We start from the raw sequence: 68,183 nt of genomic DNA, 5'->3' as shown, positions 1-68,183 counted from the left end.
CAACTAGAAGAGCATCTCGTGAGAGATGAAAACATGACATTGGTCCAAGGATTTTTGGCATTTTGGAGAAAACGAAGAAAAAATCAGCTTGGTGCATTCCAAAGCTTACTGGGGAGAGTTTATATGAGGTCAAAAACCATATTAGATATGCCATGCTAGATGATTTATTCTCTTATATTAGATATGTCATGCTAGATGATTTATTCTCTCATAGTTTGGTTGGAGATTTCAAGAAATCTCTACACCACCCCTTCCCAAAATATTCCCTTCATGAATAGCTTTGTTAAGCCGGTGAGTCACAGCTCGGAGCTCATACGAGTCATATAACGTGCTACTGTTGTGCCTGGGGCTCAGCCTCCAAAGAGGAAATATATATGTTTTTATATTTAAAGAGTATAGCCGTCCCTTTTAAATATATTCAAATATTTAAATAGCATAGCTGCGTGCTCATACTGTTTAAATGTATTTTAATATTTAAAGTGTATAGCCGTTCAGCTATACTTTTTAAATATATTCGAAAATGCCCAAGAGAAAAAAATCAACTGGACCATGTATTTTCTGAAGAAATCTTACTAGCTACTGCCACTGTTGTTGATTAACTTTGAATGTTACTGTAATGTTAGATAAATTTGGGAACACTCCTTTGCTTGAAGATCAAGTAGCTTCTTTACTTGTTAAGGGGCGTCGCTTACTATTGATGATGCTGGTGATTTTCTCTGTATTACGGTATCAAGGAGGAATTTGGACCTCCTGAAAAGGCTTTTAGCTAATGACATTAACCCAAATACGAAAAATTATGATCAGCGATCACCACTTCTGGTTAGACTAATAGCAGAATTCCTTCTAGAAGCAGGAGCAAGTGTTCTATCAAAGGACAGGTACAATCTGAGTGTTCATCTTGCTTGTCAGATATCTATTCTTTAAATTTCTTTAAGCTCCTAAATCCAATAGGATCCAATGAAGTTATAGGGGCAATGGACTCGAGAAGATGAACAGTATTTTGATAATTCTGGTTAGACTAAAGCAAAGGATTGCCTATTTAAAATATAAATAATTCCAACATGCATGTTTAACCTTTCTAATTAGTGTACTTCTTGATTGCAGATGGGGAAAGCACTCCACTCGATGAAGCCCGTATTAGTGGAAATAAGAAACTAATCAAACTGCTTGAAGTTGCTATTGCTTCGTAGTTGTTACAGTTCTCTGATCAATATCATCAAGAAACTACCTAAGCATGTCTCTGATCAATGTGTATTATCGATAATATGTTTATTGATTAAATGATAAATGTTTATAGGAGATGGAACAAAAGTTCTGAGATGTTGATATATGTGTTGAGAATTTTGTTAGAATCTTTAATTCCCCTTTCGATTTTCTAATGTGCATACCTTGGAATGCATGGATTGAACTATTATTGTTTACCTGTCTTGACAAATCTATCGTGTCAATTATTCTCACTGGTCTTGTAATAATCACACGGACCCGAGAAATTCTTGGATCATGGATGTAATGCATGAATGCATCAAGTAATCTAGATTGGAATAGTAAAACGAAAGAAGCACAACTTTTATTCCCACAGATAGCCTTAACTAGGTTACATAAATTAATGCATGAGCAGCAGCTGCATGCAATATTATTGAAACCCAAATCACAACATAAGGAAAACTTAAGAAAATGCCACTTTCGCAGGGAACGCGATTGCATTTAGCGTATGCAATAAGCCTTTTAAACCTATAGGTGACCCAGATAGGACGAGTGAAGTCTCGTGAGGGTTTCCAGCGACGCTACCCACAAACATCAAATTAACTGAACAGGATGATCATCCTGGAAGTTTTTCGACAATGAAGGCAGGGGTATTGGTGGGTTTTGCATTTTCGGCAGCGAGGGCATCATCGAAGTCGGTTCCAGATTTTGGCTCTGCAAGGTTTCCCAATTGCACGTGGACGAACTGGTATACGCCGTCGACGTATGGTGCCGGTTTTTGCAAAACCACAGGCTTGAAGAGTGTACATGACCACAGGTTTTTATTTGGCTGTTTCTCGTCAGCGTCGGCTACAATCCACGTACTGTCTTGGCCTGCCGTTCTCAAGTATTTGTCATTGTACGTGCTTTTTATATGCACCAGACTGGGTTGGTTTACGTCCTTCTCCACTTTGAACCTTGCGTATTTGCTGTGACTTTCCTCTCCGGAGGCTTCGAGCCTATTTGGCAGCTCTGCGGTGGATTGGTCTTTGAAGACCACGTATTTCTGGTTCCTGACCGATTTAAGAGCAAAAAACTTTGGTAAGTCTGCCATTTCTGATGATCTCTCTTTCTCTCTCTCTCGTTGCTTATTGCTTTTCCTAGCTCCAATCTGCTGTGCTATTTATAATCACGCAAACCCAAACCATGCATGCAGCTTTCACTTATTTTTCTTGCTGTACTGGCCCGCCATAACAGAGAAAATTAAATCCACAAAAATCGTGCTGTTAAACGTACAATTAACTTAATACACCATACTACCAAATGATTTATTGAATTACTAATTTACTCTAATATAAAATGACAAAAAAAGATATATAGAATTGTGAAACAAAAGTAATTTTAATAAGTACACCCTACTCAATATAGTGAACCCTAATCAAATTAGAATTTTAGAGTTTGATTCCAAACAGATTTGAGACAAAAACTCGGGTGTAATTTTTTTTTTTTCCTCTCACTTCCATAATTCCTGACATCAATGAAGAAGAAGCTTTGAGAGGGGAAAAGATTGAAGCTGCCGAACAGAATCCCTTGCCAAAAAGCCATGGTTATTCATTAAACAGCTTGAAAGCAACTTAAATATTATTTCATTTTGAACAGAATCCCTTCTGCACCATCAGATCAGTTCTCCCCGAGTTTTGTTCGTCTGCCTGTTAATAAGATATTTACATGCATACTTCACCTGATACATATCTAATTCACTGGCATGTGACTGTTTATATTTCCCATTACATTTGCAGCACACAGAAGAACCCTCAAGACAGATCATCATCTTTAGACCTTCTGGTTAGTACTCATGAATTTGGTTCAATGAGTGGGTGAATCCCTGACGGTTTAGATTTGATGAAGGGAAAAGGAGTTGACAGGAACATATTTGATGAAGATGACCAATTCATGTAAAATAGGGTGTACTTAGTATTATGGTGTATCAGGGGTATTTTTGGTAGTTAAGTAGGGTGTACTTAGTTAATTTTACATTTTGATTTAAATATTAGGGTGTACTTATATCATAGAGTGTACTTTCAATTAATTTTAGGATTCGTTTAACAACACCCCACCAAAAAAAAACAAAAAAGCGAAAGCATGCTTCACATCTTCAGATAAAACAAAGATAAGCTTAGTATTTTCTTCTTTGTTGTAATGTGAACTTGATTATGTAATTTCTACTACTTGTACATGGGCCATAGCCATTTATCAATTATAATTATGTCATTATTTAGGATTGAGCAACAAAGTTGTTGAGATGTTTACATACTTTAGTTATAGACGTATGATAGGTTTAGGAGAGTGGTACGTAGTGTCAATTGTTCCTTTCACACAAACGCATCTTCATTATTTTACTGAGAAACCATTTCTCTTAAGCAAAAACTATCGGTTTTACGTAGTTTTGACAGTTGCTGACGATTGTTTTTAATTTCGACCCTCTACAAACAAATAAATCAAAGAAAAAAGAAGAAGAGAATATTAATTCATATATTTCAATTTCTTGTGTGAAGATTTTAAATTCATTTCAACATAATATCAATAAGATTAAGTTCGATTTCCTTGAGCATCATCACTGATCTGATTTTCAGATAAGTCTTTGAATTACCGAATGTGATGGATTGATTGGAACGTATCCTTAATACAAGAATAAAGCTTGAAAGATAGCTTCATCCACAGCTTGAAAGAATAAAGCTTGAAAGATAGCTTCATCCATAGCTTGAAAGAATAAAGTTCGTTTTCCTTGAAAGAATAAGGCTTGAAAGATAGCCTCATCCACAGCTTGAAAGAATATAGTTCGATTTCCTGGAGCATCATCACTGATCTGCTGTAGTGCATGATGAGATTCTTTCAAAAATTGCTTCATCCACAGATTGAAAGATAAAGAATAAAGCCTTCTTGTCCTTCTTCCAAGTCTCCTTCAGCTCAGTGAGTTGTTATGGAGTGATGAGGCGTTGTATTAATAATTGACACAAATTAATGTGCTAATCATCCAATTATAAATACTCACAAGTGTATGAATCTATTGCGGTATAGATTTGTAAGTATGGGGTCGATCCCAAGAAAAACTGTGGCGTACACAAAGTTCTATTTTGAACACGTAAAGAACACTTATTTAACACAACACAAAAGTAAGATTTAAATTGGAAACTATGAATGAGTAAAGAAAAGTAAAAAAAATGAAACATAACAAGAAACCCAAAATAAACACAATCATGAATGTCTATCACCCTTTTATTACCACCATATCACTACGGTATCACATGTTTATCACCTAATGGACAGTGGATCGTTTTGAAGCAGATTGAGAATTCCCTTGTTTTTAGCTTCAACCTTTGTTCAGTTTTTTACCTATAACTTTCCAACATTTATTCAAATTTATGTTCTTTATACGGTTGGATTCAGCACAGAAAAATGAAGAACCCAGAGTGTACAAATGTTAAAAATGGATACAAAAATGAACAGAATTCAGTGGAAACAAACACACAATGTTTCAAACAACTAACACCACTACTACAAAAATGGAAAAAGAGGACCACAAATAGGGATGGCAATTTTTCCCACGGGTAAGGGTCTTCGTGGGGATTCGACCCTAATGGGTTGGGTATGAAGGACAAAAAAGGGGTATGGGTACGGGGAATTTTTTGGGTATGGTGTTCGGGAGGCGGGGATGATATTTTAATCCCCAACCCTAACCCTCCCCGTTTAGAATATATATATATATATATATACAAATTTATAAATAAACTCAATTCTAGACATGTATTTATAAAAAAACCCAAGCACTATTTAAACATATAAACACACCCAAAATCAACCCCAAAGCCAACTTTTTGGGTGTGTTTATAAATGAGTTTTGAGTGTGTGTAATGATGAGTTTTTGGTGTGTTTATATGTTTAAATAGTGCTTGGGTTTTTTTATAATTTCAACCCTCATTTTGGGTGTTTTAGTGAAACTCCCATATATATATTATGGTATATATAAATATGCTATTAAAGTGATTGTACCGACTAAGTTTTATATTTTATATTATTATATTATATAGTTATATAATTTATACAAATCTTAAACCACACTACTTATTTATTTAGTTAACTTCCAATACATATATAAACCTTCTTATATTGTCTTTATAAGTATATATTATATATATATTCATTATCTTGAATTAGTACTTTTTTTTTTCAACAAAGTAGTTATATATTGGTTTTTTTCTTCCGTAATGGGGCGGATCGGGGAACCCATTCCCCAACGAAGGTGGGGATGAGGAATCCCCGATATGAATATGGCGGGTATGAAGGCGGGGATGGGGGAAAAATGCTTAACGGAGATGGGGATGGGAATGTCATACCCACCCCTGATTTGTTCCATTGCCATCCCTAACCACAAAACAATGACGGTTACATTTTAAAATTTTCTCATATCGGGTAATTTGTAATATCAACTTTTCAGATATTTTGGGAAAGTTTGTTAGCATCTTTTTAACTAAAGGATTTACTTTTTGAAGAAAAAAATATCAACTTTTCAGATATTTTGGGAAATTTTGTTAGCATCGTTTTAACTAAAAGACTTTGATATTTTGGGAAAGTTTGTTAGCATCTTTTTAACTAAAAGATTTTGATATTTTGGGAAAGTTTGCTAGCATCTTTTTAACTAAAAGATTTACTTTTTGAAGAAAAAAATATCAACTTTTCAGAAATTCTGGGAAAGTTTGTTAGCATCCTTTTAACTAAAAGATTTACTTTTTGAAGAAAAAAAAAAGGACAAATTAAATTGCAAGTGCATGTCAATGGATCCAACCAAATGAAAAAAAGGGTCTTGATTTGCAGACCGGTGGTCTCAAGTTTGAACCTCGGTGGCACCTTATTAGAGTGTGAAGAACCCCTCCCCTTATAGTTTTAGACTATCACTTGTATTTAAAAAAATATTGCATGCGCATAATAAGACCCAAAAATATTGGTGCCAATCCCAGCCAGGAACCTCACCTCCATAGGGCAGGCATAGCCACTGAGAAGAATTAGCGCAAGGCCATCTCAGGCATAACTCCAGCTGGTCGTGCCTTTGTCTTATAATTAGCGCAAGGCCATCTCAGGCCCTTTTTTTTTCTTTTTATTTTTTGCTTTTTTCCCAAAAAATGAGGGGGGATGGCTACCCGTGTGAAAGGCATTTTCGGCTTCATACCTGGTTGTGTACCATTCCACAACACTTTAACCTATATAGAGAAACAAAGGATGAGTCAAATTTTTGCAGTAGGACACAAAATTAAGGGGCTGGGAATAATTTTTTGAATTAATTACGAATTAATTACGAAAGCGTCTTTTGAATTAATTACGTACATGGCCATGCACATAGTACTTTTCACACATTTTTGCCTAATTACGTAGATGTCCATGCATGCGGTACTTTTCATACCGTTTCTCTTCATTGCGTATATGGCCATGCACATGGTACTTTTCATAATGTTTCAATTTTCTTTTTTACTAATGAAATATTTCTTCGAGTTCTTTAAATTTTTTTCAACGTTCTTTATTTAATTTAGTTTTAAAATTTAATATATGCAAACACAGTCTCATCACAATGAACATACATACAATCACGGATACAAAAGAATAAAACTTCATAAAATAAAATAAAAAGAGTAACATGTTTTCATTTGGTGTTTACGTACCAAATGAACATATTTACATAGAGTTTCTAAAGAAAGGAATACTCAATATTTGTTGCCATAAAATTTTAAAATCTATCGCTATAAAAAAAATTATTAAAAATTCAGATATATTCATTTTAATATAACACAATGATGTAAATATTTTTCTTTTCCTCCAGCTTAAAAAAAAAAATTAAAAAAAAAATGGTCAATTAAATAGCAAGATAACTTACCAAAACACAAGGGAAAGTAATAAGCGTCTAAGGAAAAAATGTACATAAAAAATTTAAAGAAATCCACACATGCACAAGTAGAAACAGGAGGAAGATAACTCCAAAAACCTAACCATTCACAAAGAAAAAATTCATAGGTCAGAGTAGACACATGGCAGCTGAGAAATTCGCAGAAAAGGATGAAAAGATGGTTAGGACCAAGCTGGAAACAGTGAGCTGGAAATCCTAATTCAAAAAAGGTTGACTAGTCATACGAAGGAAAGATGACTAGTCATAATCTTCATAAATTTAGTGAATGCAATGTAGTGCAATGCAGAGTTTACCTTTGTCAAAACACATTGTTGTCCATCAAAATACAGTTAGATAAGAACACTTAGAGAAGTAATTCTTAATCTAAACTTAGAACTTGGGAAATTACAATAGTTGTCCTATTACAAAATTTTCAAGAGAAGCCAAAAGAAAATCACAAAATGCATACACTTACAAAAGGGTACTTCAATTTTCAGTTCATCAAATTGATTTTGAATTGGTGAAGGGTAAAAATGTTCATAATGAATTGGTGAAGGGAAGAAATGTTCATAATTTCCCGCACTTCTGCAAATAGACTTAAATTATTACTTTAGCTTGAGGCGTAATAATCTGAATATCAGATTATGAATATTATCTGAGTGCCCGTTTGGCATTGATTATTTGGGCTAAAAAGTGATTCTTATAAAGTTTTTGAAGTTCTACTTGTTTGGTAAAAGGTGAGATAATCACTTTTGGGATAAAATAGCTGTCAGCGACCGTGATTTTAGAAAGCAGGTTAAGGCTGATTTTATTTCAGCTTTTGCGGAAAGCTAAACAAGGAACCGGGCTGTTTAATGAATTTTAATGAATTGCCTATAATATCCTTGTTAACTTTTCTATTTTACATCATCTGTCCCTCATCTTCTTCCACCCGAGAACGTTCCAACTATCCCTCATCTTCTTCCCACATAGACAATCTCATTCTTCTCACAACGTTTCAAAGGTGAAAACCTCTCAAACCTCCAGGTAACTCTCTCTATCTGCCACGAAGTTAGAGCACAAGGTTGAGAGTGGATTATTTTTGGATGTTGTAGTCGGCGATGGTGCGGCCATCCTGGAGCTGCTTGCGAGCAAAGGTAGACCTCTATTGGTTTGGCAGAATACTCTCCTTGTATTGGATCTTGACTTTGACATTGTTGACTATGTGGGAGCTTTTCAGGGTGTTGATTGTTAAGTTCAGGGTGGATCTGTGGGAGGGTGGGCTGGCAGGAAGAGGGGTGCAGAGAGGGCGAGTTAATTTTGTTTTAATTTTGGCAAAAAAAGAAAAGAAAAAGAAGTGCGACTATTTTTTTTAAAATATATATAATACCAAACACTTGAATAAAAAATTTATTTCAACATCATGTCCTTTTTAGTCATTTCTACAGCTCACAATAGTTTTACACAAATATTTACCAAACACTTTTAAATTGATTTTTGTATCAAAATCACTTTCAATATAAAGTTAACCAAACACCAAACAACTTTCATTCACAGCTGATTTCTCTTATAGCAAATCCAAAAGTAATTATTTTGCCCTGAATCCCGAATCCCAGTTGTCCATGACCTCAAGGAGATCAAGGAGGAACTTCCACATTTGACATTTGTGCAAGGAATGAATGGTATACGAGATCGGCCACATAAAGCCTTTTTATGTCATCAACTATCTGTCATGCTTCATTCTTCTTTTACTTTTTTGGGCTTCGTCACTTTCATGACAGTTTTTCATTTCGATTTCTGGCTCCCATGTAAAATCCTCAAGTCTTAGATAAGAAATATGTAAAATTGTGAAAGACAGAAAACACATATTTGGATAATTATATATGGCTTTGAAATCAACATGTTAGATAAGTTTATGTATTGGCTACTTTAGTGATAACTTCATGTATTTGGCTTCTCCCCTTCAAAAATAATTTTTTCTTACCTGCAGTTCATCACCCTATTTTTCTATAAATAAAACTTAATTTTAGGTTTAGGTGCTATAGTGCCCCTGAAACATTGGTCAATTCCCACTAAATCCCCTTAAAGTTAAAGTGACTCACTTTGCCCTCTTAACCAATGTTTTGTGTCTCACTTTGTCCCTCACTGTCAAGTCTGTTAAAAATTCCATTAAAAATGCTAACGTGGCACCAATGAGACCCACTATTTTGCAAACTGAATGCCATGTGTGAAGAAAAAATAAAAATAAATAAAAGATTGTTGAGAGGATCCAAATTCAAATTTGGGCTTAGCATTTAGCAATAGCTGCTTGTGGCTGAGAGAGAGAGAGAGAGAGAGAGAGAGAGAGAGAGAGAGAGAGAGAGAGAGTTTCTTTGTTGTTTTTTGGGTAAAAGCTAAAATGCACGGTTCAAGCTCTCAATTAGTCTGCGTAAAGTAATCAAATTGGAGAAAGATATTGATGGGGTATAGATTTGTAAGTACGGGGTTGATCCCATGATGAATTGCCAGCTTACACAAAGTTATAATTTGAGCACGTAAAGAACACTTATTTAACACAACACAAAAGTAAGATACTAATTGGAAACTATGAATGAGTAAAGAAAAGTAAAAGAAATGAAACAGAACTAGAAACCCAAAATAAACACAATTAGAAATGTCTATCACCCATTTATTAGCACTATATCACCATGGTATCACCTGTTTATCACCTAATGGATAGTGGGTCGTTTTGAAGCAGATTGAGAATTCCCTTGTTTTCAGCTTCAACCTCTGTTCAGTTTTTTACCTATAACTTTCCAACTATTTATCCAAATGTAACACCCCCGACCCAATTTAATCGTTTTATTCAATTTATCTATTTGTGAAATTACAATTTTGCCCTTAAGGGTAGGGACACTTTGGTCACTTTTTAATCCGACATGATTTTGGGGAATTGAGTGGCACTGTTGCATAGGGCTCGCTCTTATGAGTGCGTGGACAGGTGGCACGCTAAATTCTGAGTTATAACGAAATTGGAAATTGGAAATTTGTTACAGTAGCTACTGAGGTCGCACATCTGATGCCACCTTTCCTATTTCTCTTCTTCTCCTCGCGACATATCCAGATTTTCTGGTTTTTTTCATCCCTTCCTTACGCGCGGTGGCACTTGCCACTTCCGTCTTTTTCACGCCATCTTGTCCTGGTTGCCATTGCAACGTTCACGAAATTGCTTCCTCTCATCCTCCTCTACTAAACCCACCCAAGACCCTTTCCATTTCGATGACGATGAGCTCGAATTGAAGTTGAAAAAGGGTTAGGATTTTTCGGCGGTGTTGTTGCATTTTCCGGCTATTACGGCGATGGTTTTTGTCGAGTGAGGTATGAAACTTCATCTACTGTTCGTGCTCCATCCGTTTATGTAGGTATTGTAGATCATTTTTAAGGTTTTATAGTTTGTTCAATATACCCATTTTTGGCCGATGGTTTCGGCTCTGTCCTGACTAATTTCGGCAAGTTTTTGGCCATGGTCCAAGAACAAAAATCACTCCCCTTGTTAGTCTGAATGTATTGGTATAGGTATTCTAGAGTGTTTCAAGAATTTTCTGTCGCCAGAATTTTCTCATGACACCCATGCGCTGCCGATGGTAGGTAGCGGCACGTGGGCCACTGTGTGGAGACCCATTAGGTTCTAAACTATTATCCTTGCCGTCTTGAGCACGAAGGTATGCTTGGATTTGAAATTGGTTATCGTTTGACAGTCGAGCAGATATTGAACCAAATATGTGATATCTGTGTTCGATTAGTCTCAATTTCAAATATGTTGTTCTATGTAACTCTAGGATCGTGCAGGAACTTGTGGATCGAGAGTCGGAGTCCTGGATACTCCGAATCAATGATTCTAGGGTTAGGCGAAGCGATCTCCGTCCGATCTTGCAATTGGCTCCCATCTGACTGCTCGATCGAGACCAAGCTTACATGACTTGTTTAGTGGACATCGTTGAATACATAAGAATTTTTCTTGGATCGGAAATCGGAGGTCGTTGGCAACACGGGCCAGGTTGACCAATATGCGAGGTTTGACCGTACAGTTGATTTGGGGTTTTGAGTCCCGGGAACCAGAGTTTTGATCTTTAAAGTTCGGAGTTGGGTTTGATTAACAAGTTAATCTTAGTATTCTATCGGTATGTTTTCAAGCGCAACGAATCACTCCAGAGAAAACTGTGGAGAGTTAATTGTGCTTTGGACCGTGTGTGAATGGACATTTGTTTGGTCAAGTTGAAATGTAACTAAGTTACCTTCATAACTGGTGATGTGATATTTGCATAATTATTATCATAAAAAGTATTTTTATTTTCTTGACTGGTGATGTGTGTTGAAAATTAGTTTCATAAATGCCAGACCTATTCGCCTTCACTTGGCGCAAGAAGAGCAATTTTCCGCCTCCACTTTCATCGAGGTGTGTGAACTGTCCTTTTGAAATTGGTACTTAAGTGACGAGGGGTAAATTTTACGACACTTAAAAAAAACACAACAATCTTCACACTTTAGACCTTGACCAAAAACACTTATGACTAGTCAACTGCTAGTCATGAACAACCACAATCAAGAATACACACAGAGCATGCCATAATGTACTTGCAACCTTAGAAGATTACTAGAGACAACCTAGGCACTCAGAAGGACCCGTCAATCTAGGCATCCCCTGTGCTAGCAACAACTATGGTGAAAGTGTGTGAAATCATCATAATCAAGTAAACACCAAACAGCAGATAATGATGACTAGTCAACTACAAGGACACAAACCCAGAATTCATACGATGACTAGTCAACCACCAAGAACACAAACCCAGAAAAATTACAGAGATGCAATTAGAAATTGTTTACCAAGAAACCCACCATTGGGAAAAACTGGGGGTCATCAACCAACCAGGCAATCCACTAAGTAGAAAAAGATTCTTACAAAGGAACACAAGCAAGCTCAAGAAAAACCTAGATCTATTTAAGAAGATGAGTTATACCTCATTTGTGCAATCTTCTTCTCTAACTTAGCAAATCTTGAAGCTTAGTTCTTCATGGCAATGACAGCTCATTCTCCAGCTCATTCATCCCGTGACACCAACTTGCAAGCTTTAACTTAGATAGAAACCAAAATTTGGATTCAAAGGAGAATGACCAATTTCTTCAAGAAACTATACTCTTGAAGAAATCAATCTTGAATCTGACCTAGATATATATGAGAGAGTGTTTGATCTAGCAAGATGAGGTTTTCATATTTCAAATGCAGTTTTCAAAAAGAAACAATTTGGAAAACTCAAAGATGAAAAATATGAAGGTTACACTTGAGGAAGAAGAGAAAGTTTACAGAGAAACCTGTAAACTTTCCAAAACTTGCCTACAAAAGTCATGGCTGCTAAATGAGGAATTCTTTGGCTTTTACAAAAAATTCCTAGGTCCGAATCAACACATGGCAGTAGAGAGAGAAAGGAGAGTAGGAGAAAATAGTTGGTTGTTCAGCTGGAAATCCTACAGAGCAAGGATGACTAGTCATATGAGAAACAGATGACTAGTCATCATTTTATGAAATCAATTTAATGCAATGTGATGCAATGCACAATTTGTCAATTTGCTTGAACCTCCATAGGATAGTTGTTAGTTAAGAACACCTAGAGAAGCTATTCTTAATCTAAACTTGAGCTTGATAAAAAAAATATAAATCCTATTACAAAATTGTAAAGGGAAGCCAAAAGAAAAACTCAAAATGCATACAATAACACCTTTCAGTCACACTGGTTAGGAAATGACGTCAAAAATACATCTATACCCATTGTTTTCTTGGTCCACAAACATTCGTACCGTGTTAATTGAATAAAGTAAGGGTTTATCGATGACGGTTGGGAAACTGGCCAAGATATAGAACCCAACACTTTCTTGTTGGTCCAGAAAGGACACCGTGAATTATTCCTCCAGATACCATTTTCATTCCCTCTTCTCCAAGAACCTAGATGGACATCCCATAGTTGCCATGGTTTAAGGTGATGCTTTTGGTTGCAAGGCACTCCTTTGAAGATCTGTACAACATGGCTGGGACATGCAAGTTATTTTAAGAAATGCTCAATGATCGTGAGGTTTGGTGAACCGTGTCAAAAGAGAAGTGCCCGTGGCATGAGGAATGGTACGGGCATGAGGAATGGTACGGGTTTCATGAAGGCAAAATGCGTGAGTTCTTGCAAAATTGCAAAGAACATAACAATCCATAAATCACTTATAGACAAGCTTTTCATGACTTTTTCATATGCAACAATGATGAGGTGGTCAACAACATGCGAGTGGAGGGTATGGCAGGGCATATGGATTCCTGCTATGTTGTTGGCTTGCTAGGGCTGTTGAACCCTAGTAAGGGCAAGGAGGATGCGATGAAATTTTTGTGCCATCTAAGCAAAACCAAGAAAATTGACATGCAAGCATGCATGAATTCAATTATAGGTTGACTGTTGAGGTACACTTTGGGCGTGGTGACTGCTCCAACGCTTGCAAAGTTTACCGCTGACCAAAGTTATTTTGAAAAGTATTGCTTTCATTATGAGGGTAATCGGGAGTGGTATTTAGCATATGACCACGAGAGTGGTTTCAACCTAGAGTCCTGGGATTGCTATGAACCCTGCAAATGGAATAGGAGCTCTACGGCTTCCAGCGCTGCCTCTCTTTGAGGACCACATGGATTTAATTTCAATATTCATGGTATGATATGGGTATTAATATGAAAGTGTGTTTTGGGTTTCTGTGTTTTTATTTAAAAGGGAAACTGTCTTATGTTTATGGTTTTATTGTTTTTATTTAAAGGGGAATCTGTCTTCTATTTATGGTTTTATTAAAGATCAGTACACTTCTAAGATACTATAGATCCCGTTGTAGATGTCCTTCATTGTGTTACATAGACATGCAAATAGGTAGCATGCGCACATCTGTTTTGGATTTTATTATGTTTTTTTTTTGTTGCCGTCGAAAACGGGGTTTTGGGTACTATGGTTTGAGTATGTTCTCTCACATAGGGAATTGTTGGTTCCGATCCCCGAAGCAGTCATTCATTCAAGATGACAGACAACCATATGCCAGGGAGGTTGCGTGTTGTCAACGCATAAGGGATTATCCTTTCTCCGTCTTGAGTTTGTGGAAGTTTGAGCCATCCGTCATCTTCTAAGATACTTTGGTGATCCCATAAATACGTAGGAAATTTCCCCCTAATTTTCGGAATTTTCTTGTATTTGAAACTATTTTTGCAACAAAAAAAAAAAGTTGAATAAAGTAATCAGGAAATCCCTTTTCACTAACATAATGATTTAAATATCGAATTGAAGGGGGGAAATAAGTGTAGGGTTTTTCCCATATAGTTTATAACCCAATAGGAAATTTCCCCATTATTTTCAGATTTTTCCTGCATTTGTAACGATTTTTGTAACCAAAAAAAAAAGTAATCCGGAAATCCATTTTCACAAACATAATGATTTAAATATTGAATTTAACCAAAAACTTTTGTGAAGTATAACCAAAAACTCTTTATGAAGTATTCTTCCCCATAGCTACGTAGGAATTTTCCCCATATTTTTCAGATTTTTCTTGCATTTTTTTGTGAATTTTGCAAAAAAAAAGAAAAAGAAAGGAATAAAGTAATCAGGAAATGCCAAGTGGCGGTGCATTCCCATGCCATGACACGCCACTTTTCCAATATTTTATTCTTTTTTCACTTAAATATTCATTTAAAAATCGAATTTAAGAGGAAAAATTTGAGAAAAATTCCTCCAGGATCATGACGAGATTTCCTTTGATGAAATACCTGGAAAAAGGCCATGGCATACAAATTTGGATACAGGATGAATGTGATCGAACAAATAAAAGTGTAGGGTTTACAAAGTGTACTAGTGTTTTCATTTGCATCATCCACATCTAGGGTTCACCCCCTAATTTTATTTTTCAGCACTCCTAAACCCAGTATTGTACTTTCCTTATGAAGTATTCTTCCCCATAGATACGTTGGAATTTTCCCCATATTTTTCAGATTTTTCCTGCATTTTTTACGAATTTTGCAAAAAAGAAGAAGAAAGGAATAAAGTAATCAGGAAATGCCAAGTGGCGGTGCTAGAGTTGGGAGCTGCAAACCTCGGTGACACGCGGCACATTCCCATGCCGCCACATGCCACTTTTCCAATTTTTTTAATTCATTTTCACTTAAATTTTCATTTAAAAATTGACTTTAACGGTTTAGGGGTTGGGCTCCTAGGGTTTGCAGTGTAGGATTTACTATGGAGGGTTTAGAGTAAAAAAAAAATATAAAAAGTCCCCATAGTAATGTTCTTCTTTCCTGCTCATGGATTAGGGTTAAAAATTAAAAACATCCTAGAAAAATCAAATTTCCCGTTCACGGATTGTTAGCACCAAAAAAGGCCCTAAAATCACCATTCAAACTTCAAACTCCATGTATGTTTGGACCAAAAAAATAAAATACAATTCCTTTTCAAAATTGAAGGAAAATAATTTGGGGGGTTTTTAGCAAATATTTGGAAGGATTGAATTCTTCTGTTTTCTTCATTTTCACATCTTGGCAAAGCGATGTCGATTTCTTCAACAAACACTGAAGCAAAGAGGTGTCGACATTGTAATGTTGAGATGGTGATGCTATGAATGGCTATGAATGGGTGAGTGCAGCCAACATGCCAACTGAATCTCACATTCAAAACCAGCTAGATGTGAAGGAACTTAATGCATATGTTGAGGTAATCCGTATAATGAAGGGCATTAAAAATATCTTCCTACAGTTGTTAGTTCTATCATTTCTGAATTTGGCAGTTAAATTGATGAAAAAGTAAGAAATGTTTTGCCTCTATGGAAATCTTTTGGCTTTTCAAGTATATGTTTCATTATTTTGTAATCTGGACAGCTATGAAAATTTGAGAAGTGTTTGGAAATCTACAAATATGAATTTAGCAGTGAAAGTTTATTATTTGTAACCTAGTCAGCTATGTATGGTACTCTTAATTTTTCAACATTTCATATGCCTGCATCTTAACTTCACAATCGTGTTTTCCCTAAACAAGTACATTCGTATTTATTCCAAATTTGAAAAGAATCATGCACCATTTAGGGAGGGTTCAACATAGAATCAACAATATGTGTTGAGGGTTTCATACAACTTGTATTTGAACATAATACAAAATCCTTTTCATTTCAACAACTGTTACGTACATAATTACAAACCACCCACCCAGTTAAAAACTTTGCAAGTTATGTCATATTGTCTCTCCTAAACCCACATACCTACCAATATCCCAGCAACAACTATTCATCAAGCTTCAATCAAAAGAAGGCCATAGCGTCATGGTAAATATTGGCTAGGTCTACATTTGAGGTCAAAAACTCGCAGCATTTGAGGACGTACATCCCACAGTCACCCCTGAAACATAGCAAAGAAGCTGTGATTCATTGTATAACAAATCCATTTAATAAGAGAATGTGTTTAGGTGGAATGTTACTCACCCGCCAACTTTTGGGGTGAATCCATTATGCAATAAACTGGCCACTCACTTTTTCAAATAAGACCGTCTCCAATATATCCCGATTTCTCCAGCAACTGGGGCAGCATTTTGGCAACCCTGCACTTGCTGTTGGATGGCTTGAGTTCTACACAGATTTGTTTTCGAATCATATGCCCTTACCTCACACTCTTTTGAATTGACAATATGTAAGACCAGTGCTTCTACCTTTGTAGGTTGAAGGGCGTAAAACCGTGATTCACAGATAACTATGATTTAGCCGACTTAGGCCCTTCGCCCTTGACCATTCTCAGTAGACCGTTGTTGTGCTTCCTGTCCTCATTTCCCATATACGCCTTCATTTGCATGTAATCTAAGGCAGCACATTTCTGCATAGTGACACATGAGTTGTGTATCATAACGGATACCAAATTTACCAAATTTACCAAATAACAATGCATAATTATGAAATAATATAGACCTAAAAAGTGGTGTCTAATATTGTCCAGTCAGAACCCACCCACTTGCCAGAGCTGTTGTGCCGCTCCAATAGAAAAAGTAAGGTCATGTCAATGTTCTACATAAAAATTTTGTTTCCATTATTAAATCAACAAATCACTACATAGCATGGGCATTTCGACAAAATCCCAAATCAATCAATGCTTACCGAGTCATCCAACCAATAGTCCTTGGTCAACAATCGAACAAAGAAGTTATGCAATCATTATTATTATCAAATCCTTTTCACCAATGACTTAACAAGTAATCATAATAAACCATTTACATTTCATAAGGGTGGGCAAAGGGAACTTACTAATCTTCTTGTCCTTATTCTTAGTAGAATTTCGCCACCTCCAGAACAGAATCACGAGGAACATGTTGGGAATCTCCCGACCTTGCCATGGAGTTTCCCTTGCCACTGCCCTTCACCTCTTCATCATAGGCCCAAGAGTCTCACTCTTTCCCCGACCCTTCTTTTGTTGGACCCCAACTATAACATCTTCACCACAATCACCCTCCGCAGTGGACATTTCAATCTTTCAAGGAGGATTCGTAAGAAATTTAACAAGGGTGACACGCATCACATTTAGATCATCCCAATTTATATCTGGGGGGGGTGTATATTACACCTCTTCTTTCTTATTTTGTATAGACTCCTCTCTTGATTCGGCTACTCCCCCATCCTTAGTTTTATGACTCTCCTCTCCAGCATCCTCAATCTTCCTCACGTTTGCATGACTGATACACTTTTCCAAGCATAAAACTCTCTCATCTAGCTCACCCTTCTCATGGTGCAATACTGCAACCTCATTCCTCAACTGCTGCACAACAGAGTTTAACTCATCAAGGTCCTTACATACCCGCAAGGCTACACTAGGTGCATCACATTCCGGAACATTTGATCCCCAAATCTAATATGGTTGGCTCATCTTCGATGCACTTGGTCGTATGAGGCGCAGTATAACAGGCTGTCAAAAATATAGAGTTAACAGGTCATATACAATATTAAATAGCTTTACTCATGAAACCAACATACTATTGAAATAAATTATTAACTACACACTTGTTTGCTTTGAACTATATAAGCATTCAGCTTTCAAAACTTAGGCACTTTATCTGTGGATTCCCACTAGCAAATTCGAGGGACTAATTCAGGTTCCTCGATCCGTACAATATCTAAGGGGAGGAATTCCCAATTCAGCAATTAATTCATACGCCTAAATCTACACCAAATAGATTATCAAAGTAAGTACTTAATTACGAACTTAAATTTTACAAACACTAATTTTGAACTAAATCATACCTAGAAAGCATAGCTCAATCATTTTATATTCCATGCAGGTCTGTTAATTCTTTTACACTTCTCATCCTCCATGTTTTTCTTCCCTTTTTTCACTGAACTCTGCACCGCCTTTTTACCTTTTTTATGTCCTTTCCCCTTCCCATCATTGTTTTCATCACTCTCTCTCTTCTTGGGAGCAAAGAACAAAGAATCTTGCAAACACTTAAATGATATAGAGCCCCACAGATATTTGTTAAATTTATCCATTTTATGAACCAAATGTAAGTAGTCCTCGTTTATATTTACATTTTGGGGTTTACCAATTATCACAAACTCCACAAAATACAGCAATCCCAATTTGAACGAGTCCTTGCTTCCTCTTTCGGACTTTAGAAATGCATTTTCTAAGTCATGGTAAGTAATGTGACTCCTGTTGGTAAAATGCGCATTCATAAATCGATTATGAGCATCCCCCGCAGACATTATGTAAGGCTCTGTTCCACATTTCAGACCACTTATAAAAAAAAATCCTTTACATTGAATTGAGCCACACTAGACCTTATTACATAACTAAGGCCCAGCATGTCCTTCACACCAAGTCCTCCGACCTACTGGAGTGCCAGAGCATGCACAATTTGACCACTATATGCAATTTTATGAAGGCCCACTAGGTGCCCAAAACAGCTCTCTCTAAGTCTTTTCAAAAGTTAGTCACTGAAATGCGCCCCAAAATTATATAGGACTATACTCGCCCCACACATATTATTCAATGCAGAATAAACCTCGACTCTGGAAAACAAAGCTCAAATCCAGATTCCATTTTATACCTACAACAGACACCTTTTGCTTAAGAAAGAGAAGTGATACATGCTCACAATATTATCAACACATTTTCATCACATTAAGATACATAATTAATACCTACAAACACTATTTTCAACACGTTAAGATACATAATTAATTTGATACCTATTGACACTATTTTCAACACATTAAGATACAGAACTGATACACTATTTTCAACACATTAAGATACATAATTTTCACCTACAAATACTATTTTCAAACACATTAAGATACATAATTTTCACCTACAAATACTATTTTCAACACATTAAGATACATAACTGATACCTACCAATACTATTTTCAACACAATAAAATACAAAATTGATACCTACTACAAGATGCATTGATCCTTATGCATCCCAAATCATCTCATATTCACAGTTAAGATCTTCAATTTTCTCTTATGCGTTCTACTTGTAATGGTACTTAGTATTTCTTTTCCAAGCCCCATTAAATCACTAAAATGATGCCCTACACTCACACCACTAGATGGGCAAAGCAGGGTTACAATAAGGGTTAAAGCAAATAGATAAAGGTTCCTGGAATTTGAAGAAAAGACAACCAACAAACAGAATGCAAAATGTTTTTTTATTTAAAAAAAGTAGGAAAGCAATAGCTGTGAATCTACACTTCAACAAATTACCACAAAGAACTACCAAAAAAAAAAAAAAAAAACCAAATTTTGGAAAAAGGAAAGAATATTTAAACCGCAGCAAAACTTTAAAAAAGAGTTACTATGCTTCAACAAATTACTACTGCAGAGAAAGAGTACTTCTTACCTAGAAAATCAAAGCCCTAAAATCCTAAACAAAATTTAAACATGAAGTGAATGCAATATAACATGCAAACCTTAATATGAGAGAGAGAGAAAAAACCAAATTTTGGAAAAAGGAAAGAATATTTAAACCGCAGCAAAACTTTAAAAAAGAGTTACTATGCTTCAACAAATTACTACTGCAGAGAAAGAGTACTTCTTACCTAGAAAATCAAAGCCCTAAAATCCTAAAAAAAATTTAAACATGAAGTGAATGCAATATAACATGCAAACCTTAATATGAGAGAGAGAGAGAGAGAGAGAGAGAGAGAGAGAGAGAGAGAGAGAGAGAGAGAGAGAGAAACGTACCGATTCAGATGTTTAGATGACTTTGGATGGCTGGGAAATAAATAGACTAGATGAGGGAGGTTATGCGACAACAGAAGAGGAAGTGAAAGAGAAAGAGTAGACTAGGGAGTTTATGCGACAAGAGAAGAGGAATACACAAATTTATGTATGGTAGGTGAAATTTTAGGTGTTATGATTAGGGTTCATTCATAAATTAATTAAGAAGAAAGGCATGATTAGGGAAAATTGTAGCCTACCCGTTTGATTTAGGGCTAAATGATGCTTTTGAATTCGGAATACAATTATTATGCATGACAATTTTGGGGTATAGTTTTGGGCTTCGACTTTAGGGTTTCGGTTAAAGGGTTTGAAATTAGGGATTCCAATTGGGTTTCAGTTTTGGGGTTTAATTAACCAATTCAGTTTTCAATTGGGGGGTGTAATTAAGCTTTTCTAATGATGTTTAATTGATTTTTGGCAGGGATTGTTTGCTGAGCTTGGATTGGAGGCTTGGAGGTGTTATTGCTGGCTGGCTTTATAGAGGTACAAACAAAAATCAATCTGGAATTTGGGGTTTGTATAGGGTTTAATTTGAATTGAATTATTATGCAATTTGGGGGTATAATTATGGTTTAATTTGGGGTATAATTAATATGTTTGGTAGCTGAGAAAAGGTATGGAAAAAAAAAATATTTTTATATATTTTTAGTCTAAATTTTTCTGTCTAGTTGTTGAGAGTTGGGTGATGAAACAAAAATTGTAATTCTTCTTGTGTTTGGTAATTTTTTTGGACGTTTCCAAGTTGACAATCTCTCTCTCTCTCTCTCTCTCTCTCTCTCTCTCAAACCAGCCCGAACTCAAATTTTATAGATTGTAATTAAAATATCTTATTCGATATGCATATGGTGGATTATAAATGTGTCATGATTATATTTATTCTAATCGCCTACTTCCTGACTAAATACAAACTAATGGATTGCACACCGATAAGCAAGGGTGGGCACGGTCCAGTTCGATTTAATTTTCACCTCAAACCGGACTGGAATTGGTATTATTTAATTGGTCTGCAGTTCGGTCCAGTTTAAGCAAATTTTTTATAGAAAACTGACTAGTTCGGTTCGGTTCCGGTTTCGAACCAGATTATTAATTCATTATTTATTATTTATTATTTATTATTATTTTAAAAATAATGTTTTTAAAATAAAAATTATAATAAATAAGTTATTTTTTTGGCTTAAAAATTAACAATACAAATTTATAAATAAACCCAATCCTATACATGTATTTATAAAAAAACCCAAGCACTATTTAAACATAGAAACACACCCAAAATCAACAATTGTATATTTTTTGGGTGTGTTTATAAATGGGTTTTGAGTGTGTGTAATGATGGGTTTTGGGTGTGTTTATAAAGTGTTTTGGGTGTTGGGTTTTTTTTATAATTTCAGCCCCCATTTTGGGTGTTTTAGTGAAACTCTCAATTAACAAATGGCCTAATTCATATAATGAGAAATTTTTTGAAGTTGAATTTGGAAAAATATTAATTATAACATTTAAAATATAGCATTGGATTTTAAAATTTTGTAATAAATAAAAAATAAAAAAATACAACCGGTCCGGTTTAGTGCGGTGTAAAACATAAACTGAACCAGTTAGAACTGTTCGGTCCGGTTCGGTCGGTTCCGATTCGGTTTGTTGACTTTTTGGTCAACCATTTTTTTCCGATTTTTTCACGGTCCGGTTCGGTATTTCAATTTTCCGGTCCCGATGCCCACACCTACCGATAAGGTTAAGTCTTAGAAAACTAATGAAGATGATTCAGTCAATGACGTTAGTTTAGTTTAGTTAATCAATTAAACCAAAGATAATTAAGAAATTAAGTAATCAAACATATAATGTTAGGTTAGGCCTTAAAATACAATTAGGGATTTTAGGCCCATTGAGCTTGTGACTTTAGTGAGTGCTTTTATAGTGAGTGGAAAGTTATAAGGGGTTTTTTTGAGGGGTATGTAAGAGCCGTTGGATTTCATCCAACGGTGAGTTTTTAAAAGAGGGTGCATGTAGAGCAGGTTGAAATCGACCTGTTTGGAAACCCAACTTCACTGAAGATTTTTCCCTCTCTGTGAAAAACTCAAGAACACAATCCTCTCTTTTTAAATGTAATGCAAATCCACAATTAGAAAGATCCAAAGCTCCCAAACTCTATAATCACTTCATTGTCATCAGCTCCTTGGGAGGCCTGCGATCTATGGTATCCTCGTTATGACGATTAATGGCTTTACCTAGCTATTGCCCTGTTTTGATTCTATGATTCAAGTGAAAACCCCTTCTCTTTTCGTTCAGAGAAGAGATTCCAGATGAAAGCAAAGTAGCATATCTCTTTTTCGTGCTACGCAGTTGTTCCTCGATTTTGGTAGAGATGGAGTCTCCACTACGAAAGAATCCTCACTAATGTCCACCACATTCTCTCAAGCTGACCTGACTTCAAGCTCCCGATTGACTTTGAGAGGTAAGTTCACTCTTGCTGGATTGATTTTGTTGGGTTTGATTTGTTTTTTGTGAGGGTGAGAAATTTGTCATTTGTGGCATCAATAATGCGTCATTTGCTCTGCTATCAATAATGCGTCATTTCCTTATGAATATTCAATATACTTAGTTGATTATTTTTTTTGGAGGGGGGTTGGAAAATTATGAAATGTAGGTAAAATATCCTAAACTTAGGCTTAATGGCATTAGGAGTAAGCATTTGGAGAGGATATTGGGTGAAGTTCTGTAATTGCTGGTTTGAATTACATTTGAGTTCTTAGTTGAACATGTTGGTTCTAATGTTATTTTTTCCAGATTATTTCACAAGAGATGACGTAACTATTATTAACATTTGCTATGCAGTAATATAGAAGTAGATCAATAATATACATGGATAAAATGTTTGGGGGCTCAGAGAGTGATGACTCTGTAACACCTAATGGGAGGGTTTACATTCCTGAAGTAAGAAATGAGGAAACACCAGCAGTTGGGATAAAGTTCGACTCGCTTGACCTCGTTTATAATTTCTATAATAGATATGCATTCTTGGCTGGCTTTGGTATTCGACTTCATTCCAGCTTTTGGGGGAAAAATAAGAAAGAGATTCTGAGAAAAGAATTTGTATGTTGCAAACAAGATGCATACCGGAATGATGAAACTCGGGAGAGAAAAAGACAGCGGGGAATAAGTAGATGCAATTGCAAAGCTAAGATTGTGGTTGTGAAGACACATGGGAGCAAGAAGTATACCATCTCTCTTTTTGCAGAGGGACACAATCATAAGATGACACCCTCAGGAAGAATGCATTTACTGAGATCACACCATCGTATTTCAGATTCTACAAAAGTACTCACAAAACAGTTGGGTTCGGTTAATATTCCCATTAATCAGAAGGTAAGTATTTTCGAGGTGCAATCCGGAGGAATGGATAAAATCGGTTTTATCAAAAAGGATATCTACAATCTTGAATGTAGTGTGAATGAGAAGCTAAGGAACCACGATGTTGAACTAGTGACTGAGTATTTTATGGCTGAACAGAAAAAAAATGAGGCTTTTTATTTCAAGATTGAGGGAGATGGCGATAATAGGTTTAGTCGATGTTTTTGGGCAGATGCAACTTCTAGACGGGCGTACGGGTTTTATGGGGATGTTGTTGTATTCGATACCACATTCAACACGAATAGATACGACTTGACATTTGCACCAATGTTGGGAGTTAATAACCATGGTCAAACAATTGTCCTAGCATGCGCATTTTTGAGCAAGGAAATGACTGAGTCGTTTATTTGGATGTTTGAGGAGTTTAAGAAAGCCATGCAGGTGGCAAACCTAAAACGATCATTACAGATCAAGATGCGGCAATGAGCAGAGCGATTTCAATAGCCTTCCCGACTACATTTCATCGACTTTGCATATGGCACATCACATCAAAGTTCTCTGTTAAGTTACCACATTCTGCTTATAAGGAGTATTGGCGTGAATTCCAGAAAGCCATATGGGATACTGACAATAAGGATGAGTTTGATGCAAAATGGAATATTGTGGTTACAAAGGCTGGTTTGACTGACCATCCATGGCTAAGTTCAATGTTTGATTTAAGGGAATCTTGGGTTCCAGCCTACGCACGACACTTTTTTGCCGCTGGAATGTCAAGCAGCCAAAGAGCGGAATGTTCTCATTGTTTCTTCAAGCAATACATATTAAGGAGAAATTCGTTGATGGATTTCATAATAAGATTTGAGAGGGCACTTTCTCATCAACGTCAAAAAGAGTTAGTTGCTGATCATGTAGATGCATTTGAAGTGGCTCAATGTATTCTACCGATGCCAATGAACAAACAAATGGCTACCTTGTACACAAGGACAATGTTTCAAAAGTTTGAGCAAGAACTAATACAAAGTACAGCATGTTTCCTAGAGCTGAAAACAGAGGATGCTTCTAAAGTTGTCTTTAATGTGAGCGAAAGGAAAAATTAGAAACAAGAGTGGCAGAAGTCGTATATGTCAAAGATTCTGACCACGCATCGTGTAGCTGCAAAAGATTTGAATTTGTTGGAATTATTTGCAAGCACATCCTAGCATTGTTCGAAGGGACCAGATTGAATATATGCCGATAAATACATTTTGAAGAGGTGGAAGAAAATGAAATCTGGATTGGTGTCGATGCAAATGGCAACGAAATTAAAGACTCTGCAGATCCTGGTCTTTTAATAAAGTGGAGTACAATGTCCCGACTTGCTTCAGATGTGGTTGAGGATGCATTAATGTGAAGAAGGATGTGAGCTACTGTCAGAGACTCTAAAAAGTTTGCAGGTGAAGTTGAAGTTGTTGAAGGATGGACCAAGTAATAACGGTTGGAGGGTCCAGCTCTCAAACACAATATATGAAAGACCCTAAGAGAGTAAGGTGCAATGGAGGGTTGAAACGAGTAACGGGAGCAAAGAAAAGGCAATGAAGCGAGGATTAGACACTGTCGGGAGTGTGGACACATTGGTCACGATAGAAGACAATGCCCAAGAAATTTGAACACACCGTAAGATGTTAACACTATTTATAATAAGACCTAAAATTTGAATAGGTAAAGTTCTTATGTGCTTCGTTTGATGTTTATGCAGGACATCACCGTCGAACAATAACGAATCAACTCCAATAGATCTTAGTGACCCATTATTCGATTTAATTTTACAGATGCACGAACCAACTCAATGATTTAGGTTTCTATTATACGGTTATTATGAAGACTAATGATCGGTGAAGTTTTCTAGATGCAGTTTTATTATTATTATTTTTTTGTTCATGTCCACCGATGAGCTCTTACTATGTCCATTGATAATTGAAATGAAAATTTGCTTGGTTTCATTCTTGCATGAAATTTGGACACATGTTAATTTTACGTCTTTTCCCTATTTAGAAATTTTCATAGACATTAGATAAAGCATCAAATTTTGATTTATGTGAAGAAGCAATGACTTTTACCTTGTAAAATGGGTAGTTTATGGTGAATTATGTTTTAACAGAGATTCATTGATGATATAATGAGCTAATGCAGCATTTTCAGCAATTGTTGTTTCCATTACGATAATGATTTCCAAAGAAGACGCATCATTTGTAGCAGCACCCACTTTTTGCGAATGTTATATTCTAGTGTTTTACTGGTGATTAAGATCTGAGCTCATTGGTTATTAGGTGCACGATTTTGCAAACATTCGTAACTGAAGGATACTTGAAGCACTTTGTTGGAACAGAAGGATTAGAAAGCAACGTGTAAAAAAGTACATTGCAGCTAATCACATTTCGAATGGTTGGATAATATTAAAGGGTACACTAACATTTGAACTACTCATAATTCCACACACAAAAGAAAATTTGATTGCAAAACATTTTATGTGCTCCCTGTTAGCAATACCACGATCTCCCCAATCAATTGAACAACGGTAGCCATAATCACTAGGTCGTATTGGTCAGCTTCTTCTTAGCAGGTCTCACGTGCTTATGGTCACTCATATCCCCAGTGATATAGACAAAATAAATATTCAGCAATATTTGGAATTTTATTATATATATATAAACCATAAACCATTCACTACACAATGTATAGCACATGGTATTTTACTTATGACTCACGTGTCATGATAATGGGGCTTTACTGATTCCCAACGTCTGTGATATTGACTGCTTATTGAATAATATTTCCATATTTGCAAAATATAATGTTAGATAGAAGGAACACATGATGACTTGCAAGACATAGTCCCAATAATTATATATGAAGCAAATGAAACTGATATTTGTATTATTTTATATTAGATAATGACATTAAGGGAATATAGTTCTAATTTGTGCAATACCACGATCACCCCAACCCGAACAGCTGTAGCCGTAATCACTTAGTCGTATCGGTCGGCTTCTTCCGAGCAGCTTTGACGTGCTTATGCTCATTCATGTCACCACCATCGTCTAGTATCTCTCTCACAGCATCAGGGGACACATAGTCCCAATTATAACTTGTATGAGTAGTTGCCGCGAATGCTCGGAATTTTTCGAATCCTTCGTTGAATGCCAACTCCAGTTCACTGTGGTGCTCTTCGCATCGCATATGGTTCATCAAACAACCTTTAATTTCATCATTCATTACTGCATCCAACTCCTCAGCTTTCAGCTTCCTTTTATGACTCACTTCAAGTACTTGTTCTTTTGGGAGAATGCTTTGTTCACTCTAATGTTAAGATCAGCCAAAATGGCCTGTCTTCAACACATTTCTCGTGCCATGAATTGATCACCTGGAATTATAATCCAGCTTGGTACTGACTGCATCTATTGCCTCTAATGGATCATCGGAGTCCCCCTCACTCCCAAATGATGTTGAAAATGGAAGGGGTCGGCGAGTACAACGTGGAAACGGAACTTGCGACTCCAATTTTTCATCTTCGATTGTGTTGTTGGCGCCTGAAGAGGTTGACATGCTTGAATAATCCTATTTGTTTTAGAGGATGAGGATTGCATATGCAATGTCATTTGAGAAATGGAACATAGCTTTATAGACCAACATACCAAAGCTTGCGTGTAGTCAACATATCTACTTTATTTCAATTTTAAAAAAAGAGGTGTCAGGTTTTGCTTTTCAAGCATGTCAACCTCACACTCTGCTTACACCACTGTTAGTGGTTGAAAGAAACTCAATGGAAGTGACATCTAGTTAGTGAACCCAACCAAACTAAACAAACTAGTTAGGATTAAACTTAGATTGTATGAGACCTTTTTTCATTTATACATTGTCAACCAAATGTTTTTTTTGGCGGGAAACCTTTTTTATTGGTATTACTATCACCCCCTTCATAAAGATTCTCCCTCCACAAAAAACTCACCCTCCACCGAATCTGTCTCCATCTACTGAAACTCTCTCCGCCACAGAAACTCTCTCCCCCCATTGAATGGATTTACTAACCAAGTTTGATGTGAGCATAATAAACACCCCTCCAAACAAAGACCGTCTTCGAAACGCAAGTGAGTCACCGGACAAGCAATGTCACATTCCTGGACAGAATGACCATTTTGTTGGAAGTTTTGAGTCTGAAAGAGTTCTTGCTTTCTGGAAGGAGAGGCATCTTCAACTTGGTGATGAAATCCAAAGGGCAAGGGCACGTTTGGAATTTGTTGAAGGCCAGATTGAAGATGACAAAAGGTAGGCCAATCTGAATAGGGCGAAGTTGCAGCGCATGAAGCGTAGGCACAAACGACTTCAGAGTGTTGCTGTTCAAAAATACAAGAACTCATCTAATGCAATGGAGTCAAAGAAGCGTGTGATGCAAGCTGATTCGACTACTTCGGTCCTATGCAAAACTCATCGTGCCGGGTTTGATTGGTCATCTATTACCGTTTCCGACGTTAACAAATATACTCACAAGGGAAGTAACCATTTTGGTTATCGTGTTTGAGTAGAGGCAAATCAGAGGAACTGGAATTTTCGTTAAACTCTGCTTCAAACCTATTTTGATGCTTACTACTATAGAATATTTCAACCTTAATATTTTGATGTCTTTAATTACGATAACACGATGCAAAGTGCCCATCTACTTCAGTCATATGTTGCTGCCATGTTCATTTTTTTGTGATCACGTATCAGATTTGGACATGGTTGCATCATATGCAATGTTGCCTTTATGTATTATATGTTAGGGTAAGGTTTATGGAAAAGCATGCGTGAGTGGTTTTGTGACAAGGTTATGACATTATTTTGTACCAGTTATATATTATTTTTTGTACTGGTTCATCTCCTACTATTGCTTTATTTCTTTATATTATATGTTTATGCGATTGGACATGATAGAAAATATATTACTGATTCCCAATGCGGCGTCATAAGGACAACTTATTGAATACCGCAGACGGGTTGAAAACTCTAGGTGCAGGTGCATATGGACAACTTATTGAATATCTCTGACGTCTTCAAAGCTCTAGGCGCATGTGCAGTTCCAATGATGGCTTCGAAGTAGTGGCGCATTTATTATATATGTACATTATTATAACCAAAACATATAATTTTACATCCTTATATATGAAAGGAAACTAATTCTTGTATTAGTACAAATTATATAACGAATATTAAGGAAATATACTTGTTAAAGTGACAAACATATATACTTAGGGTTAAGAGGAAAGTGAGTTATGTAAACAATTTTTGAATTTTTAATTGCGAAATAGATGATTTATGGGTTCCATAGTTTTATAACGTCATAAGGAGGCCGGAGTATTTGTTGGGGCATTTTTAGGATTTTTCTACTATTTATTGCATTTTTTCAAAGATTTTTGCACTAAAAAAGCCAAAATAATTGCCAAATGGACACTGGCGCGATCTCAGCCCCTCACCTTTCACCTCTTGACAAGTGTGCGTCAGTCAACATGACCACATCCTTACATTTTACCCTAAATTATTATTTTATGACTTTTTCTTAGAAAATTTATAACTAAATACACAAAAATCAGAAAAATGATCCGAAAATTGCTACGAACTCATTGAGACTCCATCTCCCTTGCTGAATTCCCCGATTCGTGGTTACGCATTTTAAAAAACAATTTCGAACATTAACGGGAGATGCTTGTTGAAGTAGGTTATTGAAGTTAAAGTTAACAAACATATATACTTAGGGTTAAGAGGAAAGTGAGTTATGTAAACCAATTTGGATGTTTTCATTACGAAATGGATGATTTATGGGTTCCCCTAGTTTTATAACGTCACAAGGAGGCCGGAGTATTTTTCGGGGCATTTTTTGGATTTTTCTATTATTTATTACCTTTTTCAAAGATTTTTGCCCTAAAAAAGCTCAAATAATTGCCAAATGGACACTGACGCGATCTCAGCCCCTCACCTTTCACCCCTTGACAAGTGTGCGTCAATCAACATGGCCACATCCTTACCTTTTACCCTAAATTATTATTTTATGACTTTTTCTTAGAAAATTCATAACTAAATACACAAAAATCACAATAATGTTCCGAAAATTGCTACGAGCTCATTGAGACTTCATCTTCCTCCTGAATTCCCTGTTTCATGGTTACGCTACATTAGTATTTTATTATTATTTATCCAAAATTATTTTTATTATTATTGTTATATTACTTTTTAGCTTGTACATTTGTTAATTATATTTACTCCAAATTTTAATTTTAATTTTATTTTCCGTTGAATAGACCATTTCTGGTGCTAATCAGTTTCTCTCTTCTTCAATTTGTTAATGCTTTTTCTTTTTTAGGTTTAAGGGATGTTTTCAAACATAAAATGGAAATATACAAGTTATCCATTCTACAACATCAGGAAATAATTATTCAAAGTCTTTCACTGTTCAAGTTTTGCTTAAGAAACGTGTAACCCAATCATTTGGGATATGCTAAGTGGGAAAATGTCATTCCCAAGAACCGGTGAAAAGACACATACTCACTTCATGCATGCGTTTTCGTTTACCAAATATTAAGATTGCAGTTGTGCAAAATATCTGTGTCAGTAAAATGTCATTCGTAGCCGTCAATTATGTCAGTAATAATTCCACTATATAACATATATTATACATTTATATATAAAACGGTTTAGGACAGCACAAACACCAGACAAAATAGATTAAAACATGAAATAGAAAACAACATTTGTAGAACATAGACACGCATAAAAACCGTAGAAACATACTACAACTAATTATAAGGGTATGTATTCCCTGGCACAACATAGACATGCATCACCTTGAACCAAAAAACACTCTCACGGTGCCATTTGCATCGATTGCAACAAGTCCAGAAGGCAGGATTGATCTTTTCTTCACTAGGCCAGCCAGGAATAACAAAACACTAGTCGTTGTTGTTACAAGCGCTGCACTGATTGAACTTAATCTTCCCATAGTGAAACATATCTATGATATGTCTTCCAACAGAGAAAACTCGGCTTAATCTTCGTCTCAAAACATCCCTGGTTCCTTTCATATCAATGTTGTTACGTTGATTCAAAGAACACAAGTAGTCCAACTAGATATGCCGCTTCCATATGGCCTGCCTTGGCTGCAAAGCGCATCCCGGACAATGCTTCCACATTACCCGCCTGAAAAACACTTGAACGCTTCTCTAAATATCGCCTCGTGGTTCTCGCGAGCCCTGCATTGTTGCATGAAATGCCGAACCTGCGTTGTGGCATAGTACCAGTTAATATGGTCTTGGTACTTTTCCATTGAAATGGTGTTCCACACTTGTGTAGTGTTTGCCAACGTATTGAACAATGGGCACACAGATGCCATACGAAAGAAATCTTCCGATGATTGGGTTGCCACGTATAACATCACTTTAAACCAAGCTAATTCCGGGATGAAGGCTTGAGGCACATCCAGATGGAGATGCTTCCTTCTCTTTCCTCCGACTATAGTGTAATGTTTCGAATTCATTGAAATATTTTTGGAATGCAACGATTTGAGGACTGCAAGAGGGGAGAAATGAGAATATACGGGGTTTTGGTTTTGTTTTAGCCTCTGTTTGCAGTGTTTTGAAAAGGTGTTTCCTTGGGGTTTTTCCAAGTTGACCCTTTTAAAGAAACTAAGCCCAACACCGAAAACATAAGACAAAGTGAAGGAAAACGCTCATCGAAATGCAAAGGGAGTCGACCGTCCAAAAGTCAATTAATAACCTGTTTCCATAGCCATTGTTAGGCTTTTCCCGCCATTAAATTCATTGATACAAATGTGATGGATTACTGACTAGTGATGAAGGTCCCATCAGATACTTTTTCATTTTCCCACACCACACTACCCCTAGTAAATGACGGATTCTTATCCAACTAGTTGCCTTAATGAAATATAAAGAAAATAATATATATAAAGCAGTGTCCCCTCAATTTTAAGATTACTATTTGGTAGTGAAATAGTATATCACTTTTCGGAGTAAAGGTGTCACAATTCTGACGGTACAGTGTCAGATCGTGACCAACCCACCCACACACAGAAAAGAAAGATATAATTCGATTTGGGCAGAGATGAGAGAGAGCTGAGTGAGAAGTTTAGGGTTATGAGTGAAGGGGTATAACTGAGAAGGTATGAGTTCGAAGAGGTTTCAGTGAGAAGATCTGATGAGAAGAGGTACAAGTGATAAGATTCAACATGTCTTCGTCTTCATCTCCCGCTCAAACAAAGAGGTGTCAGTATTGTGGACCTGCAATGGTGCTTCGGGTTTTAAAATCAGATAAAAATCGAGGGAAGCCATTTTGGAAGTGTCTAACCTCCTATGTAAGTTTTCATTTCCAGAATATGTATGTGGGTGAAAAAAATCCTAGGTCTAACTCGACAGAATTATTTTGCATATATGATGCCTGCAATTAGGAGCCACCAGTTGCAATGGATTCGAATGGGTTGATGTAACCTCCAGCAGATCGCAAGTGACACTTATGATGCTACAGTGCTTAATATGCTGAAGTCCATTAAGGACTTGGTATTAGTTTTATTAGTTGTATCAATTGTGATATTATTTATTCTTTTAATGACCAATTAAGTGCACGGTTTCAAGGATTGTAAAAGTTCTCCCCAAAAACACATGTTGCACGCACCACCAATGACTTTTCAAACCCAATTTGTAATTTTTGTTCTTCAAATAGGTGGATTGGCATTGAGTTTAAATTATTGTTTGAAACAAAAGCATTTATTTGTCAGAAACCCAGTAAAAACTTTCCTAAACTTACTTTACAAAAATAAAGTCATACGAAGACGATAAAATGACAATACAGGGCCAATACGATGCGATAATAAGACAATACCTTTTTTTTGAAGATTGCATAATTATTCAGTATATATAGATTGTTTATTGATTGTTTATTGATTGTTTACATGTTTCGTGAAGGTTTAATGATTGTTAACTGCATGTATTTCGCATGTTATTGAACCGATATTGAAGGTTTATTGAAAGTTGATTGAGTGTTTACTGCATGTATATCGCATGTTATTGCTCCAATATTGCATGTTTATTGGGGGCAAAAGTAGGACTCAAGTTAGATTTAAGGGGGGAAACGGTCCTTATTCTTTGTTTTAGTAGGAAGAACAACTGTTAAGTAGAATTTCCTATTCAATACGACTTCCTTATGGTTGATGTAATTGGGGACTGATGTATATTTCATGTTTATTGCGTGTATATTTCATGTCTATTGCGTATACATTGCTTGTCTGTTGCTTGTGTATTGTTATTTATTTCCTTCGTGAGCAATACAAATCAATACAGACGCAATAAATGTAAGATATGCACGCAATAGACAAGCAATATAGACACAACAGACATGCAATATAGACGCACCAATATACATTACTTTTATGCTACTCAGCTGCCCAAAACCAATAAAATAAAGAAAATCAACCAATTTATTAACCGATTATAAAGGAGAGAGGGATTCAAACCCGAGGGGCAGTGCGGAACCAATATGGAGTTTTTAGAGCATTGCACTTGGGGACATTTTTTCATGTGTTTCTATAAGGAGGGCATGGTTGAATAAAATATTGGAGGCGAGGCCATAGCCGCCTATTCCCCTTACAGAATTACCTTATTAAGATGCAACCCATTGCGATTAAGTCAAGGTATGTTGAACGGCTTAAAGATTGGGATATGATATTTGGAATGGTGGCTTGGATAAATGATGACATATCACTTTGCAATGATGTAATACACTTAAAAAGCCATCAGTCCCTATGTGAATATGCATTCTTCAAATCCCAATTCACATATGCAGTCTTCAAATCCCAATTCAATGCAGTTTGGTTGAGGTTAGGTAAATGTCGTGAAGGAGTTAGGCCAATATTACACCGATGTTTGTTTCATTACATCAAAAAAAACTTTACACTCCATATGCACATTCTATGTATGGGAATGACATGTGTCTAACTTCAAAAACGCATCTGCCTATCCATTTAGATTGCCCATGTGCAATAGATTTACAGATCCATTTACTTTTCTCCTCACCAACCCTCAGCATCTCCATTTCAGATTCTTCATTTTTCTATGCTCTGCATCCAGCTCCATATACATTTCGCACAATATGAGAATAAACATAGCATAATATCACACTAATCGAAATGAAAGCATGCATCCGCTATAATATTTGCCACTATTTTGGTTCTAATTGTTATTGTCCAGTAACTTAAATCTAAATTTCTGTACACAAATACACTAAGATTGAGAAAGACTAAGTAGAATTCAGGAGCAGAGGTGGAATTCGAAAAGGACCCATGGGTTTCTATTGTGTATTTACATGACTTTGAAATTGGACATTCCCAAAACCTATTTAATCATCATGTGCCTAAACCAAGTTCAACCGATATCATGGCAAGTAAGCATCTCCCCGTGCAATTTCTGCAGCCAACTTCAACCGAAAAAATGGCATGTTCTGCGAGGTGCAAGTAGCTAAGGGAATCTCAGCACTCAACAGCTCAATGTACTTCAACAATCGCCTCTGAAGCAAAACAAGAACTCGATCAATTCAACTAATGACATTCTAACGTAATTGACAAATTAAAGTAATAAAATTAAATAAAAAGTTGTGCTCACTAATTAGCCTGTTGTGGAACATCCACACGATGTATTGGCCATGGACACCACCAATCTCGGTTGCACTCGTTCGCATAAACACCTTCTTCATAAAAGTCGAGGGTGTGCAGAAGATTTAGAATCGTAATTGACAGGGGGCCGAGTTCTTCCTTTAAGCTCTGATCTGGAATGAGTGAAACCATTGAATCGTAGACTTTGATTTCACACTGAATCAGATCAATCTCTAGAGCCACCCAATGATTATATTTTGGCAACATACAAGGTTCATACACCTTATACGTGTTCTGCCAATCCAATCCACATGCCGGAATCTTGCCATTTACAATGTTCACTAAACTGGTTCTAATTTTCCACCCAACTTGCTCTTTTTTCCTTTTATTATCCGCAAAGCAAGTATGGATGTGATTCTGTGAAATAGAAAACAATCAATGGTTAAACACCTCCACAAAGCAAGTATGGATAATTTGTAATTATTAACTGCACTTGGTCAAGGCCTATGCCATACTGATGTAGCACAGGTGTGTTAGTTTAAACACTTAGGGCAATAAGACGAACAGATAAGAAAAGTGAAGGGAAGAAAAGGTAGAAGGCAGGCAGAAATGAGAGAGTTTAAAGGAATGTTTAATCAATATTCAAATTTGAATTGTAAAGAACTACATAGGGGTATTTATAGCAAACTAAAACCTAGAGACAATAAAATTAAAATCCCCAGGTAAAACAGTAATCCTATTCCTAATAAAATAGGAAACTTGGAAATCCTAATAGGATTTGGAAAACTAACTTAGAAATCCTACTAGGATTTGGAAAACTAAAGAATATAGGAAACTAACAAATCAATTAGGAAACTAAACAATTTAGGTCCTATGCATCCTGCATCACATACCATAAAAAATACATCGGTCGTTGTCCAGTCCGATATTTCTACTTCCTCCAATTGTTGTTGTCGCTTCCGGATGAGATACAAGCCCAAATCAATGTGCGCACATGTTTTCCTTGTCAATCTCATAATCTATGCACATTCAAACAAATGCATAATCAATTAAACTTACATCTCCTTTCAGCCAACCGTCAGCTTTGACGAGGGAAGCGAAGAATTCAATCTCAGCTTCCACGTTGCCAAATTGCATCACCAAACTATGAATATAAAAAAGTTTTAGAACACAACAATTAAAAAATATATACACTCATGCCTTCTATCTCAAAAAACAAAGGACTTACTTTGGGTTATGGCGCCATTCCGAACAAAGTTTCAGCAATTTCACCATATCATCGTGCGGAATCGCCTTCATTGGGTCTAACGTCCGAAGTCCGGTTGTCTTTGGCAAATTTTTTTGAACCACTTCAATAGCTTCAACGATCTTCCATATAGGAATAATCCTCTTCCTCTTCTGTAATTGGACCCCTCGTTCCACACCTTGACCTTCATCATTCAACCAAACGTTCAACTGAGATAACACAGCTATAGGTTGATCCAAATCAATGTCCCCGAGAGTAACCTCAACCTTTGTCCCCTCCGTGCTCTCGCCAATGTCATCGCCAACCAACATAACTTCATCATCCTTTTCCTCACATTGGTTTCTTTGCACTTCCTTTTCCTCACTTCTCTTTCTTTTCACTTCCTTGCCCTTCCTTTTTTTTTTTTGGATCCTCTCCCTCACTGCTTTTTCTTTGCAGTTCTTCCTTTCCCTCAATTCTCTTTCTTTGCGCTTCCTCTCCTTTGCTGCTTTTTATTTTTACTTGCTCTCCCTCACTTCTTTTCCTTTGAGCTTCCTCTACCTCCCTTGGTTTTCTTTGCACTTCACCTCCTTCAATCCCCTCCTCTTCCTTTTCCTCTCCCTCATTTGTCTTACTTGGCACTTCCCCTTCAATCCTCCTCTTCCTTTTCCTCTCCCTCATTTGTCTTACTTGCCCCTTCACCTCTTTCAATCCCCTCCTCTTCCTTGTCCTCTCCCTCATTTATGTTATTTGGCCCTTCACCCCCTTCAGTGTCCTCCTCTTCATTTTCCTCTCCCTCGTTTCTATTACTTGGGCCTTCATCCCATTGCATGCCATCTACTTCCTCATATCCCTTAAATAGATGTGACACGACACAACGATTCGTCCTCTCTTTCAGTAAAGTTATGTCCTTTCTCACTTCCTGCTCAAAATGAGGACCTAAACAGTGGTCCAAAATTTTTTCCATCCGTATGACCTTTAACTCAAGGACGTCCTTTTCCCGCTTTACTTGAAACAACTCGGACCTCAACAAGCTTACCGCCTTGTTCAACTCATCAAGGTCAGCACATGAAGAAGGAATTGACTCTGCCGAGACAACAGCAGGGCGACCCTGTGGCCAACTCCAATATGGTTGTCTCATTTCCTCTTCACTTGGACATAGCGCCAAGAATCGAATTGTTTAAACATGACAAGAGTCATATGCAATCATTCTACTTCATAATTTCATTGAATCTTATAAATAGTTCCAAGGGCTGCATACCAAACCTCTTTGCTCTGGAAAAAATAATTGTTCAACTTTCTCATCTCGGGAACAGACGTAGTAGTTCTCCATCACAAAATACGCGGGAGAGATGTCGGATCAACAACCTTGCAGTAATTCAGGTCCGCCATTCTAGGAATTAATTCATATACCCAAATCTACACAATTCACAGGACACAAGTTATTATTTAAGTTTTAAAGTAAACAAAACATAAAGACATGAACATTATTACCATGTACCTGGAAAGCATACGTGAAACCTTTAAAACTCCAGCCACCCCTTTGCACTTCACCATGGTTATCCTTCTTGCCCTTCTCATTTCTCCGGCTTGATCCGGTTACCTTATTTTTCCCTTCCCTCTTCCCTCTTCATTTTCAAAGCTTTTCACATACTTTGTTGGTGCAGAAAACAGACTGTCTTGGGTTTTGTCAAAAGACACCGAACCCCGTGGAAACTTGTTGAACGCATCCAAGTCCTCTACAAGGGTCAGGTAATTTAGATTGATGTTCAAATGTTTGTCCCTTCCCAAAACCACTAACTCAGCAAAGTAAACAAGAGCTAGCTTGTAGACGTCATCTTCCTTTGTGCACCTCACAAATGCTTCTTCTAAAGCATTACATGTAATTCCTTCGTCTATAAAATATCTTTTCTGAAGTCTAATTTCATCACTTTCTCCACTGGAAACTTGGCACTTCCCAAAACGAAGCCCGAGATCAAACAGAAATCTGACGAGTGAACGAGCAACGTCGCACCCTATTAAGAAACTCAGTCCATCCAAGTCTTTCACACCCTGCCCCGCTACTCTACGCAACACAACCCCATGCACAATCTGCCCGCTAAACTGAATCTTATTTATATTCAGAAGATGGCCAAAGCATGATGTCTTGAATTGTTCTAATTGTTCGGCACTCAACTTCGCTCGAATTACAGCTATGGATGAATTTGCATGTGAGCAGTTGTTCACCCGTGAGGAATATGCCTCTGACTCTGGCCATACCAGCTCCATGTTGGATCCTATTTCCTGAAATACAAGATGAAATAACGTGAACACATATACTACCACGTATTTGCACAATCACATTGGTATTTACAAAACTAGTCAACCAAAGACATTACAAATTTTACAAAGTACATGCGCATAGGGATTACTGATCACAGGCTTTAACATCATCAAAGCAATATGGCATATTTTGTGCAAATACCTATTAATGCAATGATTCTGTGAATTACAAGCAATAGCATGTGTTTTATTTATGGATCCAAACTCCAATCAATGGTTGATGCATGAGTAAGTATGAGTGCAATCTAGGCAAGTTCTGCACTTCACACACATGACAATTATTGTCATCTCATACACAACACAAAATAAATAAATAAATAAGAAAGATGGTGGAAGGAAGCAAAGCAAAGCATCTGCTCTGCTATTTGCTCGCTAAGCCATTGCCACATCCTTCTTTCTTTCTAGCTTTTTCTTCAGTCAGCCATAATCGTCATAGATCAACCTTTTTTCAAATGCTTTGCACTTTTATTCATGAGTTTATTATTATCTGTTCTCATTTTTAACAGGCAAATTTAGTAACAACGGAAATAATATTTATTTCAAAAATTATATATATTCTAGCGCCAGAGAGATAATCTGCACTCTGCACTGCTTCAAATGTGGAAGGTTTTGAGGGCCTCCTCCAATTCAACACCATTACCTTATTCATATCATTATTGACATGTTATTGACATGTTATTGACTTTATTTTCATTCGTTTTTTAACATATACCCAAGCAAAAATTAACATGCAAGTGAAGCACAAAGAAGAGATGCCAAATCTAACAACATTCATGGTACAAATTGGGGAAAACGGTTACTCTAACCCTAAACTCAAATTCCATAAATTACTCACCAAATGCTGGTTATTGAACAATCGCAAGGTGTCTGTGTTGGGTCTTTGTGCGGCTTTGCTCCACAAATGGAACCTATCACTTCCAACGAATCACGGCTTTTCTCCTTCCCCTTCCACTGCTTCGTCTTTTCACTGTTTCGAATCCCGCCTTTGCTCTTTCCACTCAAAATAAATACTTTTTCACGGTTTAGATAGTGGAGTTATGCTCAACCGTCGTTAACCTTTGCCTTCAACCGTCGTTGCCCGTTGCCTTCAACCGTTTCTCAGAGCTTAGCGATTTCTCTGAGCTATGAGTTTGAGATCAATGGGTTTTTTCTGTTCAAACTTCGAACTTGCCTCTTTTTTTTTTTTTTTTGGGACCAACTTCATTGCTGGATATTAAATTCGGGTTTGGGTTCCTCACCTACCCGATTGCACAACTTTATCCCAATTCTCTCCAGCCCTTGGATTGATCCAATGACTATAAAGTGAACCCCTTATAACTTACCCCTCATTATAGTCTGAGCGCATTCAGTTTGCCCATGTTTTTACTTTTACGGACGTTCAGATAAACTAAGGCATGTAGAGCAAAATTGTATTGTTTTCTACAAAATGACGACGACGCAACACCAATCAACACAAAAAGTACAGATCAAACGAGAAAGAAATGGCTATATTAATTGGCATGCATATGTGTCGTTATACAATGGATGTGATTATATGAGATTAAATTCACGAGAAGAATGAAAAGCACACTATTTACTTATCATTTCTAGCTTTAAATTATCAACAGCCCATGATTTTCTTAGCTGCGGCAGCACGCTTAGGCTTTTCCTCCACAATGCCGTCGTTTCCGGCCAAAGCCCGGTACTTGTCCTTCCGAGTGAACGTCGTGCACTCGTACGACAAGCTCGCGGCGATGTTCCTCTGTATGTAATTTGCCACATCATGGCTCGACTTCCCAGCCCCACACGTCAAGTCGTACGGTAACTTATTCAAGAAGTTCACTTCATAAGCCGGGCTAGGGTTCATGAAGAAGTAAAACGGATCCATCCCTTTCCACCCTCTGGCCGTGGTGCCGTGGAACATGCTCATCCGGTTCGACATCGCCACAGGCACGAGCTCGTCGGTCAGCTCCGCGAACAGCGCCGAAAACCTTAGCAAAAACGGCTCACAACATGTAGTCCCTTCGGGGCATATGACTAAGTCTTCTTGTTCAAGTAGCTTCTTGATCATGTTGGCGTCGGTGACTCGGTCACGGCTGAGCCGGACGGTCTTGATGGGAGAGATTATCTCCGAGAGACGGGACAAAGAGTACGTGACAGCTGGGATCGGACGGCCTAAGGCGGTGGATAGAAAAATCGGGTCAAGGAGGGTTCGGTGTGAGCAAATGAAAAGAACTCCGGTTTGGCCTATCGATTTCTTAGCGGGAGGAGGTGGGGTGCCTTTGATGTACACCCGTACGCCCAGGGCCCAAAAAGCGTAGTATACGACGGGCATAGGGAGCAGTGCCCCTGCTGCGATGCGCAAGCAAGCTAACATGAAGCCGACGGGGAACCAAAGAATTGTGAGCAAAGCCATGAGCGGCGTTGGTTTCTGGACTAGCCGGCCATCATGGAACACTATCGGCTTCGGCAACTTGTCGTGGCTTACCGGCTCGACTTCCGGCTTAGCTGGAACCACGTAGCTCTCTTTGCAAAGCTTCATGAACGGGAAATCCGTTTTCCGGTCTCCGAGCCCAATATCAGGGGCTAAGGACGGGTCAGTACCGAAGGCTTTGTTGAGCGCGTCGGCTTTGTTTTTTCCGACGGTAATCCCTGGGCTAAGGACCCACCCGGTAGCTCGGCCTCTGTACGTGGAGATCTCTGTCCCGAGCACCATGTCCGCGCCCAAAAACTCCTTCAAAAACGCCTCCACCATGATCCTCGGGTTCGCCGTCAAAACGCAGCGTTTCCCGCAGGAAGAGAAGACTCTCCACGTCTCGGAGTGGAGGTCAATTGAGTAGAATTTCGGGAGAACCGCACGTGCAACAGATTCGATGTCGGAAACTCTCATGCCTGCGAAAGTTGCGAAAACGAGGACGCGGATGCCGGCGGACTCAGAGACACAGTAGTACAAAAGGCCGGCAAGTGGAGATGCGAGTAGTAGAAAGAGAAGCCTTAATATGCCTCCGATCTCAAAGGCCACGAGGGCGAAGTAAGGGATGGAGCTGCGGCCTCTGAGCAGAGTGCCGTCCATGTCCGCCACCACTGTGTGCTTTTCGCGACCGATTGACGGACATTGGTGGATTGTTGGGAAGGTAGGAAGAGAGCATTCCTTTGTCGTCGCGGCCATGCTGGGAAGGAAGGAAATTAGCCAATTTGCCCAATGTGGCTATGGAAAACTGGTACTAATAATAATGTTAGTGTCAATTTGTTATTAGCACCTGGCTAATTGGGTTGAGTTGTGGGTATTTATAAAGTTTTGTGATTAAATTTTAGTGAGACAAAATGTTTTGGCTTATGAGACCAATGACAGTGGCACCGAGATTTCCAAAACAAAGTGGGGGAATGCGACAAAATCTTCCGATTCGCCAATGTAGTTAAGCTAATTAATACATGTGTGTTAGGCTTAATAATGAACGAGAAATAAAGAAGGGTCATTATGCAATAGGCCCTTGCAACTCTAATAGTCTATACAAAAATTCATCTACATATTTTCTTCCAACCAAAACCCAATTTTGAAAACGGATGCCATGACGGATAAAAGTTGCCCATTTCTTTTTACTTATTTACAAAACCCTGCCATTTTTGTTATCCAACGATTTTTCCTAAACAATCCCTAATATCTAGCCTTTCCATTATTATGGTGTTGCTTGGACTCAACAAATCAAAACATTCTCATAATACTTATATAATATATGTTCGTTCATAAATAATATGTATATATATAGCTATACATATAAACCATAATTACATATAATAATTTACCTATACATATTTCGTAGTAGGTATATTATTCAAATGGTAGGTATATTGGATGACATATAACACCTAAATCCTAATCGTAAGTACATTAAAATTTATGTAGGTATGTTGGATGTCGTATAATGTAGGTATATTGGAATAGATAATTAGGTACACTTTTTATAAATTAAAAACAGGTACACTTTTCATACTAGGTAAATTATATTTTTCATAAAACAAATAATAGGAACATTATTTTTTCAACATAATTAGTATCACAGTACTATTCATAAAAAATTATAAAGCAGATTATTAGTCATGTATAATTCATAAAAAGAAAATAACATAAACATTTTTATTAAACAAACCGATTACCTAAATCTGAATTTATTGTTAAATTTTAAAAAAAAAATGTTTCCAAATTAATTCCTACATCCATTACAACCATTTGGAATACCTTTCCAAATTCAACATCTGTCATTATATACAATCCAATTAAAACTATTTCCATATTGATTCCTATATTAATATACCAAATGCAATAATGGCTTAGTTGGGGGTATTTTTGGAATATGAAAAGTACAATAAATCAGATTTTATCCTTAATTAGGTAACTTGCTGAGCTGGATCCTAGTCATGAGTTTTTATTTATACAAATTGGGTATTATTTATAGGAACAAAAAGTGAAGGGTTATAGGTACGACAAATTAAATTTGAAGGATGTAAGCCAAATTTACATAAAGAAAGATGCTGTAAATATTAGGTTATTAGCCATGCATGACGAATATTTGATCTCTATCAAGTTCTTAATGTTTTTAATATGCGTTTTGCTGAAGCACTTAAAAATTAGGGGTAAGCATCTTCGTTTAGCTCGCCGTTGTTTGTCGTGTTGTGCCCTCGTCTTTGTCTGGATCCTAAGGTGATGGGATGTTGCTTTCATTTCTTTGTTTTTGATCGGCCCACCCAGTGGCGGATCCAGGGTTTAAAAGTCAGGTAGGCGAAACTTACCTTAAAAACTCGACGGTACGAGTGAATTTTATTGATAAAAATAAAAAGATACACCTAGTCAGGGGGGACGTAATGAGCCTTACCCTCAAATATGCATATCTATACATAAATAAAAGCTTAACAAAAAAACAAGAAGTAAATGCAATGCAACACAAAAACTAAACTATTTTAATCTAAAATTGTACCCTACGAGGCTTAGAAATCTTAAATTCTTCAATTATCTCTTCATTATCGATACTATTAGCAAACTCTCTTTCAATGTGGAGAATCATGCAATCAGCAAGGAATTCATCAGCTATGGTGCTTCGAAGTCTATTCTTAATAATTCTCATACATGAAAAAGCTCGTTCCGTTGTTGCTGTAGAAACAGGAAGAGTCAACACCAACTGAATCAATCTGTAAAGCAAATGGTAGTTTTCTGCCAAAGTTGTTTCCACCAATTGTTGACATAACTGAGGAAGAGTGGTGAGGTCCTTAAAGCAGGGAAGGCGATGCATATCATTTTGAAAATACCTCAACTCAATTTCCAAACCTTTTAAGTCACTTGGACTGAAATCAGCAGGATAGAATTTCTCAGCAAGTTTACATAGATGCCCAATATTGAATGATTTGAAGGAATTACGAGGATCCAATGCTGAGCTAAGAATAAGAAGTTCAACTGTTTGTTCTGGAAATCTGTCATTTAACTCCCTCAACATGCAATCTATCACATCATTAAATACATCAATGCGATAGTAATGTTCAACTGTAATAAAATCTTTTTGTTGACAAGAACGACGTGTGCCCATCATATAACGAGAACTCATATCAGGAACATCAATACCATGTTGTTCACAAAAGGATACCACACTCATGAATAAATCATCCCAGCCATGTGCCCTCATATCTTGGAACTGTTATTTTGTGTTTTCAACAAAGTTTAAAGCACTTACAATATCTTGAGTTTTTTTTCTGAAACACTTGACAGAGAAAGTTGGTCAATCCCATAATTTTATCCATAAAAAGCAATGCAAACACAAGAAAACTCAATTTCAAATTAAAATTAAAACTAAGATGCATAAATTTATTTTAGGAATAACCCAATAGAAGAAGATAATTAAAGAGAAGAGATTAAGAAGAATACTTGTTTTCTTGTATATGAGAAGAGAAGAGAAAAGGCTATCCAGTGTCCATGATTGCACAGCACAGCCAAGACTTGCGTTGAGAAGAAGCTCTCCCGACTCTGTCTGGAATTGCACCTGCACATGCCACTATTTGGCTGCTTAAGTTATATTCTTTCTTCTATTAAAGTTTGACTGGGCCATTCATAACATGGGCTGGCTGGTTATAATTTTTTTTCAGCTTTTTAAAGTTTGAGTGGGTTGTGCTGTGGGTTTTATATGGATTGGGTAGGCAAGAGTGTATACCAACACATGGAATGGATATCAATTACATAGCTTATATATAGGTTTTTTTTTAGTGAAATATTTTTGGGTAAGCGGTAGCCTACCCTGCCCTGGCTTAAGATTCTCCCCTGGGCCCACCGGTGTCCCAATTACCATAATCCCATATAGTATACATGACTTTTCAAACTCATCATTGATGATGAAGAGGAGGAGGTTGAAAATTACAGGACTTCAAAATTATGAAGGAAAATATCAATCTGGTGTTAGTTGGACTAGCTTAGATTTTGAATGTGCTCTCAAGTGGTCTTGAGTTCAATTTCTCATGATACTTGTGTGTGTGAATTTTCCCGTTATTTCCTAACTTTTGACAAAAAAAAAAAAATTGAAGAAAAATTATAATTTTATTATGTTATCAGGGATTTGCAATTGATATATTTTATAAAAATGGAGTGACGTGACATTTTTCGTATGAAATTCAATGAGATTTAAATACTTGTGTTCGTCCTATCAAGATATTGGTGGGAAAAGAAGACCAGCTCTTCATCAATGGACCATAGATGTGATCGCACCAGCCAATGTGGTCTGTTGTTGGTGCGTTTGGTGTGTAAGAGAAGAGACTATATGATAATAAATGTTATTTGGCCTTTAGAGGAGAGGTGATGCATGAGGTTTTAAAAAAACGCGTGTAAAATTACTTTGGTAAAAGTCAACTTTTTGATGTTTGACTGTCAAACCTGTCTTTGATGATAGAGAGGAGGGGGCGAAAACTACAACAACTTTAGAATTTGAGATTTAAATGCTATCAATCCTTGTATAATGCTCGTTCATCCTATCAATATAATATGGTGGTGAAAAAGGCCCTATCATCTTCATCCATTTTAGACCAACAATTAACAAAACGAAATTATATGAAATTAATTTGAAATCTTAAGGGATGTTCGTGTAATATCTGAAATTGGGACTACATGAACTAAATGAAAACTGATAAAATTACCGAGACCGAGTGTCATTTGGCCTTTAGAGGAGAGGTGAAGTCAGGAACGAGGCTGAATGTGGTTAAAAGAAAGACATGTAGCTGGTGAAGCATTGAGCTGAATTTTGATTGGTTTGGCTCAATATTATTGCGTTCAAGTCAACTTTGACAGATGTTAGAAATGTAGGAAGCATGCTGCTAAACAGAACTTGCAGACGAATCGATGCCATTTTTATTCATTTGATATTTTCTCAGAGTCTAGTAATGACCACCAAATGAACTTGAATTGGAGAAGTAGCTAGAAACCAAAAAAAGGACACAGTGATAAAGTATAATCTTTATAGAAAGCCTGGTTGCACATGAAATTGTACCTATTTGGAGAATCCAAAGTGGAGAGCCAACATCAAAGGGAGAGCCAACAACAAAAGGACCAATCCCTCTACTTGGACACCATTCTTGGTTTCAAGATTCGCTCCGAGGCTATGAACATCTCATCTCTCTTGAATATGTGTCTTAGAGAGTCTTTGGTGCATATTTTCATAAACCTATAAAGAATGGGACCTAAGAAGACTTGCATGAATCTCTAGCTATTTTATGCTTCCGCTTTTATTTTGATTACATATTATATATGCCATGCTAGATGATTTATTCCCTCATAGTTTGGTGTTGGAGATTTCAAGAAAACTCTACACCACCCATTCCCAAAATATTCCCTTCATGAATGGCTTTGTTAAGCTGGTGAGTCACCACTCATAGCTCATACGAGTCATATAATGTGCTACTGTTGTGCTCGAGGCTTAGCCTCGAAAGAGGAAATATATATATATATATTTATATTTAAAGAGTATAGCCGTGCTTTTTAGGTATATTCAAATATTTAAATAGCATAGCCTCGTGCCTATATTATTTAAATACATTTTAATATTTAAAAAGTATAGCCGTGCGACTATACTTTTTAAATACATTCGAACGTGCCCAAGGAAAAAATAATCAACTGGATCATGTATTTTCTGTAGAAAGCTTACTAGCTACTACCACTATTGTTGATTAACTTTGAATGTTACTATAATGTTAGATAAATTTGGGAACACTCATTTGCTTGAAGCCATTAAAAATGGGCAGGATCAAGTGACTTCTTTACTTGTTAAGGCAGGGGCATCACTTACTATTGATGATGCTGGTGATTTTCTCTGTATTACGGTATCAAGGAGGAATTTGTACCTCCTGAAAATGCTTTTAACCAATGACATTAACCTAAATATGAAAAATTATGATCAGCGATCACCACTTCATGTAGCTGCTTCAGAAGGCTTATATCCAATGGCAGAATTCCTTCTAGAAGCATGAGGAAGTGTTCTATCAAAGGACGGGTACAATCTGAGTGTTCATCTGGCTTGTCAGATATCTATTCTTTAAATTTCTTTAAACTCCTAAATCCAATAGGATCCAATGAAGTTATAGGGGCAATAGACGAGAAGATGAACAGTATTCTGATAATTCTGATTAGACTAAAGCAAAGGACTGCCTAATTAGAAAATAAATACTTCCAACATGCATGTTTAACCTTTCTAATTAGTCTACTTCCTGATTGCAGATGGGGGAAGCACTCCACTTTATGAAGCCCGTATCAGTGGAAATAAGAAACTAATCAAACTGCTTGAAGTTGCTAAAGCTTCGCAGTTGTTAGAGTTCTCTGATCAATATCATCAAGAAACTACCTAAGCATGTCTCTGATCAATGTGTATTATCAATAATACGTTTATCAATTAAATGATAAATGTTTATAGGAGATGGAACAAAAGTTCTGAGATGTTGATATATGTGTTGAGAAGTTTGTTAGAATCTTTAATTCCCCTTTCATTTTCTAACATGCGTACCTTGAAATGCATGGATTGAACTATTATTGTTTATCTGGCTTGACAATTCTCAGTGTCAATTATTCTCATTGGTCTTGTAATAATCAGGGACCCCAGTAATTCTTGGATCATGGAAGTAATGCATGATTGCATCAAGTAATCTAGATCGGAATAGTAAAACGAAAGAAGCATGACTTTTAGTCCCACTTAGCAAGGTTACACAAATTAATGCATGAGCAGCAGCTGCATGCAATATTATTGAAACCCAAATCACATCATAAGGAAAACTTAAGAAAATGCCATTCTCGCAGGGAACGCGATTGCATTTAGCATATGCAACAAGCTTTTTAAACCCATAAGTGACCCTGATAGGATGAGTGAAGTCTCGTGAGGGTTTCCAACGACGCTACCTACAAACATCAAATTAAATTAACAGGATGATCATCCTGGAAGTTTTTCGACAATGAAGGCGAGTTTTTGGGTGGGTTTTGCATTTTTTGCAGAGAGGGCATCCTCGAAGTCCGTTCCAGATCTTGGCTCTATAAGGTTTCCCATTTGCACGTGGATGAACTTGTAAACGCCATCCATGTACGGTATCGGGGGTACCAAAACCTCAGGCTTAAATAGTGTACATGACCACAGGGTTTTATTTGGCTGTTTCTCGTCAGCCTCGGCCACAATCCACGAACTGTCTTGGCTTGCCGCTCTCAAGTATTTGTCGTTGTAGGTGCATTTTATATGCACCAGACTGGGGTGGTTTACGTCCTTCTCCACTTTGAACCTTGCGTATTTGCTGTGACTATCCTCTCCGGAGCATTGGAGCAAATGTGGCAGCGTTGAGGTGGATTGGTCTTTGTAGACCAGGTATTTCTGTTTCTTGACTGATTTAAGAGCAATAAACTTTGGTAATTCTGCCATTTCTGATGATCTAACGCTCGCGCTTCAATATGATTGATTTTTTTTTTTTTTTTATGTATACAAATGTAAACTCACTTCTCTCTTTCTTTCTCTCTCATTGCTTATTGCTTTTCCTAGCTCCAACCTGCTGTGCTATTTATAATCAAGCAAACCCAAACCATGCGTGCAGCTTTCACTTAGTTTTCTTGCTGTACTGGCCCGCCATAACAGAGAAAATTGAAGCCACAAAAAGCGTGCTGACCGCATAGGGCCTCCAAAAATTCGGGCCTCCAATTTTTTTATTTTTGCAAGCATTATATTATATATAAATAATGTTGCATGACAATTTTACAATTATATATATACAATTATTACTATTATTATAAGATTGCTTTACAATTCTCCAAGCACGTTTTTGTTCCCAACAAGTAGTGAGTTTTTTTTATTTTGGTTGAATCCATGTTCTCCTTTTGACAAAAAAAAAAAAAAAAGAATCCATGTTCTCCTCTTTTGATTTTTTTTTTTTTTTTAAAAACGTTTTTCTCCTCATATCAACATCTTCATTTTATTTCCATTTTTGGCTGGCTTGGTGTGGTATATCTGACCATTTTTTCCCCATTTTTGTCTGACTTGCTTGACTTGCTGTTGTTTCTCTGGCCTTTTTTTTTTCTTTCCATTTTGCTTGACTTGGTGTGGTTTGGTATGACGTGTATTATGTTACTATTTTAGAAAACATCATAAGGAATTGAAAATAGATATAGAAGACAATTGAGTGGATGTGAGTATGTGAAAATAGATGTAATTCATGCCATCAATGATGATTTTGGTTTAAATTTTGAAATTTAAAAATTTTACGACAATTTTTTATTTTATTTTTAAACATATAGGACCTCATTAGTTTTCTTTGCACGGGCCTCCAAATCTAAAGGACAGGCTCTGTATATCATATTATCAACCTATTTATTGAATTACTAATTAATCATAATATAAAATGACCAAAAATGATATATTGAATTGTGAAACAAAAGTAATTTTAATAAGTACACCTTACTCAACATATTGAATCCTAATCAAATTTGAATTTTAGAGTTTGATTCCAAATAGATTTGAGATACAAATTCAAAGTTTTTGTCGGGTGTAAATTTTTTTTCTATCACTTCCATAATTCCTGACATCAATGAAGAAGAAGCTTTGAGAGGACAAAAGATTGAAGCTGCCGAACATAATCCCTTGCCAAAAAGCCATGGTTATTCATCAGACAGCGTGAAAGCAACTTAAATATTATTTCATTTTGATCAGCAAAGCTGCCCAAGCTTTTATGAACTTTTGGAGGGAATTGTGCAAAGTCCACCACCTTCTGCACCATGAGATTAGTTCTCCCCCGAGTTTTGTTCGTCTGCCTGTTAATAAGATATTTACATGCATACTTCACCTTATACATATCTAATTCACTGGCATGTGACTGTTTATATTTCCCATTACATCTGCAGCACACAGAAGAACCCTCAAGACAGATCATCATCTTTAGACCTTCTGGTTAGTACTCATGAATTTGGTTCAATGAGCAATCCCCGACGGTTTAGATTTGATGAAGGGAAAAGGAGTTGACAGAACATATTTGATGAAGACGACCAATTCATGTAAAATAGGGTGTGCTTAGTATTATGGTGTATCATGAGTATTTTTGGTAGTTAAGTAGGGTGTACTTAGTTAATTTTACATTTTGATATGAATATTAGGGTGTACTTATATCATAGAGTGTACTCAGTTAATTTTAGTATTCGCTTAACAACACCCCACCAAAAAAAAAAAACTAAAAAACTAAAGTGTGCTTCACATCTTCATATAAAACAAAGATAAGCTTAGTATTTTCTTCTTTGTTGTAATGTGAACTTGATTATGTAATTAATTAGGATTGAACAACAAAGTTGTTGAGATGTTTACATACTTTAATTACAAACGTATGATAGGTTTAGGAGAGTGGTACGTAGTTTCAATTGTTCCTTTCACATAGACACATCTTCATTATTTTACCAAGAAACCATTTCTCCTAACCAAAATCTATCGGTTTTACGTAGGTTTGACAGTTTCGGACGATTGTTTTTAATTTCGACCATCTACAAACAAATAAATCAAAGAAAAAAGAAGAAGAAGAGAATTAATTCATATATTTCAATTTCTTGTGTGAAGCTTTTAATTTCATTTCAAATTAATATCAATAAGATTAAGTTCGATTTCCTTGGGCATCATCATTGATCTGATGGCATCAGATAAGTCTTGGAATTACCGAATGTGATTGATTGATTGGAACATATTCTTAATACAAGAATAAAGCTTGAAAGATAGCTTCATCCACAACTGGAAAGAATAAAGTTCGATTTCCTTGAAAGAATATGCTTGAAAGATATCTTCATCTGTAGCTTGAAAGAATAAAGTTCGTTTTCCTTGAAAGAAAAAGCTTCGAAGATAGATTCATACACAGCTTGAAAGAATATAGCTTGAAAGATAGCTTCATCCACAGCTTGAAAGAATAAAGTTCGATTTCCTTGAGCATCATCACTGATCTGCTGTAGTGCATGATGAGATTCTTTCAAAAATAGCTTCATCCACAGCTTGAAAGGGAAGCCTTCTTGTCCTTCTTCCGAGTCTCCTTCAGCTCAATGAGTTGTTGTCGAGCGATGAGGTGTTGTATTAATAATTGACACAAATTAATATGCTAATCATGCAATTATAAATATCTGCAAGTGTACGAAATTTATTGGGGTATAGAGTTGTAAGTACGGGGTCAATCCCACGAGGAACTGTCAGCTTACACAAAGTTCTAATTTGAGCATGTGAAGAATACTTATTTAACACAACACAAAAGTAAGATACAAATTGGAAACTATGAATGAGTAAAGAAAAGTAAAGGAAATGAAACATAACAAGAAACCTAAAATAAACACAATCAGGAATGTCTATCACCCTTTTATCACCACCATATAACTACGGTATCACATGCTTATCACCTAATGGACAGTGGGTCGTTTTGAAGCAGATTGAGAATTCCCATGTTTTCAGCTTCGACCTCTGTTCAGTTTTTTACCTATAACTTTCCAACCATTTATCCTGAGTTTGTGTTCTTTATACGATTGGATTCAGTACAGAAAAATGAAGAACCTAGCACATAACAAATGTTAAAATGGATACAAAAATGAGCAGAATTCAGTGGAAATAAATACACAATGTTTCAAACAACTAACACCACTGCTACAAAAATGGAAAAAGATGACCATAAAACAACGACGGAATAAATAAATACCGTCATTGTGTTTAGAAAGACGATGGTAATAGAAAACCGTTATGAATAAGTAACTTAAACACCTCAAAAATCGAGATCCGCTTGGATATTTTTAAAACACGATGCCTCTAACTTACAAAGCGTCGTCTTATTAAACATGTTTTCTCCAGCCATAAACTCTTAACCCCAAAAACAACGATGGTAGGTATGAAGCTACTGACGTAGAAAGTAAAGATGATGTTTTACCAAAGCTACCACCGTGTTAACTGCCAGTCAATCATGACAAACTGTTCTTAATCAGCATCGTATAATTTTACTGGAATCCAAGTCTATAGTTTCGCAATCAGCGTTGTATTAATGTCATATACCACGACGGTTGTTGAGGCCCAAAAAATCCAAGGCTGGACCCAAATATATTTCTAGCCTAGTACAACACCTAACTTAGGAAGAAACCCAACTTGGATATGCAAGAGTTCGTCATATACACTTGCACACACGCCACGCCAAGCAAATAAGCAACACGCCATGCTACAAGCTTAAGTGGGCCAAAGCCACGCGAATGTCGGGGGCTTGCTGAGCGGGTTTTGGTATGGATGGTTACGAGCATTCACGAGGCCCATTGATGGGCCAAGAAGTAGAAGTTTTGGGCTGCTTGGGAGCACCAAAACTTGAGCCCATTTCTTGAGCCCAAACATATGGATAAGCATGAGAGAGGAGTGGCCCAATACCTTAGGAAAATATCCAACGGCTTGCAAACACTTGGAGAAATCCCACATCGGCCAAAATATCCAGTAGCTTGATCGAATAGGCTGTTTCCAGCAGCTTGAGCAAACTCATAGGCCGCTGGAAACAAAATACCAATAGCCCAGCCCAACATCGTGGAAAATATCTAGCATCTCTATTAAAACCAGATCGAAGCCAAACCATTAAAACCAAGCAAACCCATGTGCTGATCACCTTTTTGACTAGCATCCTTACCCATTCTTTCCTCTTCAAGCTTTGATGAGAAAACAAGAAGCAAAAGTGGGTGGTGCCCGACCCACATGGAGGAGTCCAGCTGCCTAAGGACCTTGCAACCCCAAAAAGCTGCATGTCTATGGGTTCAGGCTAGGGAAATTTCACCGAACAAGATTAAATGGAAGAAAGCGAAGAAAATGAGGAGGGAGGCTTGACAAAATTAAGGTTCCCAGCGCCTATAGAAGGAGCCACTTTCTACCGAGCAAAAACAACTGATCGAAGGCAAGCATCCCTTTTGGAACCCTTCAATTTCATGCTTTGTTCTTCCATCTTCTTCCTCTTTCTCCCAAAACCCACATCCCAGAGAGAGCAAGCATCACCTATCATCCATGGAACACTTTAATTTCGAGGCATATTCCTCCATCTCTTCCCATTTTCTCTTATGTCAAGCAACCCATGCTTCTATTTTCTTCCTTTCTTTCCGATAAACACATCCAGAGAGAGCAAGCTTCACCTTTCATTCTTGGAACCCTTCGATTTCAAGCCATGTTCTTCCATTGCTTCTCTTTTTCTCCTATGTCAAGCCATTATATAGTCTGACCAAGCTTTTGTCAGGCTGCCGGAAAATTGCTCAAACCACCCACTTCTCCTCTCTCTCTCTCTCTCTCTCTCTCTTCAACGAACCCCTTTAGAATCCTTTTCCCCTTGCCTTAAAAACTCTGTTTCTCATAGGAAATCGCATCTCTTTCTCTCTCTCATGCTAAACTCATGAATGCTCAACTCCCATGCCACAAGCCTCTCATGCCAAGCCAAGAATTTATCTGCAAGCGACTGTTGGTTTCATTGGTGAAGAAGACCAAGGTGTTTCTTAAGGCTCAACTACCCTTTCGAAACACTCTTGGGGTCTGATCCTCGAACTCAAACTCAAGGGGCAATTTCATACATTTGGCTCTTTACAGAACCCAGCTCATGAGCTGCCGAATGAAAAAGCCCCTATATAAATTGGCGACTCTGCTGGGGATCAAGCCGTTATCTTCACCAACGCCTCCGAAGAAGAAGACCATAAGCAATAAACTGGAGAAAATAAAAAGATAAGAACATCTCATTCTTTCTTTTCTTTTTTTCCTTTTGTTGGCTATCTACTTTGCAGAACAAGCATAATAAGGGTGACTGACATGTGCCTTTTGCTTGTGTCTTAGATCTCCATTCTCAAGCAAAACCAGATCTTGTACGAGGGTTGGGATGTTAGGCAAATCCATCATTCATGCCATTTAAGCGAACTACACATGCAAACTCCAAAATACTTGGGGGCTTCTCATGCTAAACCAAGCTATACCTTGGTTCCAAGAGCTGTGTGAACATTATTCACATCCTCATAGCAAGTCCAAGCTATATCATTCCAAACCAAGTTACATTTTTCCTACACCTGCCTTATTTCAAACATCCTTCCAGCACATGCCTTATTTCAAGCATTCTTCCAATATCTAGCCATCATGTTGCAAGCTATCACCTTCACTAAGGTTTTGTCCTCTAAATTCAAAGTGTTTGGAGGCTAGTGCTATAAACTCAAACACAATGGTGAATCCAAGCTCATTGCATCCGCAACACCAAGATTGGATCACCACCATCCATTGGCACGTCTGGCTACTGTCAAATGACATCCACCATGAAAAATGTCCCAAAAGCTATATTAAACCATGCTACCTTAGCCAAAACCAAACAACCAAACATCCAAGCATACAAGCCGAAGCCAAGCGTACATACCAAAACCAAGCATCCAAGCATACAAGCCAAAGCCAAGCCTACACGCCAATGCCAAGCATCAAGCCAAAATCAAGCGTACACGCCAATGCCAAGCCTCCAAGCATACAAGCCAAAATCAAGCATACACGCCAATGCCAAACATCAAGCCAAAATCAAGCATACACGCCAATGCCAAGCATCCAAGCCAAATACCAAGCATATACATGCCGACATCAAGCATACATGCCAATACCAAGCATCCAAGCCCACAAGACAAAGCCAAGCATACAAGCTAAAATCAAGTGTACACGCCAATGCCAAGCATCCAAGCCAAATACCAAGCATACATCCCAATATCAAGCATACATGCCAATACCAAGTCAATGCAACTCTTGCAAACCACAATCATGCAAAATCAAGCCTCTCTAGTCACTCAAGCAAATAAATCATGCAAGCTCAGTTATTTTGAGCTAATCCACCAAATTTTCTACTCTATCATGCCACAAAATAGGCCAACTCTTGGTAATTCTAGTAAGTGATCTCCAAAATTACAGTCTAGTAAATCTTCGCAGTGGTGTCATAAGAACTTTGTAAACTACCAAGCCATGGTGTGTATCAGTAATTAGCTGGTTTGATCAATTTAACAGATGCGGAATATGTTATTATTTGAAAGGTTTTTAAAATTTACAATGTGATTTTGTTTTAATATTTTGGCTATTTTCTTTTATTTATTATGGGATTTACAAATTGTTCAATTTTCAATTTTTATTTTTCTATTCATTGCCTTAATTTTGTGGTTTAATGTGTCTAGAGGTTACAAGTGTTGGATGTCTATAAAAGGCTACTCTTCGTTCACATTTGAACATACCACAATCATATTTCTCTATTATCATACTTTCATATATTCCCTACTTTCCATATTATTTTTGGGCAATGGTTCTGTGGCTTGGAGATTTCTATTCGAATGTGAAGGTGCTCATAGCAGTCCTTAAGCCTGTGTATTGGGATCGTATATTGGAGTCATGTAGACTGTCATTACCTGCACATAGGGAGGCTATAAAGGCTTTTGGACAACGTCTTTGACATACTTTCAATATACCATGCATGCTTTCATATACTTGACTTATTATTATTTTTTATTTGTTTCTTTATTTTTTCTTTACTGTTAAAGCTTTGTTTAATTTATTATTTATATCTAAACGTTCGAATAAAAAATTTATAGAAAAGGAAAAACACAATTTTAATAACAGAATAAAGTCAGAAAATAAAGAGCAAATCTCTTCAATGTTGAGAGAAGTTATGAGAGAGATGGAATAGAAGCTTAAGGGTTTCCATGGGTGTTTTGGCATCTGATAGGTTTTGGCGTCTGTTGGGCATTTCGAGGGTAGTGTTTTGGTTGTAATAGGAGAGAGAGAGAGAGAGAGAGAGAGAGAGAGAGAAGAAAGAAAGGGTATTTTGGCATTTAAAAAATTAAATATGGGTATTTTCAGCATTTTAAATGTTTCATTAAAGGGAGCCAAGTATTTCCCGTGTTTTTGTCTTGTAGCGCTTTTAAGAAGAAGCACCTCTCAAGTACTTTTTCCAAAACCACTTCAAGTGCTTTTGAATCTCACCCAAAGCGCTTTTGCAATTTTTGCCAACACACCATTTTTAAAAGACAAAAGCACTTTCACCCATTTAGAAGTGCTTTTCGCTGCTCCAAAAGCACTCCCGAACGAGCCCTTTCTTTTGAAGGGGAAAAAAGGACAAATTAAATTGCAAGCACATGTCAACGGGTGCAACCAAATAAAAAAAGGGTCTTGACTTGCAGACCGGTGGTCTCAAGTTCGAACCCCGGGGCACCCTATTAGTGAGTGTGAAAAATCCCTCCTCTTAGAGTTTGGGCTCGTTTGGGAGTGCTTCTTCTTGAAGCGCTTATGCTAGTAGCGCTTATGTCAGTAGCGCTTATGACATAAGCGCTTCTACAAAGAAGTAGTTTGTCATTTGGATGTCACATTTAAAAGTGTTTTTAGGGTTCGTTTGGGAGTGCTTTTGGATCAGCGAAAAGCGCTTCTAAATGGGTGAAAGTGCTTATGTATTTAAAAAATGGTGTTTGGAAAAAATTGCAAAAGTGTTTTAGGTGAGATCCAAAAGCACTTGGAGTGGTTTTGGAAGAAGCACTTGAGAGGTGCTTCTTCTTAAAAGCGCTGCAGGATAAAAACAAGGGAAGCACTTGGCTCTCTTTAATGAAACTTTTAAAATGCCAAAAATACCCATATTGAATTTTTAAAATGCCAAAATACCCTTCCTTTTTTCCCCCCTCTTTATTTTATATTTCCTATATTTATTATAATATTTTGAGATTCTTTTCATTTTTTAAAGTACTTTTAAAAGAACTTTTACTGTGTCAGCTAAACACTCAACAAAATATCAAAAGCGCTTTTATATAGTGTAAACTATCACTTGTATTTTAAAAAAATATTGCATGCGTAGTGGCATGCGCAGGTGTAACATCTAGGAAAATAAAAATAATAAAATAAATAAATAAATGATATTAAAAATAAATAAATTTATTTAACTTAATTATGAGTTATTTATAAATTATATATAAAAATAAAAATAAATAAAAAAGGCAACGTGTAAACCAAGCCTTTGTTCTTCCCTTCATTCTTCCTTCTTTCCCTCTTACGTTCTCTTCAAAAATCTGATTTTGGTATGAGTTGTTCATCTATTGGAGGTGAGCTACCTAGTCTAGGCTAAGGATATTAATTGCATAAGCTAAGATAAGATAAGAGACAAAAGAAATGAAATTTGGGTGAGGAAGAGAAGAATTGGAGGAAGGGAAGAAAAAAATTCTCTAAGGTGAGTCAATTTCAAAACATTTGGTTTTAACCTTGTGATTGTGTGATTTTAGTCTCTTAAAGAATAATTTGAGTCATATGAGTGTTAGGAAAAATTGAATTGGAAGAGGTTGAATTTCTAATTTCGGGTTGGGTGGATAGAGCAATTTTTCAAGTGTGGGTGTTGTTGATTTTGGTTTCATTTTGGATTTTTGATGAGTTCTATTATAGGTATGAAGTTTAGAAGAGTTTTTGGCACCCTTAGGAACAATCTAGGGATGTTAGAAAGGTTGGAAACAACTTCGAACCAAATCTAGAAATTTGCAGTCCACGAGCCTCACTTTGGCTCTCTTTTTCTCCCAATCCTTTGAGTTTTGGCGGAAGCCATTTGTTGGGTTTTAAAGTAGACTTGGCAAGGAACAAAACACAATTGGTTTCGTGGACTTCGGTTGAGTTTGGTTATGTCAAACACATGTGCAAAATTTGGAAAACAATCTGTTTTCTGCACAAAAGCCAGCAACGAGTCCAACTTTGGAGCTAGTTTTCTCCTTCGTTTTAGCTCCGTTTTAAGTGTGGTCTGTTGGGTTAGAAACTAGAGAGAATAAACTTCAAATCCACTGCAAATTTGACCGGTTTTGTTAACTTTAGGTTGGTCAAAATGTCTCACAAAATCTGACATTTAAACTGAAAAACAGGGGAAGCTGCAGGATTTTTTTTTTGGGAAGACGATGAACAAGTAACGAAACAAGCCATTCGCGGCTCCGGCGAGTGGCGGCGCGTGGCGGCTGTTCTAGAAGCCTCTGACGCCATATTCCTAGTCCAATTGACTCGATTTATCGATCCGAGTCCGATGGTATATGTTTTGAGTCAATCCGAGGTCGTGAACAGTGTCGGTTGTTGTGAGGCCCATGAGATCCAAATGGTAACTTTTGGATAACAGATGTAGTTGTCCTTGTTTCGGTGTTGATAGGGCATAGGACAAAGTTTGAGATTATTTTGGATGAGATTTGGCCACTTTGGACCCCGGGCTGGCCCTAAGGGCATTTTCGTCATTTTTACGCAAAATCTTTTAAATGCATAAAGTTGAGGTTGGACTTAGGTTAAATAAAGTGAAGATTGCTCAACAATAATTTGAATTTGAATTTGTTCAGGAATTGGATCAAAAGTGTAGATTTGACAACTTCGAGAATCTCCGAAGGGTAAATTTGGTACTTTAGCTAGCTAGACATGAGGTAGGGTTTCCTGATTTCCCGATGATTGGGCTAATGTCACTTTTAATCTTGATGCTTATATATAATACTATAAATATGAATTTTATTGTTGCTTTGCTTAGTGGATATTATTTGATGTTATGTGAATATTATTATTGATGTTTCTCCGTGGATATTATTTTTAATGTTGGATGAATATTATTATTCATGTGATTAAGCCTGATATATATTATTGTTATTATTTATATTATTATTCAACAGAGATAAATGATGTTTGCGCTGCATTACATATGCATCATAAATACAATGGTGTTAAGGATGTGTGTGTGTCGTTTGACGTATATCTAAGGGGTGGGAGAAGGCCTTAGATATATCTAAGTAAATAAAAATGTGGAATATATTCAGGTGATGGGAGTAGGGCTTGAATAAATAGAGGTGATAGGAGCAGGGCCTCTAATGAAAAGTGAAAGTTGATAAATTCGTAAACAAAAGAAAACTGCGTTAAGGGACGGATGGGCGCTAGTTCATATTTTAGGGTATTCTGAGCCACAGTGGTAAAACGCATGGTATGGGACATGCAGGCTTGTTGCCCTAAGGGATGAATTAGTGGAATTAGAAAGGAGTGAGTTCATGGCATCACTACATATGCAAATTTATTTATTTGGTCTGATTGCATAACTTATATATCTTGTGTTGTTTGATGCATGACACTTTGATTAACTGTGATAGTTGACCTTGAGGGGTTTGACGGTACTCTACTGGACATTAGAATGCTCATACCCTAATAGATTGTGCAGGATTAAAGGCGAAGTTTGAGGGAGCGGGTTTCAACCAAGCTACTAGGCTTTTGTTGTTGATTTGTGTAATTAACATTTGTAAGTAGTCAACGGTTTAATAAAGATCTTAGTATGTAATTAACTATGAGCTATTGCGACTCTGATTCTGTGTTGTTAGGTAAATTTGTATTTATTTGTGGCTCTTTTTCTCATCATATCATGGTTTTAGTATTTTATTCTTATCACCATGGTATGACTCACACCCTGATTCGAGAATATTTCTTATTTTTGAATCGTGTTGTGACAACAGGATTGTGAGCTCATGGGGTCTTAGGCCCAGTTTGGGATTTCTGCTGCTTTTTTTATATATAAAAAACTATTTATGCTGTGCTTTAAAAAGAATCAGTTGTAAAGTAAAGCAATTAAACGTTTGGTAAATTGTAATTTAAAAGTGTTGTGAGCATGAAAAGCAATGTCAAAGTGTTTGGTAAATTTTACTGTAAAAGTGTTGTAATTGTTTATAATGACTAAAACAGACATGATGCTAAAGTGTTTTTTTACTAATCTGTTTTATAAACCCTGAAAGTGTTGTTATACTTTTCTCCCTAAAAATTATATTAATCTTTGCTTAAAGAAAAATAAAAATTCAATTTTTCAACAAAATATATCATTTATTTTTTAGGACCAAATATAGCCTACTTTTGTTTAGGCTTAAATGACAATATACACAATCACTTTATACTCTACTAGAAAAACTTCGGGTATACACAAATTTGAACTCTCAAGGTCTGGGAATAGCAAAAATAATTAGGTATTGAATAAATCTTCCAACAAAGAAAAAGAGATCACCACGGTAGTAGGTTAATAAACCATCCTTCAAATTGAATAAGTAATAAATATTTTTTTGACAAATCCATCGTCCTAATAACGTTTAAATTGTAGCAATAAAAAATGGAAATAAAGAAATTGTCTATGAAGATGCGTGCATTTACCTTGTTGCAATCTTGTTCCTTAATGTTTCTACTTCTTGTACTCCAGGCCCTTGAGTAATATGATATTCTCCTTCTGCATCACCCTCCATCTCCAATGCATTTGGGTTGTCATTTACTTTGTCAAAATTAATATCACGCTCGGCATGCCTCCTTATGTTGTTGTGAAGTGCCATAGTTGCAATTACTATCTTCACTTGCTTATGGAATGGATAGCTAGGCATGTCTCATAAAATACTCCACTTTTTCTTCGATACACCAAAATTGCGTTCAATGACATAGTCCCCCTACAGAAATCTGGAACCTGTTGTTTGAGTACCCCTACGGAAATCTGGAAGATGATACCTTTCACCTTTACATGGTCCTAAATACCCGCTCATTTGTAGGTAACCCACATCCACATGATAATATTTTCCTATAACCAATAAGATATGTTTAATTGTAATATAATTTGAAAGTGAAAAAATTATAAGTTTAATGATATTCACATATTTGAAACATTACCATTTGGAGGTTTGAGAAAATTTAAAGCATTGTTTCATAACATTGATAAAAATACTCTTGTATCGTGTGCAGTGCCTTCCCAACCTGCACATGAAAATATGAATTGCATGTCAAAATTACATGCAGTCATTATGTTTTGAGTCAGTATTCCTTTCCTGCCAATATATGGTACTTGATCTTCAGGTAGTATTGATGCTTGAACATTTACGCATCTATAGCACAAATGCAATCTTGCAAACAATAAGATAAACATTTCAATAAATATTACTTTGTTCATAAAATAAACGATAAATTGTTGCATCTAATTTTTACCTTAAAATGGGGCATATATCTTGAATCTCTCAATATCTCTTTCGGGACTCCATTAAACTGAGGATCCAACGGTTTTATGACATCAACAGCCATAAGGCATACAAACATTCCCAACATCTCAATAGTGCACATTCTCCTAGAATCTCTCAACCCATAATTATTTTCCAAGTTAGTGCATAATTGCAAAAATACACTTTTATCCATTGTAAACATTCTATAACAACGTTTTTCATTCCCCTGTAACATTTCCATCACCCACTTATTTCCTGTTTGGAAAGAATCCATGCAAGGATTTTTAAGAATATACTTCTCATAATAATATTCCATGGTACGAATACAAACACATACAATTTGGTTGAATTCCCTTTCATCTTTTGAAATTTCCATATCTTGAAATAAACCTGCAGTGTTATAGACATTCACATCATCATAATAAACTGAAATCCACATATGCGTTGATATAAAACAAAAGTCATATGAATTTTTAGTCAAAACAACCAATTAAAGTTATCCAAGTAACAACTCATTATAAAAATCATTAATATATAGCAGTTGTATATAAACTAACCATCCAAATAGAAAACCCAAATAAGAAACCTAAAAAATAAATCCAAGTAGCAAAACAAAGTTCTAAGAAATTTTAGACCATATTGTTTGCCACACAATATATCATTGATCATAATGACATTACAACTAGCTTATTTTTCAGAAAGCTCATAGTTAAGCCATTGAAGCTTGACATTAGGATCTTCCATAGTTGTGAACATTTCTCTTTTCTATTGATTTAGAAATAACCGAGTTGCAAACAACCACAAATGGCTCCCAGGCCCTGCATCATGTAAAGATGAAACTGCTTTCATCACTTCAGCAATGCTGCTGCCTTGTGACCCTTTCATCATCACGAAGTTGTACTCCTATTCTCCATTACATCAACGATCCGCTCAATCTGTTCTGATAATCACTACAAAAAAACACCCATTCTGCAACAACTGGATGTCGTTGTCAAATGTCAAAATTTGTTGCTTGAACATATAGGCAATGAAAAATTGTCGTTGCGACGATCGTTGCATTATACCCGTGTCCTAATGGAATACACAACGAAATACATGAGTTGTTGCTCGAGTACTAATGCAACGATAAAGTTACGTGTTGGCGTCTGTCTTAGAGAACGACCGTGATGTTGTTGCCTATTCTCGTCTCCAACAACTTTCATGTCGTTGCATATCACGGAAAGAAACCACACGTAACTCGTTGCTTATTATTATAGGAAGGACTTGGCGTTGCCTATTGCAAGTTGAAGTTGTTGCCTATTCCATATATTTAAATTTTCTTTTGAAGTTTTTAAATAATTAATTCTTTTTCTGGTTATATAAAATATGAATTGATATATACAGAATGAAGCACTTCACACCAAAGTCAATATTTATATTCATAAAGTCTTGAACCTTGTTCCATCACTTCAAAATATACAAAATATGCAATGTTTGCATGCCTAAGTGTTCAAAACTTTTTACAAGTAGTCATAAAAATAGTTGAACACCATCTATTGCTGCCTAATACCTAAGGCTGTTTACCAAAATAAGACACTAATCCTAAGTGTTCAACAAAATGCATTTTTTATCAAGTGGTTACAGATTCAGCAAAATATCCTATAATTGTTCATACGGATGACTTTGCAGCATCATGCTCTATATTCATCACTGTTTATAGGTGATAAATGGTCATATGCATCATCACTTGATGGGCAACGAATCTGGTGTTGCTGCTGCAATGATTCACCACTACTTTGCCCATGAGATCCCTTGATAGCCTCCAATTCAGCCCTCATTTTTTCATTCTCTTTTTGAAGAGCAGAAACACTACCCACTATTTGGCTGAACTGAGTTTGCATCTCAGTCCATTGATCCATAGAAGGCTCAGAACAAAAAGCACAATTCGATGTGGATTTCTGCATCCGAGGAAATGAACCAAGGCCACGAATGGTCCTACCCTTCCTGCCAAGGTCCTTCGCCATGATCTGGAACTCCAATTCCAATGGCACCTCAATGGAATCAAATGGAGTGCCCTCAGGAGCCTTATCAGCTAGCCTTGCCTTAAGGTCATCTCATTTCTGCTTCATTTTTTCATGTAAATTAAAACCATAAAGTAACCAAGTTACTTCCACATTAAATCTGATACATATTAGCTAGGATTGAATATGAATTATAATAACTTGAAATGGTATTCATATTTTTCATGCGTCAACATTTGCAATATGTAATTGGATTATGCAAGTCATACATGGAAAACAAATGGAAAAGACAAGAGAAAGGGCACCCAATCTACTCTAGACACCCTATCCAACTAAAACACCAACCAGGAGAACCATATAAATAAACAGTTCTTTTTACCATATCAATTTTTCATTCTCTTTTTGAATAACATAACAAAACAATCATTACATCAAATTTACTCATTGTTGACTTACATGTTTCTCTTGGGCAGCCTCACTGATCCATTGTTGATTCCTGTCTAGGTGTAGATCTCCCCAATTCTCAATGAAAGATGGGAGCTTTCCATTCTTTGTAAATTGAAAGAACAAATGAGTAGGCATCAAAAAAACAACTCAATTTTTAACTTCCATCATATAAATTCATTGTATTAAACTGAATTTAAATTAACAGTTTAACTTGTAGTCAAATACATACTTTTGCTTTTGCTTGCACATGTTGTACAAATGGTTGTGCACCTCTTCTATGGCTATATTTTTGTTGTTTGCAATGGTTTGCATTAGCCATACAAATTTCCTACATTTAAAAATTATACCAAATTAAACATGAATGAGAATAATTCATTATATAATATAACCAATCAATGAAACACAAACAAATACAAATGTGTACCTGATAATCTGGATCCTTAAACAATTCGCAAAGCCAATTCCAATGAGAGAGGGATCGACCATTCCATAACCCCATTTGAATACTCCTCAGTAGTATACGTCGATTGCAATTATGAATCCACTGTCTATCCATATTGGGCTCCTCAAGCCAAATGAGTTCTTCTCTTTTTTGGCCGGTGGTGAGCAACTCCAACATTGTGCTTTCAATTTCAGAAAAAATAAGACATTCTCTAAATAGACAATATATATATATATATATACATAACCATGATATAATATCACAAAAAATTTCTTTTTAACCAAAATGAAATGAACAAGTTATATGCAACCAACAAATTAATAAAGCCTCATCAGTTTTAAAACTTCCAACCACATAACATAGCATGTGGTTCCCAGATTTTGATAAACACAAAATTCAACCAATGAAATCAAGTTTTTGGAAAAATCCTAAACCAGAGACAACAAATGAACAATACCAAATGTCCAACCTCAACAAATGAAGAATTTATAGTGAAACCCAACAAATTATATGTTTTAGCAGACCAATGCTTCCAGAAAGACATGAACGTATAAAAAGAACAAGGCTTCTCAATCATATTATTGATAAAAGTTTATAAAAATCAACCAATTAGTTATATTAAAACTAAAACAAAAGCTGAACAAGTTATGCAGACAAATTATTTAGTAAAGCCTTATAAACAAGGGGCATACCCACAATATTTGTAAATAAGTTAATCACATATTAGTGCAGTGACAAATATACCTTATCCAACAAATTCTTTGAAGAACCTGAAAAGAAGAAGAGACCCAAAAAAAGGGAAATGAAACTCTGAAAAACAGGGTGAAACTAGAGAAAAAGAAAGGTTTTTTACCCAAAGAAGTAGGAAAATTTGAAGATTAAATACCTTATCCAACAAAAAATTTTGAACGACCTATAAAGAAACAAAGACAAAAAGAAAAAGAAAAAAGGGGGTAAATGAAACCCATAAAAAAAAAAAACCAAGTGAAAACTAAAAAAAAAAAATAGAGAAAAGAAAGCTTTTTTTACCCAAATGAGAGAGACAACGATTTAATGGTGTGGTTGGGATTACTAATTCTAGGTGATGGCCATGGTGCTGGAAAAACAGAGAATGGGTGGGTATTTTGTCTCTTTGTGCTACAAGAGAAGATGAGAAGTTGGGATTAGAAAAGAAATTAAAAATTAAAAATTAAACAAAAACTAATAAATCAAGACCATATCTTCCAGCTAGCTTGTGTGGGTGGGGTGGCCTTTGGTTTTTCTTCTATGATTGAGAGAAAGTAAGGGGGTTAAATGGGGTTAGAAAGGAGATGAAGGAGGAGCTGTGATAAGCATAGAAGGTCTGAGTCAAAAAAGAGATTTTAGAATTTTGAGATAGAGTTGAGTGCCTTGAAAATATCTTTTTTTTTTTTCTTTTTAGGTTTTGTGTGTAAAAATGAATAGGCAACAATACCAATTGTTACTTATTTTAATTAGATTCCTTGGTTTTATTAAAACACAAGGATACCAATTCCTTGCCTTATGTATGTGACACGTTGTTGCTCTTTCTCTTCATGTCCTCTCCTTATAATTTAAGCAACAATAAACAATTATTGCCCATAGCTATATGCAAGCACACATGTAGTCGTTGCCAATTACATTTTCATTATGGCGGCAAATTCCCCCCTCCATGAAATTGGCAACATAATGAAATTAATAAGCCAGGATCTAGGTTTCCCGCGTTCACAGATGTCAGACTACACAAGGACTTTCAAAAGTTGTTGCCTATTGTTGTTATAGGCAAGGAGATTTTAGTCATTGTCTAATGTTTTGTTGCCGAATCCATGTTTTCTTGTAGTGAATTTAGCAGCACCTTCTACCTTTCCCACTTTTGTAGTAACTCTATTTCCATTCTTCTCTTTCTTAACTTGTGTATCAAGTTGTTGATTTGTTCTCTTTTCCCCTTCCCACAAGATTTTTCAGTGACTTGAGTTATTTTATCTGGTACGTATACAGGATCATCCAAATCATCACCATTGTCGAGTAGAAAATAACACTAAAAAACATAAAAATAGTACTTCCATTTATAATTCATGGCAAAACTAACAATACAAGCTACAATTATCCATGACAAGTTTTCATATTTTGAAAACGTTGCATTATAGCTTCATTATCAATACAAGCAAAAGCATCTCTCTCAATGTAAACAACCAAGCTATCATTCAACTAATGATCTCCCATTTTGTTGCAAAGTGGATTTTTGATAATATTCATGGCGAAAAATGCCCTCTCTACTAAAGCAGTTGCAACTAGTAAAACTAAAGCCAATGTAATAAGCAAATACACATAAGGAATATTTTATGCATCTCTTTCTCAAACTCATTATTCCTCATCAATTGTAGGTTTTTCTTGCATGTTTGAACTAAACCCGTTGCATTCACAATTTCTTGATCCTTCTTTTGCAATGCTCGAAACAAAATATTTGTTATTCCCAATATAGCTTTCATAAAAAACATGTGAAACACAAAACTTAAAAGATTATATTTATCTCCATAACTTAAATGCTTCACTCGAACTATCATTAGAGTTATCATGAACAATCATTTGAAGCACACTCACCACAAATGGAAACATAGAAATGAATCAAATCAAGATAGCGTAATGTGAGTTCCATCGTGTATCACCCGCACGTTTGAGAGTAGTAACTTGATTCAAGTATCGCCTCGTTATAAGACAACCTTCATCAAAAGCTTTTACAAGCTTTTCTTGGTATTGTGCTCTAAGTGCATCACGACGCTTACAAGATGCTCCAACAACATTAACCAAACAATTAGCCGTTGTGAAAAAAGAAGCAACATCAATATTTTTCTTTGTCACGGCAACAAGAGCTAGTTGAAGTTGATGAGTAAAGCATCTTTAACTATACTATACTCCAACCACTCAAACTCATCAAACCTTTGGGCAATGAACCGTCTATTAATTTCGGACTAATTAGTTTGTGGGAATCTATGACCTTTAGGTTGACAAGGTCTTGTTTGAAGATATGCTCTTCGGATCTCATCTCAATGATTAGGACTATAATCCATCATTTGAGTTCTTAGTCCAGGGTCTACTTGAAGATTAGCCAATATTTCATCTAATTCAATAGGTCTTGCTCTTGCACTTAAACTACCCGGATTAGACTCACCATCCATAGGAACTTTTCTCTTAAAGTATCGTTCCATGATAATTTTATTCTACACATAACTTAATTCATTCAATCAATTATAAAGACTACTATAATCTAATCCAAATAATAATATCAATCAATATAAACTCTAATACAATTATCTAAATAAAAAAAATCATTCAATATCAAAATATCATAAAATTCTAATTCATAAAGAAAATCAATCTATTAATATAAAGTCTAATCCAAATAAGAAAATCAATCAATTTCACCATACCAATAAATTATAATTCATGAAAGATATATCAATTTCATTAAAATTATCCAAAGCCCAAAATAATATATGTAAAATTATCACTCACTTGACTTTATGAGAAGCGATGGTAGCGGCAACAAGAGGTTGTCATTGGTGGAGGCGGCTTGTATTGGTTGGTGGTGGTGTGGTGGAGGTTGGGGATTAGTTAGGGTTTTGAGAGGAGAGGGAATTTTGAAAATTTTTTGGGTATTTTGGCAATGAAGGGCTGATGGAATCGGGAGGGGAAGATAAGCTGCTGTTGGAGTTTTTAAGTTTTTTGTTTTCAAATTTTTTTTAACATGGCTTCAAATGACGTCATTTTGAAGTCATGTTTAAAAATAATAATTTAACACGCCTAGACCAAAACAACTTCGTTTTGGCCAAGCAGTTTTTAAAAAAAAATAAAAAAAAATTGCTCCTGTGCACATTGTGCGCAAGCTTCTTCCTCCTCTGTTGGGCACTTCGTCGAGCATTTGGTGTGTGCCTTGGGGTTGCACACCAGCGCACCATACGGTCGCACCAAAGCTTCACCACTACTTTTCCCAGCTACCATAAGGTCGCCTGACCCCATTTGTCCCTCTGTGTGTCCGTCCCTGTGCATGCGCATAATAAGACCAAAAAATACATGAGAATGCATACATCCATCTACTTTCAATATTTTTTTCACTAACTTTTCTTATGTGGATCCAAAAGTGTTGTTGACACCATGTTGACCTCACCTTAAGCAAATTCCACCAATTAAGGGATAACTCTTGCTTGTCATACCTCACATCCCACCAAACAAGGAGTAGCTAGCCATGCCCCCTCATATGCCTTCTCAATGCCCACAGCCCAAATCAGGGGGAGGCCAAGTAGAATCCCCAAATCAAAGAGAGTCATGCATTCTCTATCATACTTGGACTACAAAAGGGAGCTCACCACCTCCAAGCAAAGGGACCAGCAGCTGCCACTTCTCCAAGGGCTCTCCCAAGCCCTTTATTTCTCTTCTACAAGAGCTCTTAAGCCTCTCTCCCCATATCTCTCTCATGTACAATGTAATCTCCATATTCAAATACAAATACAAAGCTATAAATTAAACTATAGTGTATGTAGCCCCATTATGGGTGAACCACTCAAACGCTTGTGTTATGTATGTGATTATGTCTTAATCTGTTAGGTACAAATTCACCTGTTAACAAGTGTTCACATCAATAACAACTTCACAATAAAATGAGAAGTCGTACTAATCAAAAGAGAAGTACTAACTAAGATCAAACAAATAAAATGCGACCAACTTCGGTTCTAGAATAGAGCATTACATTAGATTAGTATAAGAGGGAAGGAATATAAATTTGTTTCCAATTTAAAACTTTGGAGACTCGTACAAGATTCAAGATGCGTCTTGATTTTTGAGAACTCACACTAGATACTGATTTTGATTTGTCTC

At 36.4% G+C, this 68,183-nt stretch overlaps 3 protein-coding genes and 2 pseudogenes across 3 annotated transcripts; all 5 read right to left on the bottom strand.

Annotated features, from left to right (window-relative positions):
* Positions 1 to 1,819: 1,819 nt before the first annotated feature.
* LOC103328709 (uncharacterized) lies at positions 1,820 to 2,296 on the bottom strand. Its single transcript, XM_008231119.3, has one exon. It carries the CDS (start codon positions 2,294 to 2,296, stop codon positions 1,820 to 1,822), a length of 477 nt encoding a protein of 158 aa, XP_008229341.2.
* A 31,885-nt stretch (positions 2,297 to 34,181) lies between these two features.
* On the bottom strand, positions 34,182 to 35,962 carry LOC148917580 (uncharacterized). The gene is made up of 5 exons (XM_089049829.1): positions 35,627 to 35,962; positions 35,458 to 35,542; positions 35,292 to 35,387; positions 34,417 to 34,614; positions 34,182 to 34,313 (listed from the first exon to the last, which is right to left on the bottom strand). Exons 1-5 carry the CDS (start codon positions 35,953 to 35,955, stop codon positions 34,182 to 34,184), a joined length of 840 nt encoding a protein of 279 aa, XP_088905955.1. The 5' UTR covers positions 35,956 to 35,962.
* A 3,449-nt stretch (positions 35,963 to 39,411) lies between these two features.
* LOC103343181 (glycerol-3-phosphate acyltransferase RAM2 pseudogene) lies at positions 39,412 to 41,244 on the bottom strand (annotated as a pseudogene).
* Positions 41,245 to 47,367: 6,123 nt separating this feature from the next.
* Positions 47,368 to 47,844, bottom strand: LOC148917579 (uncharacterized). Its single transcript, XM_089049823.1, has one exon. The coding sequence runs from the start codon at positions 47,842 to 47,844 to the stop codon at positions 47,368 to 47,370; it is 477 nt and encodes a 158-aa protein (XP_088905949.1).
* Positions 47,845 to 59,579: 11,735 nt separating this feature from the next.
* Positions 59,580 to 60,741, bottom strand: LOC148917578 (uncharacterized; annotated as a pseudogene).
* Between the last annotated feature and the right edge of the window lie 7,442 nt (positions 60,742 to 68,183).

Source organism: Prunus mume, linkage group LG4 (assembly GCF_029339155.1).
Source record: "Prunus mume cultivar Tortuosa linkage group LG4, ASM2933915v1, whole genome shotgun sequence".
NCBI lineage: Eukaryota > Viridiplantae > Streptophyta > Magnoliopsida > Rosales > Rosaceae > Prunus > Prunus mume.
The sequence above is the reverse complement of the archived record's forward strand: the minus strand, read 5'-3'. Positions and strand labels throughout refer to the sequence as shown.

Excerpts from the sequence above, each read along its gene's own strand:
- LOC148917580 (XM_089049829.1), bottom strand. The coding sequence starts at position 35,955 with ATGTTGGTTGGCGATGACATTGGCGAGAGCACGGAGGGGACAAAGGTT. Across the intron at positions 35,543-35,626 it reads GAATGGCGCCATAACCCAAA|TTTGGTGATGCAATTTGGCA; the intron begins GTAAGTCCTTTG and ends TTATATTCATAG. Across the intron at positions 35,388-35,457 it reads ACGGTTGGCTGAAAGGAGAT|CACATTGATTTGGGCTTGTA; the intron begins GTAAGTTTAATT and ends AAAACATGTGCG.
- LOC148917579 (XM_089049823.1), bottom strand. The coding sequence starts at position 47,844 with ATGGCAGAATTACCAAAGTTTATTGCTCTTAAATCAGTCAAGAAACAG.
- LOC103328709 (XM_008231119.3), bottom strand. The coding sequence starts at position 2,296 with ATGGCAGACTTACCAAAGTTTTTTGCTCTTAAATCGGTCAGGAACCAG.